General features: G+C 54.2%; 4 protein-coding genes across 5 annotated transcripts; 3 read left to right on the top strand and 1 right to left on the bottom strand.

Annotated features, from left to right (window-relative positions):
* Positions 1-11,026: 11,026 nt before the first annotated feature.
* TPRN (taperin) lies at positions 11,027-29,396 on the top strand (the record flags this gene model as incomplete). Its single annotated transcript, XM_082327225.1, has 5 exons — positions 11,027-11,695; positions 11,780-13,093; positions 27,189-27,387; positions 27,654-27,784; positions 28,163-29,396. 5 exons carry the CDS (start codon positions 11,027-11,029, stop codon positions 28,223-28,225), a joined length of 2,376 nt encoding a protein of 791 aa, XP_082183351.1. The 3' UTR covers positions 28,226-29,396.
* Positions 29,397-31,000: 1,604 nt separating this feature from the next.
* LOC309597720 (uncharacterized protein) lies at positions 31,001-33,616 on the bottom strand (the record flags this gene model as incomplete). Its single annotated transcript, XM_082327374.1, has 3 exons — positions 33,558-33,616; positions 33,283-33,482; positions 31,001-31,129 (listed from the first exon to the last, which is right to left on the bottom strand). The coding sequence occupies exons 1-3, from the start codon at positions 33,607-33,609 to the stop codon at positions 31,001-31,003; spliced, it is 381 nt and encodes a 126-aa protein (XP_082183500.1). The 5' UTR covers positions 33,610-33,616.
* A 52-nt stretch (positions 33,617-33,668) lies between these two features.
* Positions 33,669-44,484, top strand: ANAPC2 (anaphase promoting complex subunit 2; the record flags this gene model as incomplete). The annotated part of the gene is made up of 13 exons (XM_082327891.1): positions 33,669-33,752; positions 34,498-35,120; positions 35,642-35,774; positions 38,001-38,175; positions 38,323-38,442; positions 38,689-38,806; positions 38,890-39,071; positions 39,220-39,361; positions 40,177-40,252; positions 40,824-41,027; positions 42,549-42,678; positions 42,992-43,227; positions 43,992-44,484. 13 exons carry the CDS (start codon positions 33,669-33,671, stop codon positions 44,202-44,204), a joined length of 2,436 nt encoding a protein of 811 aa, XP_082184017.1. The 3' UTR covers positions 44,205-44,484.
* Positions 44,485-46,384: 1,900 nt separating this feature from the next.
* On the top strand, positions 46,385-59,122 carry TOR4A (torsin family 4 member A). Of its 2 annotated transcripts, none has more exons than XM_082327224.1 (2): positions 46,385-46,406; positions 56,327-59,122. In XM_082327224.1, the coding sequence occupies exon 2, from the start codon at positions 56,366-56,368 to the stop codon at positions 57,932-57,934; it is 1,569 nt and encodes a 522-aa protein (XP_082183350.1). In that variant the 5' UTR covers positions 46,385-46,406; positions 56,327-56,365; the 3' UTR covers positions 57,935-59,122. The 2 variants fall into 2 exon arrangements, with proteins under 2 accessions (XP_082183350.1, XP_082183349.1); XM_082327223.1 differs by lacking the exon at positions 46,385-46,406 and adding an exon at positions 52,241-52,345.
* Positions 59,123-59,544: the final 422 nt, after the last annotated feature.

Here is a 59,544-nt window from a genome sequence, read left to right as displayed (position 1 = left end):
GAGAGCAAGGACTGCTACACCTACTCCTGCAAGCTTAGATCAAGACGATCCAGTTTCAATGTGAATATATACTGGAATATAGAATTGAAATCTAACTTTTGTTTAATAGAAAATAAGTGCAATTTTTATAGCGAGAGGGGTAAACCCCCTCCCAATATTTAATTAGTTAAAAATAACACACCAGTAACCAATAGATGAGGTATTTTTGGTCTGCTTGAAAATATATTCAAAATGGTAATATATCTTCTGTAGACATATTTAATCACCAGCAAACACGGTTCTAACATAATTTAGCAGACCCTGCATGTCTGCTGCATTGATTAATCCGGTTTGGTTCGTTACTTCCAGAGTAGCTGTGTTGCACTAATTGTACGTGCTCTCACGAATGTATATTTCTCCTCCAATTAGACACAACTTTGTTACTTTCTATTTTGCTGCTTGCAAAACTATGGGACACTAGTTTTGCTGAAATACTTTAGGTTAGAAATACGGTACCTGGCTGAGAAACCTCCGTCAGGTTCGCTATGGTATAAAAATGAATTAGAAATTAATAGCCATGGTAATTACTTGTTCATGCCAGTGTTTTGCTCTGTGTTGAGAGACGAGTCCTCTTTGTAGCCTGCTGCGTGGCGCAGCGCGGTTCCAGGCCCATCAGGAACCCGCCGAGGAGACTGTTCCCTGAGGCTTTTGGAAGAAATGCTTCTGGAGGAACACAGCACGGGTTTGTAGCATGAGTTTGAATCTCCCCTGTGTTCACTTGATTGCCAGTTGTTTGTGCATAAACCACCTCTTTTCCAACGCTAAAAAGAGCTGTGTGTTGGTCCGAGCTGCTCACGTCCCTGCCTGCGTAGGACAGAGTAAACCCAGAGCTTTGTCACAGCGGCCGTGGTTTGAGAACCCAGATTTGTACTTGCTATTTGAGGATATACTTTGGAATATATTTACTTTTTGTTTGGTTAGGTCGGAGGGTTGCTTTTTGTTTTGGGAAGGGTTTTTTTTCATCTTCTACTCTCCTGTTCAGAGGATAAATACTACTTACAGTCTGCGTAGGTCACTCTGGCAATTGCGGGAGGTGATACAGGTTATTTCTTTTATAAGTAAAACATACTGGAGAAGTAACAGGGAAGGATTACCTTGGTTTCCTGATCTCCTGGTATCTAAAATTAGTTGATTGTGAAGTGAAGGAAAATATATGTACAAATCTTCTTTTAAATACTTCCAAAAAGAACTAGTTGTTCTGATCTGTAGAGTACTCCTTCCCCCGTGACATATCTGTGGTTGTAATTTTGGGGAGCAGGCCTCTGGCTAGAACTGCTGAACCCTGTACATTTTTAGCAGTTTTATAGCAAAACTTTTGAAGAAATAATGTACATATAGTAAGTAAGGAGAGGAATAGGTGGAGAGAGATGGTTTCAAGTCATTGAAAGCAACGTATTGAACCAAATAGGTGTGGGCTGTTGCCTCCCCCTCTGGTTCGGAGCTGTTGGGAAGCCGCCCTGCTGAGCTGGCCTGACCTCGGGAGCTTTGGTGGCCACGTCTCATCCCTGGCTGGACTCTTATCCTCTTGACTCGGTCGTGTTTTCCAGACTTGTGGTGAAGGGGATAATGGGCACCGGTCTGTAGCTTTTGGAAGAAAATGCCAGATACAAAAAAGAAAACAAAATTTATGCCAATTCTCCATTGTTTAGCGTGGTCGCTTCCGCCAGCTGTGTTTGGGAGAGGTGGGAGCTGGAGGTGCGATGAAGGCACGAAGCCACGTGTTGTTTGGAGAAGGAAATGGTGGCGGCAGGGTTGAAACGCTGACACAAAACTCTCTCCCTTTCTGACCCTTTTACCTCCTATGGTTATGCTCCTAACTGGAGACAGACAAACTGTTCTTCCTTTCTCTTTTCTAAAGTAAAATCCCAATTCAATGAACTTGGTAGCATGAATGTAGCATTGTGGAACTATCGAAAATCTTATTTAACTCCGAAAGGGCCCGTTTATGTATCCACTTCAGTGATTTCTCTGTAGAACTATTGTATATCTATCCTCATTGACCACTTGTAGAACTAGGGGTGCAAAGTAGAAAGGTAGCTTGTGCCGTTGCGTAGCTTCTATAGGCAGATGTATGTTTGAGTGAACATTACGGACTGTTTTACTGGTGCGGTTGACTATAGTATAATGAGAAACGATGAATGCATTTCTCTCTTTTCCAAAGATCTATATTCCTCATGGTTTGTGATGTTTATGACATGAGCATATTATTTCCTTTGTAGCGTTCATTTGACTAAAGAGATGAAATACTCTAAAAGCTGTGACTGGAAAGACAATAGAGTGTTGATGTTTAAAGTCCTTTGTGCGAATAGTGTCATTGAAGTTAACCATTTCTGAAAGAGGAAAACAAATTTCTTCCCCTTTTTAACTGGTTGAATTTTTCAAGCGGCTGCTGGGAAAAGAAGGGATCAGCAGAGGATAGGATGCAAAAAAAAAAAAAAATTGTAATTATTTAAACTTTAGAGTTAAAAATAAAGCCTGTAACTCCCTCAGTTGGGCCAGCCTGTAAAGGATGAGCTCCGGGTGTGCGCTCGCCACCAGCGCGCAGCACGGTCGCAGCCAGGACGTCCCCTCCGCAGAGGCTGAACGCCCGTTCCTCGCACGCCGAGCACCTCTTGATGCAGCATCTTCTCCGGGGGATGCCGGCCGAGGACGGGCACTCGCAGGGCGCTCGGCCTGGGGGAGCTATGGCTGCTGAGCACACAGGACAATTTGTCGTTCCACTTCTACCTGTTTCCTCCAGCCTTCAGCTACCTGCTCTCGGGATGCGTCCGTCTGAAGCCCTGAAACCGGTTTGTTCACACGCAGTCAGTAATTGCTGTCTGAATTGGCTTGGTGGAGCTCACCTCTAATAAGGGTAATTGGAGCGAGCAGTTTACGGTGCGGCTGAGCTGCCGTCCCTGCCTGCGCTGCTGGAGGATCAGCAGCCCTGTCGCACCGTTACGCTCAGCCCCACCACGGGGAACGGCTCCTGCAGCTCCTCTGTGGTCTGGGTTTGCTTTTCGCAGGGGCAGGAGGAACGGGGACACCCGGTTAACCCTGGAGAGAAGCAGATTAAACTGGGATAGCTAAATCGGGTGCCAACCCTGGCTGTTCACCCCAGCCGTGTGTGGGAGTTTCTGCTCTCGTGCTGTGAGGCAATACTGGATGCGACCTCAAACCCCGTCCCTGGCCTGATGGATGTCAGCAGAGCGCTCTGCTGGCTGCGTTATGGCCTGGGCTGGGACTGTCGCCTCCAGGAGAGGAGAAGGGTGGGCAGCAAGCGCAGCAGCTGTCCCGGCTGGGGCTCCTCAGCCTGGCTGACGTGCTGGGAGCCGCCCCTGCCAGCTCGGTGCCTGCAGAGAACGCTCACTCAGCTGTAGAGGCCTGAGGGGGGGGGGGTGTGTTTGTGTGTGTCGAATTTTTGGATGTGGCACGTGTCTTATACAGGGTTTTCCAGAGAGGCTTTTCTCTTTTCCTTTCATTTGGCTGGGAAGGAAAGGGAAGAAGAAAATTCAGTTACCTGAAGGACATAGAAATAGGTAAAACTGAGACACAGCTTTTTGCACCTCTTCTCATGCTGCAGCCGCCAACTTCCCTCTGCAGCCTGGGATGGGAAACGGGTGAGTTAGCAGATAATCCCTTCCTGCACTAAAAAAAACAAAACAAAAACAAAACCAGAAGAATCCTTGTGGCTCTAGCAAAACATCTGACTGCAAAAGGCAACCGGCCAACTCCTCCTGCCCCGCGCGAGGACTCTGCTGCGCGCACCCGTGGGATCCCGCCTGCTTCTGCCTCCCAGTGCCTCTAGAGCCGCCCGAGCCACAGCCCGGGGGCTCCGCGCTGCCTCTGCGCAGGAGACTCTGGAAATGAATTTATTCTTCATTTCTCAGCCTGGACTTGTTGCCTGGAGCTTGGCAGAGGTTTCCTGCTCCAGGGGCTTCTGGAGTACACGTGTATGTGTGTTCCCGTCGTCTCTTCACACACAAGGCTCTTCTCCGTGGTCTGGGTGAGATGTTCCCCCTCGATTGCCCCGGCAGCGTTATCGTCGTCGTCCGTGCTGTGTTAGCGTCTCTCCGGCTCCTGGCACACATCCATTTCACAATAGCTGCTGTTGTTTCGGGATGTGACTGCGTTAGTGACCTGTGGCTGGGAGTTCCTGTTCCCAAGGCTCTGCTGGCAGAGGGACTGCAAACGCTTCGTCACCTTCAGGCAGCATAAGTGGGGGCAGTTGAAAGAATGGAAAATGCTGATTTTAAATAGCCAGCCTGGCGGGATCTGGAAATGGGAGTGTGTCCTTAATCCCGGCCCAGACAGGAGACTGAACAACAGGCTCGCTCTCCTCTCTTGGTGTAAGTGTAAACATTCAACCCATCAAAACCCAGTTTAAGAGTCACACACATATTATTAATGTATTGGGCCAGGATAAGGGATGTTACTGTATGATTAAAAAAATCCTTCCAGGGCCCTTGGCAACTGGCACGTGTTGCCGGAACCATGCATCAGAGGACGTGCTGGGTTGTGCCGTGCTTCCTCGAGTGACCGGGCCACGCTGCCGCTATCGGGACACGGATTTGCAGGTACGCGTTAAGCTGAATTGCTCTGTACTCTGGGCTTTGCCGTGACGTTCCCTGGAGCTGATGATACAGACAGCCCTTCCTGAAGGATGCCACGCAGATATCCTCCCAAGGGATATCGAGCAGCGCTATCATTTTCCACATCATCTGTAAAAAGTTGTTTGTGATCCTGTATTTTGTCCCACTGATCACAGAGTATCCGTGGCTTTCTGCATCTTCCGTGGGAGTGGTTTTTAATTCTCAGTTGTGGAAACAAACACAAGCCAACTGGAAACTGTTATGGTCTTGATGACAAGTCAGCCTGCTAATAATACCGTATACTCGAGCGGAGTGAGTAACGGAGGGTTTAATGACCGTGAACCTGATTGTGATCACTGTTCCTCCCAGGTACTCCTGCTGCGTCGTCAGCAGAATTAACCGTAAGATAACAAGAGTTTGCTGTTGCTGCCTAAAACGCCAGTGCGCGATCTCTTGCCGAGGTTGTGTGTGAGCTATCGAAGAGTGATAGGAACTGGTAGCTGCTTTGATTCAGTAATAAATTCAGCCCAACATACCGCCAGTCAGTGTGAAAAACTGAAAGACGGGAAGGACTAAACATTATGGATGTTACATGTAAAGAATCCATCTGAAGGGAAGCTAAATTGCATTTTTCCGTAAATGTTGAGTATATTTTAAAGAACTAATACAACCTAATCATTTTTCACATTATTGTATTGCTTTTAGAGTATCCTTAAAATTGACAGACCTAAGGACAGATCAGTCCCATCTAGGGCTGTCTTAGGTTAGGTAGTGGGGAGGCAGGCTACGTTTAGTTAGTTATTGGGCACTCCAGTCTTTCTCCCTTATCTCAGCATGCAAATGAACTGGTGATTAATCACAGCAGTAATGGCCCTATAAACCGTTAGCAAGAGGAGCCTCTCCATATATTCGGAGAGCCCCGCGAGCAGGCGATGGGGCCAAGCTTTCACCCCCGTCATGGGGTAGCCCCTCCTGAGACTCGCCCAGTGCGGACAGCAGTAACCTACGGGCGCAGCCCCTGCCCTGCTGCCCGGCCTCCGGGGGTTTCTGTGTCTTTGGGTGGCGTTTTCCTCCCGGGGTTGTGCAGGGACCTGTCGAGTTGTACCTGGGGAACGTTTCTCACCCGGGGAGACTGAACTGCTGGGTGCTGAGGAGGCTGCGGCAGCCGGCCAGGGACCGGTCGCTGCCACGGTCACCCTGGCCGCTGGCTCAGGACCAGCACAGATGCACGTCGGTGGTGCTCAAAAAGCTTCAGTAGAAACTGAAGAAACTGAACTGGGGGGTTATTAGATTTTATTTTATTTTTTTATTTATATTTTTAGTGCTAAAACTCAGTTGTAGTGATATAGTCCCCGCTACAAGGTCCTGTTAACTTGGAGCTGGTGCGGAGCTGGGAATTCAAGGACAGGTGTCTTTGCCCTTACATTTGAAATGCCCTAAAAACATCGCAAATAAGTACAGCGAGGCCCTTTGAGTATGGATCCTGCTTCCCTGCGCTTGCTACGCCCCTACGCTGAACGAGACGTTGTTTTGCTAGGGGTTAAGACAGGGGTGACTGAAGAAACGGAGAGTTTGGTGTTCCCCATCCCAGGAAACCAGGAATGAGCAAGAAAGGGCTGTAGTTCTTCTGCTGTGTGTTTCCTGGTGTTCTTTAACAACACTTTTCCTGGAACTGGGGTGACTTCAGCTGGGCTGTCAAGCAACAGCCGCAGCAAAAACCAAGGACTCACGGGGCTGGGGGTCAATGCGCTTTTAGGGCCTTTACTGTTTCTCCTCTGAGTTCAGGCACAAGTTTTCATTTCCAGCTGCTTCGCTCAGCTGCGAGCCCTCCCTTTGCTGCTGCAGAGCCGCTCGCGACGGGGGCGTCACCGGTTTTCTGAAAAGAAAACCAAATGCGTGAGTAACAAGTGGAAAAGGGAATGGTGCAGGCTTTGAACATGGATCTGGTAATGTGGAGAAGGATAGGGTCTATCCGGTAATGCTCCTAAACTCTCAGATATTTGAGCAAGTTACTTTCATCCAAATGAGAAACAGAAATAGGCAGAATGGCCAAAATAATGGGGGGAAAAAACCCCAAACCACCCGAGTGTGAATAGTAATCAACCATCTGGCAAACGATGTGAAGATAAAACACTCCGGTCTGACTCTGCCTTTACTCTCAGCTGAGTTCAGAGGGAGCTGGCAGCACCCTGCTCCTTTCAAAATCAAACTCAAGGGCAGGGCGACATCGCCGCATCCATCTGCGCCGCTCCACGCTGCTCAGGCGAGGCTGGGTCCGCGCGTACCTGCCCGCAGCGTGTCCGAGCAGCCGTCCCTCTCACGCTCATCCCAGCTCAGCGGGAAGCTGAAGGCAGAACAGATGCATAGGAGCTTGAAACGTTGGCCCCAAGAGAGCCTCTGGGTTAGAGAGCTCAACCTGAGCCGTGCTGGTTTGGGGCCAAAACTGTCCTAAAGTTAACAGAGAGTTTTGAAAACGAAGACTGTAAGCCCTGAGGGCTCAGGGGGCCCTGAACCAGCAGGGTGGCTCCTTGGAAAAGTCAGAAGAAAGTTACTGCAAAGCACTCTCCCCGGTTTTCGAGGCGGTTTCGGGCTGGCTGCCTGCTGCCCAGGTGCGGGGTGAACCTGGCCGTGACGCAGGAGACATCTGCCATCTCCGCTGCCTCCGTTAACGTGTTTCTCTGAGACTATCTGCTGCTTCGTGTATGATAACCAGGTTTCAAATACATGAATGTTTCTAGGTTTTAAGACGTGATTTAATAAAAAGAGATGTTTCTGGGAAAGCAGGTTTTCTCTCGTTTGGTTTTTTTGTTGTTGTTGTTGTTGTTCTCTGGCTGAGTTTTTAGACCCAGGAAAAGCCACTTGGCAGATGCTTTGCTGTGCTGGCAGGCGAGGGAGATGCAGGCGCTGGGCACCTCTGAACGGCAGCAGCCAGGGAAAGGCTGAAAACTCGAGAGCAGAGCTCCATAGGTGCGCGAGGCCTGGATGAGGGCCGTGCCCCGGGAATCAGCACGGCGCAGGGCAGTTAAAAGGGGAGAAAGGTAAAAACTCCTGATGCTATAAACAAGGGACCAGCTGAGAGAGGCAAATCCAGTGGCGGGGATGGTCTGGGGTGATGCGCAGTTCCAGCGCTGTCTGCAGCTTAGCGAGAACGGACTGGATCACTAAGGAACTTACGGAGCATTAAGCATTACACCGTCTCCTGGGAGGAAGGCCAATCTCTGAGCACCGTCCTACAAACTGAGAAACAGAGCCCTGGAGAGATTCAAGGGAGGCTAAAGGCCTGATAATCCCTCTGGGGAAAACAGGCCAGCTCCAAAGTAAAGCACGTGGCCAGGAGGGCAGAAGGCATCGAATTCCCATAAGCCACTTTCTTTGTCGCGGGTCTGTTTGAGTTAATTTCCAAAGCGAGCAGGTTTGGCTTGAACTCCCAGCTGCAATTTTCCCCTTTATCTCCAACGCTGACAGTCACCTGCATGTTCACCTTCTGTTAAATGCGGTAAGTGCAGCCCCTCTGAGCAGAGGCAGAGCAAAACAGGCCGGGCAACTCAGTCATTTAAGGCATTTTTCTTCAGCGCTGGGATCTCTCAGCCTTCGTTTCTGCATCCTCCCCATTTGGAGACATTTTTCTCCATGTGCCACCGCAGCGGGGTGGGACGTGCAGTATCCATCTCGGCAGCGTGACAGATGACAGAAATCAATTTAACCCCTCACCACCACCTGCGCAGACAGCTCCTGGCCAGAGGCCTGGCCGCTCTTCTCCCTGAGGCCTTCGCAGAGTCGTTGTGCCCCGAGTACCTGGTGGCCTTTATTCTTTATCCTGGAACCATCCCGTGTCGGCACTGTCCTGTTTTTAAATCAGTGTCGCAGGGTATAAAGTGGAATTTGTTGCAGAAGCCCAGTTACAATGGATTATTTTTACCTGTCGCCGCCTTCCCTCTCCCTCCGTGCTCTGTCGGGTGTGGTGGTGTGATGGGCACAAACCCAGAGCGGGAGCTGCGCAGGCGGAGTTTCGCTCTGCCCTGCAAAAGGGCGAGGAACTGAGCTGTCCCGTGGGGGTTTAGGGTGAATTCACGTGTCTCTGAGTCCTGCTGGGCCCTGCTCTTTCCCTGTTCCCCGTCACCTGGCTGTACTTGGGCTTCTCCCAGCAGATCCTACCGCTGCCAGCCCTGCCTCCTTTGTACGCGGCGTGTGCCACGTCTGGCACTGACGCGTCGTACGCGCCGCATCCCGCTGCCGACTCCGCAGCCGCGTCAGCCGTGCCCTGGAGCAACCGCTGAGCCACGCTGCCGAGGCACCGGGACTCATGCCTGCGCTACACGGTGGCACTCTGCCATCGCACCCTCTGGGTCCTGTCCCCTGCCGTCGTCACACCTGGGCTTTGTAACTGAGCATTAGTTTCCGTGCCACAATACGAGAGCTGAGCGGGATTCACAGGAGCCTCTCAGTAACCGCACTGGGGCAGTACTCGCGTTAGCCGTGGGGGTAAATACAGCGACGCCGGGGATTAGCTCCAAAGCGCTCGCTTGCCAGCGAGTTTCACTGTCCAGTCCTTAACGCTGTTTCACTGACTCAGCCTAGGAAAGAAACAGTTGACAGAAATGCTAGAAGGCTCTCAAATCTTGACTGGCAGGGGAGGAGATGAATAATGGCTGGATTTATTTTTTTTTGTTATCAAGGCAGGCGGGCATGCAGCGAAACTAGCAGATGTCAGGTTCAGTCCCTACAAAGGGAGGCGTTTTCTTTGCACCAGGTGCAGATAAACTGTGGGATTCATTATTTTAGGATTTATGGGCTTTACACGGGCTCAAAAGCCAACCAGACAAGACCATGAAAGAGAAATCCATTCAGATCTCCCAGTACAAAGGCACATTGTTGGCTCTGTACGTGCCTGAGCCGTGAGTCACCAGAGGCGGGGAAATGTCACTACCGGCTTGCCCGGTCTTTATCCTCAACCCCGGGCACCCACTGTGGCCCCAGGACGCAGGATCGTCCATCGTGGACCAGTGCTTCAGCCGAGTGCAGAGAGTCATGTGTAAACCTTAAACCGCCCTTGTCTTATTTAAGCTGAATTGCAAAAGAGCTGCCTCCTTCCATTTAGCTCTGGTTTGCTGGCTCACAGCAGAGCAGCTCCTCGGGGCACACAGCACATCTGGGCATCGCACGGCTCCCGGCACGCAGGCAGCTTTGGCAACAAAATACTGTTTTCAGTAGTATCGTTTCCGGGTATCATTTGAAGAAGGTGCAATTGCCCTGTTCTGGCACGGCAGTGCAAAGGTAAGAGCCTTATCAGCAGGATACGGTGCTCCTTCCAGTAAACACACCTGTGTTTTCAGCAGCCCGGCTGGAGCGGCGTGCAGTCGCTCACGTTGAGGCAGCCCGGCACGCCGGGGCGCGGCTCCGCAGCTCCCGGCCAGGCCGGGACCTCGGCAAGCTCTGGCCAAAGGTTATTTACGTCACGGCGTGCCATGTCCCCCTCGCCTCCCGGGCTGAGGATTTCGGCACACGGTGTTATCGGAGGTGTGGAAAGTCCTGAGCTGTCGGGCGATCGTTTCCTGATTGCACAGACTTCCCAAAGAAACCCGGCTGGCGGCTGATAACAGGCACCGCCTGGAAATAACGCTGCGGCGGCACTTTTCCCCACGCTTTTGTGCCCAACGAGCAGCCGTCACCCAACAGCGAAGCCGGTGGGAAAAATGTTTTCCCCCTCCGCTGCCGTGTGCCGTGGAAACCCCACTTGTCTCCTCCAGAGCTCCTTAAAACGCTCCCCTGGGGGCCCGATAAGACGCTCCTCCGGTGCCAATGGCTGTTCCTTGCCCGCCATGCCCAGACCCCCGCTCTTCCTCAGGCTGCGGCCGAGCTGACGGTGGGGTGACCCCGAACGGCACCCGTCACCCCGCACGGGCCAGTCCGGGAGGCGAAATGGATGGGGGGGAGGGGGAGAAGAGCAGACGCGGGTGTTTTGGGCAGGGCCGGTCACCGCGGCTCCTGGCCTGCCCCAGCCGAGCCCCCGAGCCCGGCACCCCACTGCCTGGGGGCTCGTGTGCGGGCCCCGGCGGGTCCCCAGCGCCGGCCCGGGCCAGCCGCGCTCCCTGCGCCTCCAGGCGGGTGACGCCGCCCGCCCCAGCGCCCAGCCGCCTCCCCCCCGGGGCTCTCCCCGCCGGGCAGCGCCCGCCACGGCCCCGCAGGGGCGGATCTCTCCGACACCGGCCCCAACGCCGCCGTCACGGCCCGGGCCGCCGCCCGAGGGAGCGACGGGGCCGCCCCCGGCCGCCGGCCCTGTCATGGCGCCCGCCCCGCCCCGCCGAGGGCGGCCCGGGGGCGGTGTCGCGGCCGGCGGCGGGGCCTGCTCAGGTGCGGCGGGCGCAGGCGGCAGCGGCGGCCGGGCAGCGCAGTGCAGTGAGCCCTGTGCCGCCGCCATGAGCAGCGCGGAGCCGGGGCTCGGGGCCGGGCCGCGGGCGCAGCCCGCCTGGAAGCGGGAGATCCTGGAGCGGAAGCGGGCCAAGCTGGCCGGGGCGGCCGGCGGCGAGCCGGAGCCCCCGGCGGGGGAGCGGCTGGTGGTGGCGGAGAGCCTGGGCCCGCTGCGGGAGAACCCCTTCATGCGGCTGGAGAGCGAGCGGCGGCGGCTGCGGCAGGGGCTGCCCGGGCACGACCCCGGGGCGGCGCGGCCGCTGCAGCAGCTGCTGGAGCTGTACAGCGCCGTGCCCGGCATCCGCACCATCCGCGCCGACAACATCCTCATCATCGAGTCCCAGCCCGACGCCGCCGCCTGCTTCGCCGAGGGGGACGCGCTGCCCGCCCGCCGCCGGGACCCGCCCGCCGCCGCCTCCCCGCCGCGGCGCCCGGACCCGCTGCGGGAGCTGCTGGCCCGCCGGGGCGCCGCCCTCGCCGAGATCCGCGCTGACCAGGTCGTTATCTACGAGGCGACCGAGCCGCCGGAGCCGCCCGAGGCGGCCGAGCCGGGCACCGTCAGCCGCCTCCTGGAGAAGTTCGGGCAGCGGCCGCGGGGCCGCCGACGCCGCGGCGGGGAGGCGCTGCCCGGGCCCGGGCCCGGCGCCGTGCCGGGCGGGCCGGCTGCTCCTCCGCAGGTGGGACCGGGCTCCCCCCGCGCCGCGCCGGCTGCTCCTCCGGCGGTGCCGGGCTCCCCCCGGGCCGGGCCTCCCCCCCCGCAGGCGGTACCCGGCTCCCCCCGGGCCCCGGCGCCCCTCCAGCGGGGACCCGGCTCCCCCCGGGCCTCGGCCCCAAAGGCGGGACCGGGATCTCCGCAGGCGGTGCCGGCCGCCCCCCAGCCGCTGCCGGCTCCCCCCCGGGCTGCCCCCCCTCAGCCCGCATCCCCTCGTCCGGCCCCGGCTCCCCCCCGGGCTGCCACCCCCCCGCCCGCGGCCCCGGCTCCCCCCCGGGCCGCAGCCCCCCCGGCGGTCCCAGCCGCCCCCAAGGCCGCAGCCCCCCAGGCCAACTGCTTTCTCCACAAGATCGGCTCCAACTCCTTCACCGTCACCCCCCGGGGCCTGCCCCCCGGCAGCCGCGTCCCCGAGCCCGGCGCTGTCCCCGCCGGCCGTCCCGCGCCGCCCAAGGGGCCGCCAGTGCCATCCGCGCCATCCGCCGGCGCTTCCCATGCCAGAGCCAACGCCAGGAGGCCAAAGCCGGAGGAGGCCGAAGCGGCCGTGTCGCCCCTGCCCAGTGCCAGTCTGGTCCCCAGTGCCACCGGTGCCACCCAGCCGCTCTCCGCCTCTGCCCCCCGGGCTGGGGGCTCCTTCGAAATCCACCCGGCCCCCAAGCCCGACTTGGCTGCCATCCCAGCCCACGACCTGCAGGCCCAGGCCCTGGCCAAGCTGCGCCTGAATTCACGCAATTCCTTCCTCTTCGTGCCCCGCCGGGAGGGCGGCCCGGCTCCGCCACCGGCCCAGAGCGCCAGGCCGGGGCCACCGCCACGGTCTTCGGAGGAGAAGGCACCGAAGGAGCCCCCGAGGGCTTCCGCCCCGGAGCAGGAAGAGCCTGTCGCTTCCCCGCCGGCGCCTCTGGATCCGTTGGTACCTGTGACTTACATCGATGACATCGTGGAGCCGGACAGCGGGGAGATTTCTCCCAGGGCCGGCGCGGCTGCAAGGACGGGGAGCTTGGCAGATCAGCCTGGAGGAGCTGGCCCTGACCTGGAGATGGAGTTTTCCTCCGTGCCCCTCTACAGACCGCACTCTGCCCCCCACCAGAGGGGAGGCAGCACCTTCACTGTCGTGCCCAAAAGGAAGCCCGTCGCCTCGGGGCTGCAGACTCTTGCTGATGCCAGCGGAAGGCCGCAGCGGGAGGAAGAAGAGGAGGAGGAGGAGGAGAGCAAAGGAAAAGGCAAAGCCATGGAGAACGCTGATGGGCCCCAAGTGGGGGTGTCCCATAAAAAGCGCTACCCCACGGTGAACGAGATCGAAGTGATCGGGGGGTACCTGTCCCTGGAGAGGTCCTGCATGAGCAAGACGGGCTCCCGCCGCAAGAAGGTAACTGCCTGGGGCGCCTCTGCGCTGAACAGCCAGGCTGGAAGTAGCTCGGTACTGCTTTTGCCTTGTCTTTCCATGAGGCAGCGGGTGGGAAGACGGGCAATGTTTTTCGGGTCCTTTTGAGAGCCAGAGGCTTGCCCTCAGGGAGGGGGCACTGGGTGCTGTTCCACCAAGTAGACGAGGGTGGGATATGACCTGTGATAACTGCAGGGCCTCTCCCACAGTCGCTTCTTGGAGGTATGATAACGGAAAGTAAAATATTTCAGGTATTTAGAAAACCGAGGTGAGCTGCGTGGTTTGAGCGGCTGTGGCCTTGCCCCCTCTCAGGCTCTGCTCGCTCCGTCTGGCGGGTGTTGGACACGCTGAGCTCCCCGTGCTCGCTGCCCGGCTTGCGACAGTACAGCGGGCAGCGCGGCGGTGGCATCTTCCCCGCGTTACTGATCTATTGATAGAGGCTCGCGAATTAGGTCTCTATTAGGCAGAAAGAGATCAGCAACAACTTAACTCCCCTTGATGGGATTATACCACCTGGTGCTCGTTCTGGATGTGCAGCTATGTCTCTGAAGGTCCGCGAGATGAGATTGCTGCAAGCGTCTTTGGAGCGAATGCCAAGTTTCCTCACTGCTTGGGATCTAACTTAGATACTTGTGAGCCTTAAATTGCGAATTAATCTTTGTATGGCTGGGTGAAATGCATCTGGATGTGATAAAGACACAGTCATGCTGAAAGAGCGGGTTATTTTGCTGTGCTGGAGGAGTAGGCGTGAATTGTTCGGCTCTGAAAGCAGCACACTGAGGTGACAAATCCTGATTTCTAGGTCTGCGATGTGACAAGTTTTTCCATAGCAGGAAGAGTTGTTTGACGTTCCGTTACCTAAATTCGACTAAATATTTGCTGGACTGCATCCACATGGGTGCCTGAGGCACTGAGCATTATAATTTGAGGAAATCCTTTGAATAGGGTGCATCTCATTTAGAAGGGCGGCAGGGACTGCTGTTTCTCATGGCTTTACGTTGTTAAATTCCTTCATAAGAGCACGCAGTCTGTATTAATTTGATCGTGACTAATGCGGGTAGCAGATCTGGAGCACGAGCGCCATGAGGTCCGGAATAAGCAAATAAGCAGGAGTGTTGATTCTCGCTCGGTGCTCCTGCAGCTTTAACTGGTCCTCTGACAGGGAAATGCTTGAGCAGGCTGGAATTGTTCGGCTGCTTAAATACCTGCTGGCTTGCATTGATTCCAGCTGTTTTCTTGGCTCTGCTCAGTTCAGTTTGGGGTATTAACTGGATTTACACCAATTCAGGTGTGTGTTATAAATGGTGAAAATATCAAGACAACGTGTTACGGTTATGGGTACTCTATAGAGCAGAAAATACAGAGGAAACCTCGCGGGACACTCTTATCTAAGTCTGGCTTCTGATGCCGCCGGAGGAGCTGATTCCTCTGTGCAGGGTGGTGCTGTTGGGGCAGCAGCCTTGCTGGTAAAAGAATAAAGCCTCAAGTAAGCAAAACCAATTAAATGGGGCGCAGTGGAAGCCGTCCTGCACAGTACAAAAAGGCGGGAGGGAGGCGAGGACAAGGCTAGTGCAGCGGCTGAATTGTTTCAGGTTGGTCAAACACGGGAACAGGACCCCAGAGAAGCAGCGGCATCTCCATCCCTGGAGCTGTTTGAAACTTGCCTGGGGAGAGCTTTGAGCAGCTCATCAGATCAGCCCTGCTTGGAGCGGGAGTTTGGGCGAGAGACCTCCAGAGGTCCTTTCCCAACCTAGAATATCATATGGTTCTTTGAAGTTTGGTTAACAACTGTTCTGTCTGTTCGGTCTTGGATTTGTGTGACGTTGGGCAGGTCACGGAGCTTCGCCTATGTTCTTATCAGCGTAATAGCATTAACTGTTCCGCTCTGAGGGTGAAGTGTGCTAAATACTGCAAGATGCATATACGACTGTAATGGCGTTCGCTAAGAATTATACGTGGGGGGGATATCCTGCGTGAGAACTTGCATAAAGATCTAGTTTCTGAGAAGAGCGATATTAAAAGGCAAAGGAGGAACCGCCTGTTACATTGCAGAGCTCAGGAGGCTGAAACAAGTGGGGACCCTTCGGAAAATAAGACCCAGCTTAAGGAGAAGTAGTAGAGACACAAGTTTCTGGGTAAAATGAAATGTGGCGATGTAGCGGGAGAAACAAGAGGTTTTCTTTCAGTTCCTTTCCTGCTGGGGTGGCGAGCATGGAGTTTGACTTTGTAGCCAGGGTTTAGAAGATGCTGATGCTGTAGCGAATGGAAAGATTTCTGTTTGCTCTCAACCTAGAGGATGTTTGTGGCTTTTACTCTGGGTAATAAGGCTGAGTGTTGATGCCTGAAAAGGAAGGAGCTAGTATTAGGACGCATTCCTTGGTTTCTTCCCAAGAGATCGCTGTGGGTCGCCAAGGCAACTGGCCAAAACCAAGGGTTCTGTTTTGTAGATATGCTGGGGTTTTCAGAAACTTGATTTTGGCCTGAATTGGACAGAAGCAGGCATTTCCTGTGAGCTGGAAGCTGCAGTTTTTTGTTAAAACTAATGTCCCTTTCTCTTTTGGGGGTATCAAAGTCCAACCTGATGCTGGTTTCAGTGAGCAGCTACCCGGGTCTTTTGGGGTGATGGATGAGCCCACCTCCTGTTGAGCAGCTTCCTTTCCAAACCTCGCCTTGGATTTGCTGAAAGGTCTTTAAGTATACTGCAGGCTCCAGAAAGTGGTGTTTAGTGAAACTTCGATGACTTGGAAAACTTCATCCGCTTGCTGATGCCCAACAGGAATCGGGGTGAGATAAGCAGCAGGTCTGCGCAGCCTGGAAATGCCGCGTTCCTGCAGATCGGCACGTGTCTGTGCTTACAGTCAGGGCTAATGATTTATTAGGAGGGAGAGAGGTGGTCGTGGCAGTTCGACTGATTTTTCTGAGATGCAAAATGTGTTTTTCTTCAAATGCGGAAATTGGGCCTCCCTTTTCTGTCCCCTGACCATGGTAGAGATGCCAGCAAAATGGAGCTGGCTCGGTCCACGTCCTCCATGGTTTTTTGGAGTGGGAGGGTGGCTGGGACAGGGTGGGAGTGGGTTCCAGCGCTGCTCTGGTCTGCGCAGAGCGAGCTCCAGCCCCTGCTCTTGGCTGCGCGGCTGCCGACTGCGGCTGCAGGACTTGCAACTTTGCTGCAGCCTGAGGGATGCTGCTGGTGTTCAAGGCCTTTCAGGAAAAATAGCTTTATTGCTCCTTCCAGACGCTTCAAATATGTGAAGCAGCTGTTTGTTTTGGGGTTGGAGCTGGATCTTGAGCTGATGAGGGAGAGAGAGAAATGCCGTTCCTGTGTCAGAATAAAAAATGGGTTCCCAGCTCACTTGTGCAACTAGGGCTGCTGCGGTGCGACAGTCGTCGATCACCCAGGGCTGTGAAGGTGAACATGGGGTTGTGTACGATGGGACACTATCAAGATCTGCAGGTGGAGGGCAGAGCCCCAGCCGTGCTCGTCCCGGGGCCCGGGCTGCCCATGTGGGCAGGGGGTTTGAGCTCTTGTCCTCCTACAGGTGTTAAGATGCCCTTCAGGACTGTTCATCTACTCCATGGCTGTTTTGAGACCTCTCCAAGCGGTATCACAGTTAGTTCAGGTAAAGCGGTGGGGGTGTGACCTCAGTTTGAAAACCAAGTGATCGTTTGCAGCTTTGAAGGGACGTGCGGGGTTTGAAGCGGAGCGCTGGGCTGGCTGAGCCGTCGGCTCTGACGGCGAGGACAGGATACGTGCGCGGGAGTGGAAGGAGACCTACTGACCTTTATTCTAAACAGGGAGCGGGGAGAGGATGCAGAGCGCTGTTGGTGACCTCTCATCAGTGCTTGTCTTCGTACTCTGTTATTACAGAAGTAGTGAAGACACTTCAGCCTGATAGCAGCCCCAGGAGGAAGGGAAGGCTTTGCTGCAGGATGTGGATCTTTGGGATTTCGGAGGATAAAATCTAGCTCGGCTGAGCTGACAAGAATCAGTCCTGGTTTGGTTATCTGCCAGAATAACGTACAATAAAGTTGTCAGCAAGATAGAAATCTAGGTTTCTGTAAAACATGTGGCTGGCATGTTGGTGCGAGTGATTGGAAAGGACTGCAAACTGCCATGTCATCTGGGGTCCCGAGAAGTAGTCGTCTGTCTTTAGGCTTCATGTCCTCATCTTGTTGGAGGCTGGACTCTGCCCTGAAGGTCCTGTGTGTACAGAATTTGCTTCCTCAGGTCTTGTCTCTCCTGCAGTTCATCCCAAGTCACAGTATGTTTGTCCTCTCCGGGCCCTGGTACCTCCTGGGGATCCTGCAGGACAGGTGACTTCTGGCCAGGCCACCCAAAGTCTTATAAAAAGCAGGACGTGAGAGCCAACAGACATCAGATTGTTGATGGTTTTAATGTTTTTTTGCTTGTCACAGTTGGCAGTTTGCTGAGTGCTGGAAGCTGAGCTGCAGCCTCGTGTGAACAGGGCTTACAAAGAACAAGGTTGCTGAGGTCCGAACAGTTGGAGTCTAATGCTTGCCTGCTTCTTTGCAAAATTGTCTTCAAAGATGTTCAGCTTCAAAAAGTTCCAGCTTATGTGGACTTTAGCACGGTCCATTTTCTAACGTTTTGAGCTGCATAATGCGTGAATACGGCTTCTAAATGCCCACTTAAATGTCTGTTAAGAAATTATTCTAAACATCCCTCAGCTTTTCATCGTGGGCAGGATTGGGCAGCAGTTGTGTTGGTCTAACCTGCTGAACTTCTTGCTCTGTAGCTTTCCGTCTGTTCAGTTCTGCTGGAGATGGTCTCCTGTGAGAACCAGGTGTAGGCTCGAGATGTTGGCAGGGTTGAACACTTCCAGCTATTGCCCAGACCTGTTTGGAGCAAGTCTGAACAGTGTAGAATCTAAATACTGGTGACTGCCTGAAGTATTTTATATAACACAAGTAAATTAACCATAATACAAATAAATTAACCTGGTGGTGGAAGCAAAAACCTCTCTGCAAAAATTACTTCGGTTCCCTTGTCTCTGTGATTCGGAGGCGTCAGGGCGAAGATTTGTGTTGTTTAGCTCTGGGACAGCTGCGTGTTCCTGTTCTATTTTCTGTCTCGTGGCTGTGCTCTGCTGGGGCAGATACATCTGCCACCTTTAAGGAGGGGCTGTAGTATGTATCTGACGCGGAGGTATTGAATTTTTGGTAGATGAGGTCAGCAGTGATGAGTCCCGCTCAGAAGATAGGTGTCTTGGCTGATCAGGCGTGGTCCCTGCCCTGGGAGGCGATCTCCACTGCCTGTCAGATGTGAGCAGGCTGTTTCCCCCAGACGGTGCAATTTCCCTGCCCTTTTCTAATTCTGCTGATTTTTAGCCTATGATGTTGATGGCTGAAGACTCTAGAAATCGGGATCTTGTTGCGGTTCTAGTTTTTAAACCACCTCACAGGCTGCACCTGAGGCTGTCGGTGGGGTGGTAGGTTGTTTTTTGTTTCCCCGTTGTCTGCCAGCTCCTTGAAGTGCCGATACTGTTGTACTAAACCCCCGGCAGAGCAGATGAGTCATATTTATCTCATCTCCATAGTGGGAAATTTTCTGCGACTGAGATTCTCCGTGGCCTCGCCGCTCCCATGCTTCGCCTCGTGCCGCAGCAACAGTTTGAGCTGCTCCCAAATTCCCCCCGGTTCTCCTCCTCCCGTCCCCTGCTTGCCTGCCGCTGTCAGCAGCACCGGGAATGGGACAGAAGAGCTAAAATAGAAACTCTTACGCAAATAAGAGACGAGCCTGCTTTTGAAGCTGGTTAGGACATGCCCAGGGCTCAGCCCGCCCCAGAGCTTGAGAGGAGATTTGGAGTGCTTTGCGCTCTGAATTCTGATCACGCAGATTACAGTTGACGTTATCTTAATCGGTTTCCTTAATCTGTGGACCAGATTGGAGATGGTTTATAATTTCCCACTGTCTCAAGTATTCAGCTTGCCTCGGGTTTTCCTCTGCTCTCTGCTTTTTCCAGTACATGGTCATGGTGTTCCTGAGAAGGGCTGAGGAAGTACACACTCAGGCTGGCTAGGGCAGAAGTCCTGCTTGTCTGTGTTATATGTGGGAAACGGTAGGAAAAATTAAAATAGTTTCCAGGTTCAGTGGCAGTAAAGGAGATCTCGGTAAGAGCTGCTGCAGCAGCATCTCCTTCACCTCTGGGCTTGCGCTCACTCCTCTCCTGGGTGAAACCTGGGCTATTTAAAATCTATTTACAAACCCAGACTTTTTCTAGTGACTGCAGTGAGACGTGGGGATGCCACGAAGGTGTAACGCTATCGCTGTTTGGACAGTTCGTGTGGGAAGAGTCATGCGGAGCGTCTGTATCACACAGAGAAACTTCACAAACACCCTGGGAAAATCTGAGCTGAAGGCACTCGGTGCTGATGTTTTCTGAGCAGCGCCCTTCAGATGATCTTGGGAACTTGGCAGGATGGAGCTGCTGCTTTGAAGGCATTTGGAGGACTCCAGGCAAGCTGAAGGAAATCTCTCAGACATTATGAGAGCAAAACGCTTGCTTGCTTAGGGAAATTGTAGCTTGCAGCTAGTGAAAACGCAGGTCTGAGGGCATATCTGTAAGCCTCATGGTGAACTTGCTGCGCTTAGTCACTTCTCTTCGGGGAAGTCTCTTTTGCATATTAGTAGTACAGAAAAAGGGCAAGAGAGACATGAACTCTGTCATGCAGCTAATCCTGTTCACGCCACTGAAGCCTTTTGGTCCTGAAGTCTAGAATGAGCTCCTTGCCAGGGTGGGGAGTAAATCTGTTCCCAACCTCCCCATATTTCCCAGGAAATGGTGCTCCATCTGTCCCATTCCAGCTGGAGACCGTTCACTTGCACCAAACCCAAGTATTTGTTTGGGCTGCTCTGGTCAGTCTCGCTTGCACGGAAATGTTTGTGGGTGGCATCTCCGTGTTGTAGCCACAAATTGTAGCTCAGAGTTGCCTGTAAAGCAGAATCCTCTGCTGTTCGGGAGTTTTGTGCGTTGTTTATGAAGATACTGAGCCTTGACACTAATTGTATCTTGTTTACGCCTGCTCTCTTTGTGTATTCAGATGAGATTTGTTTCATATATGTAGGGAGATTTCTCCAATTCTTGTGGGCCAAGTAAGTAATATTTGAATTGCTTGTTAAACTGTGGAAGGCTCTGGCTCCTCTGTCCGCAGATGTGCGAAGGAATGAAGGGATCCTTGGCTGAATAGCTGCTTTGTACCCTGCCAGACTGGGACTCCAACTGCCCTGTGGTTGTTTGGGCGCTGGGATCTCTTCTTGTCCGACACAGCCCAGGGAAGAGTTAACAAAGCTGCCTGCCCTGCAGCGCTCTCCAGGACTGTCCCCACCCTGTCACTTTTTTCATCAGGAATTTGAAACTTCCCCATGTCTTGCACAAGGAGTTTAATATTTCGAATCTCCATGCATTGCTCCTATCTACCATGTGCTTCAGCATATTGATTACACAGAGCTGGCTTTGTGGGTTGCCTTGTAAATGGAGACTTTCTTGTTTTGCCTTGTGGCTTGGGAGCTGGGATGCGATCCTGGAGGCAACCTCTCCTTTGCCAGCAACACAGTGCTTCCTTGACATGCTGCTGCTGTAAATCTTCCGTGCTGCTGGCTCTATTCAGTAACTAACTCTGACGCAGTTAATAGCTGAGCAAAGCTCGGTGTTGCTCTTAGGAAACGCTTCTTGGAAAAGCATGATCAAGTGAGCCTGTGGTGGAGCAGCCACCTCCCGTGCCCCAAAACTCTTCTTTTTGTACAGAATGACAGAAAAGTACATTTCTGAAGTGCCATCTGCAGGTTTTTGGGCATACTCAGGGTGCTTCAGCCATAGCAGTGCAGGGTTAATCTGCTATAGGAACCAAGGCTTAAGTCCCCTCCATTCCCAGGGGTACCTGTCAGGGAAAAACCCTTTCTTCCTGTGTCAAGGAAAGGCTTTAGAGGTGCAAAAGCTCCTTATCTTCTCCCGAGTGATAGCAAATGCCTTGGTAATATGCTGATGCTACTGCAGCCCCCAGGGTGCTATTCCAGGCTGCCGCACATAGAGATTGTGCCTGGAGTTATTCAACAGTTTGGGCTGGGACATGACTTTCGGGAGAAGTACAGGCATGTAAGCTCATTGGTAACTCCTATGAAATGGCTTATTTCCCCAAAGATCCTTTATCTAAAAGTTTCAGAGAGAAAACTGCATCACAGGGGAGTTGTCGAGATCATTGACTGCAGGTTGTAATGAAAAAAATGAAGGTTGCTGCAGAGGTATGCAGTTTATGAACTGCTCCTCCACCTCCTTTTACTCAATCTGCAGATCTGGGAGATTGGTCAGCGCGGGTCGGATGGAAAGACCAGGGTAAACCCTTTGGGGATCTTTGTCCACCATAAAATAACTGCTTCTGCCCTCTGTTCCCAGTCTCACAAGCAGTTATTTGTCTGTGCAGGGACCTTCCTTCTCACCCCCTGGCAGCGTGGGGCTGGGAGGTTGTTCTGTGTTAAGAGACCCTCCTCTTCACACGGATCCCGAGCTCCGCTGGGCAGAGCCTCCACCAACCTACCGAAGGGTTTTGGTGCTTGAGGAGCTTTCTGCCCAGCCTGGGGGGCTGTCTCTTGCAAACCTCTGTGGGATGCTCTGTGTCAGCAGGCTTCCTGATGCACTCCCAGCTGTCTGCTGCAGCAGCGTTCAGGTATCTGGTGTGGTGTCTTGTGCTTTTGTCCCGTTGACCAACTCTTTAGCCAGCCGGTGCAGCAGCAAATGTAGCAGAGCTCAATGTAAGGCTGCGCAGACGCACAAGGTTCTTCAAAACACTGGGTTTGTTCCTGCGTCTTCTCTCAGAGCTATCAATCATTCGCTCTTTCGTATTCACGCTGAATTGTTGTCCACCCTTCCTGCAGGTATCAGCCGAAACCCTCCCGCTGCTGTAGCTGGGAAAGGAGGAGGCATTTGATTGACCAGGTGTGAAAAGCTGCTTTGAATCACACCCAGCAGCCCGTTGGCAGCCCATGCATGTCCTAGGGCGTCAGTGCAGTCCCTAACTTTGTCACTTCAGGATTATATTGCTTGGAGAGAGAGGATGATTAGAGGAAAATGAGTACCTGAAGAGAGCAAATCTTGATCCCTGCTGCTACTCAGCTTTTGGATCTTGTGAAGTACTTGGGTAGCAGAACCACGTTACCGATAAATTGCTGTGTCCCTCTTGTCGCCACGCAGCAGCCACTGCCCTCTTATCTAGTCCGCAGCAGCAGCGCGGTGGGTTTGGACGTGCTGGAGGTGCTGTGTGGTGTTAGCAGGGGTAGGAATAAACTCCAGCTTGTGCTTCACGGCTCGCCATCCCGTCTGGCTCCTCCGCGCACGGAGCGGGGCCGGCAGCGGGGCCCCTTGCAGCCTCCCGTGAGAGCCACGGGTCTGGGAGACGGCTGTTGGCAGTCGCTCGGCGGGGAAGGGAAACGGGCTCGGTTGTTTTCAGTCCCACTGTAAGCTGCTACGATGGGGATCAATATGCTGACTCTGACTCTCCTTGCTGGAATATAGTTAAAGGGTGATTTATTTCTCTTTTTTCTTTTAATGCCTGGAACATTTTTTTTTTCCTTACTATTATAAGGTGAGGATTTGGATTGCCAGAGGGGTTCCTGTTTAAAAGGTGTAGAACACCCTACATTATCACTTTGGCTATGCCATATCTGCCAAGAAGCAAATGTGGTAACGGGTGGAGAAGAGAAAAGCCACACTGAAGAGATTGCTTCTGGAGCTGAGGATGCAGATTAACCCCTTCATTTGCTCCTGAGACTTCTGGAGATATCCCTGGTCTGTGAGAAGCCAGCGGGTGTTTGTGCTTTCATTAACTGTGGGGTCTTGCAGGCTTTCCCACCTCAGCTTTTGGAGGCGAGGTGTCTGTTGACTTTCATTGTCCGTGTTGCAGGTTGGTTTCTGTAAACTGGTTACCTTTATTTCTAATATGTCTCTGTACATGGGGGCTCTTTTGTTGCTGGTCTGGGTGCAGACTGGCTCCTGGCAGCCTGCGCCCCCGAAACAAGGTTGGCTTTTTCTTTTCTAAGTGAGCCCTGTGTGACTACTCAGATGTACGCTTGTTGGGCAATGTTTACCCTGGCTTCTCTTTCCTGGGTACTCTCTTACTCATTACTGTTCAAATCCTTTTAAAATAAATTATTTTATATGGCAACAAGAATCTGGTGGCTGAACAGCATGATATTCCCTGAAAAGCCTGCCTTATTCTTCTCAGTGTGGCTCTGATTGCTGGGCAGAGTGTTAATGTATAACTATATGGGTTTGGGATGGACCCTGGTTTTGTGACACAGTTCTGGGTGAAGCATTCAGCTGAGGAAATAGTGACAAATCCCTGCAAACATCCACAGCTGAAGGGTGCAAAATTCTTCCTTTCCACAACTGGCAGCTGCCGTTGGGCAGAAACGGGGGAAGCGCTGCTGAGACGGGACGAGCGGAGTTCTCTGGCTGGGCTCGAGTGGGCTTGGCTCTTCTGGGATACATTTTTCTTCTAAAGAAAATGACCCCTGTCGCCTTTTATGTTTCCATAAAAGTCTATATGGTCTGGCAAGCGGCTGCTGGCTGTGCAAACCTGTTGTCTGTGCCATTACTGGGCTCTTGATTTTTCTTTATAGATGGTTCCTGGGGCCGAATCTGCCCGTGTTCAGTACGCACAGTGCTCAGTTGTGCTCATCAGCTGCTCAGAGGGTTTCTTAAGGCAGCTGTGTTGACCCATGTGTCCCCTAGTTTTGCCTGAATAAGTTGCCCAACATCTTCACTTGGATCAAGCAGAGCTGCTTTGTGCTTCCCCTGAAAGCCCCTCGTGCCTGGGGAGGGCAGCTCGAACCCAGGCGATGCCACGGCCGGTTTATCGCTTTGAGTTTTGGGGCTGCTTTTAGGGCTCTCGCCCTGCATGGGCAGGGTTGACCGAGCGCCCCGGGGGACTCTGCAGGTGCGGGGAAGGCGGCCGCTCATGCAGAGCCTGTTTGCTGGAGTCCCGGTTGTTCCTCCGGTGTTTGCTTTGCCTGGGTGCGTCCGAGCGCTTTATTGCAGCGCGGCCGCAGGGCTCTTCCTGCTTCTCGGCAGCGGTGCACTGGGTGCAGGGGGGTGGGACGCTCCCGCAGAGCAAGCCAGCGTGGGTTTGGGGGGGGCTTGCGCCGGGGTGCACTCATGCCAAGCAGGACTGCCTGGTGTCGGCCTTCGCGTAGGCTGTGGTGGCCCAACTGGAGGTCTTGCTGAAGCAGCAGATTATCTTGTTACGAGCTCTCTCCCGCTGCATGCGTGGGGCTGGCACCGCCGTGGTTAATGATTGCTCTTTTTGAATAGCTTCAAGATTGCCTCCTACGGCGTTGCGGCCTCTCTGCAGCGGGTACCTGAGAAACCCCGGTGGCAGAGCGTTCTGCAGGACACCCGGCGCCGGGCAGTGAGCGTGGCCCGAGTCAAATGGGCTGTGGGCGAGTGGGAGCTGCTTTAGTCCAAGGCTTAGGCTGGGCTGTTGGCACTGGGCACTGCCTTGGGGGGTGTCTCCTGGTCATTTCTGCTGCTTTCTCTTTGGTTTTACTCCCTGGTGAGGCTGTTTTCTCCTTTTGTGCTACACACAGCTTTGGTCCAAACTGGGCTCAAAGTAATTTTTCTTAGAGATTTCCTCCTGATAGCAGAAAAACAGGAAAACTTAGTTCCATCTCCCAAGCTTAAATTGTAAAAACAAGGCACGTCTCTCCTGTCCCCTTTATTTTCCGTGTTTAGCCAAGTACTTTGTGCCCCTCAGCGCAGTTGCCAGCACTGGTAAGCGGCCTGCGTGCGGCGTCTGGTTCTGGGATAGCGTCCGAGCTTCCAGGAGCCCTGGGCACCTCCACCCTCGTGGCCTTCGTGCCTGGCAGCGTGGCTCGTCCCTGCAGTACAGACGCCACATTGTGAGCAGTCGCGGCCCGCTCCGCTGCCTGGCTCGGATCAGGGAGCATCTAGGTCAGCAGCAGGGGTGAGAAATTCAGGGAACAGCAACTGGGATGCTCTGATCTTCAAGGTCATTTTATTCCAACCCCTTTTCTCTGAAATACAACCATTCCCCTCCCTGCGTGTCATCTGGAGAAGGTCGGAGCGGCTCTGGCCAGGGCTGGGGCAGGGAATGGGGAAAGGCAGCTGCTTGTCCTCTCTGTTATTTCCATCCTTCCTTCTCCTGGGAGCGCGGGGAAGGGAGCCAGCCTGTGTCCGAGTTACAATCCCAGACTCGGGCAGAGTCGCCCGCAGCTCCATCGTGTGTTTTTTGCAGTGCGGAGGAGGCATTAGGTCCTCACGCTGTTACCTGGATTTGATTCAAGCTCCTCTCATTGCTCTTCCGAAAAGCAGCAGTGAAATGCTCGCTGTCTTGCCTTGAAAACCTGGTGTATTTTGTGTATGAGGGAAGCTGCAAATAAGGCACGTGGGGCAAATGTGCTGCACTTTCCTCTGGCCAGTTATTACACAGCATCAGAAGAGATCTGAACCATCCCGCTCCTACCGCCTGTCACAAGCAACCACGTCCTTTTAATTCTGTTCAGAACCCTCTTAACTCAGTTTTAAATGTAGTTAGAAGTAAAGGGATCACAACACCCTTCTAGGCAGCTGGTCCTGAACCTTGATCCGCGTTGGCTAGATACTTCCTACTTTTGGCATAAATTTCTTCCTGGCAAGCTTATCCTCCTTGTTTGTCTGTTGTATGCTGGCATCAGCAGTTCTTCTCTGCTCCTTGGTGTTTATTTTCTTGGTGTACTTAAAAAGCGCTTTTATGCTTTTTCTCAGCCTTCATTTTTGCTAGTGTGAACAGGCTGAATCTCCCCTCCACCCGCTGAGTTGACTTTTAACCAGCTCCTCTAAGCAGAACGGTAGGTAATGATTAGGACACATAAGGCTGCAGGGGAGCAACCCCTTCCCTCCGCTTTTCCTCTCAACGTGGAAGAGGACGTCTGGAGTTACCGTGTCTGGGTTTGGGCGTCCTGCTGCAGGATAGATGCAGAAACTGGAGCAAGTCCAGCGGAGGCTACCAAACTCTCCTGGGGCTGGGGGCAATGGCATATGAGGAGAAGCTGAGGGAGCTGGTTTGTTCAGCCTGGAGGAGAGAAAGTCCAGTTGCTGCCTTCCACTACCCGCGGGGTGTTACAGGCAGGACGGAGCCAGGCAGTCCCTATTCCCAGGGGACATGCCCTGCTTTATTCCCGGTTTATTTAAGCAGCATCCTAATGATGATTACAGTCCGGTAGCCAATCCAAAATTTTCTTGCTCAGTTATTCACAGGTGATGAACTTCTCTTAGAGCAAGGGTTGATCTTAAACACTGTCCCATTTCTAGTGTTCTTGCTCTCCAGTTTTCTGAGTAACCCATAAAATTCTGTTTTTTCCTCGATGAACTCCCATGTTGGGGTCATCTTCGTTCTCAGTCTCCCAGTTATTGAGCAAAAGTCACTAGTGAGAATACTGAATAAACCTGGTTTCAAAACAGAACCTTTAAGTACCTCCCACTTGTCCAGTATTTTCCCTCTCCACCACCACCTGTTACCATCTCTCCTTTAGCTGCTTCCATCTTCTCACTTTTGGTATTAAACCCTGTTTTTATCTAGCTTAAATAGCTTTTTGCCGGGATGTCCTCCCAAAAATGTAGTCCTGATCACGGATGTTTCTACTGTCTAGAGAGCATGGGTACACAAATGCATTGGCAGGCATTAGCGATGTCACCTTTCCAACGTGTGGATGCTTTCCTGTCCTCCTTGGCAACACTGATCCCTCTCGAGGGACACGCCAGCAGCTCCTCCTGGCTGCTGGGCATCACAGTGTGAGATGGTGGCACAGTGTGTGCCGGGGCAGAAAGCCAGAGGTCCTCTCGACCTCTCAGCCTCCTGACTCCATCCCACGTATTTGGCTCTCTGCCTTCGCGGTTTCTCTCAGCGCGGTAAGATTCGGCAAGGTGTGTGGGGAAAGGTGGGGGATGTGTAATGGCTCCTCTAAACCAGGGTGAAGCCCTGGGGTGGGAGCTGGTCTTTGTTGGAGCAAATATTATGATCATGGGTTTCTTGTGCTGCTTTCTAATAATTCTCCTTTGCTGTTGTCTAGATGAAGATCTCTTTCAATGAGACAAGCTTGCAGACTATGTTTGAGTACCCGTCAGAGAGCTCACTGGCAGAAGAGGAGGAGGAGGAGGAGGAGGAGGAAGAGGAGGAAGGACATGCTTCTGAAACAGAGGAGGATAAGTCTTGCACCTTTTACATTCCACGCCCAAATGGCACTTTGCATCCCAATACACCTAACTCAGGTGAGCGAGGCACTGTGTTGGCACTGTGGGGTCATTGGGGGTGTCTGACACTGTCCACGTTTCCTCCAGACCCTCATGGGGCTCCACACAGGTGGAAATGGTAATGGAGGTGACTTCTGACAGCAGAATTGGGGCTCGGTGGGGACAGGGCTTGAACCAGACCAGGGAACTGCAGATGGGCAGCTTCCATGCTGTCCCTGCCAGGATCCTGATCCCGTTTCCTTTTGGGGCAGTGAGAAGTATTCACATCGGCTTTGTCCTTCCAGCAGATTTATCCAGCTACACCCCAAAGCACTCCGTGAAGTTCAGCGAGTGGCAGGAGCAGAAATATGAGGAGATGCCTGCTGCAGAGGGACCCCTCCCAAAGGAAGCTGACTCCCATGGGAACCAAGTCATGGTGAGACTTTAAATAAGCAGGTCTTGGCTTTATCCTGCTGTGCTCTTATCCCAGCGCTCGGGTTGGTCTGGACAGCGGATGGGATGGGATGTGCCTTCCACTGAACACCCGTGTGTGTGTGTGTGTGTGCTGCCCACCGCTCACAAGGATCTACACAAGGTCCCAGTGCCACTAGCAGACCTGCCTCTCCCTGTATGCGTAAAGGAGACTTAAGGCAGCTGGTGCACTTTGTACTCCAGGGCACGTTTGGAGGGGGGAATTAAATGTGCTCGTTAGCCCCGGGCAAGGTGCCAGCGCAGCCTTCACCGTCCAAAGGCGTGGGTACTCATTTGCTCTGGATTTGATGACACCTCCATGTCAACTCTGCTTTCTCCACAGCTCACCCCAGCAGAGAAGGGCGGACTCTCCGATTTCAGCAGCGAGCCTGCTCTGTATTTTTGATTGCTTCATCTTCTAGCCTGCAGCAGCGGCTGCTGGACAAAACGCGTCAGTGCACCTTCCAGATGTCCATGCAAGCACCACGGAAATAAATAAGCTTCTGGGTCCCTCCCTCACCACAGTTTCTGTTGGATCCTGATGCCAAGGGTGGACTAGATGCTATTGGGCATCTTTGGAGAATATTTGCACTGGACTCTGGGACCTAACTACTGCTTTTAAGGCGTATGATTTATTCTACCTGTGGCCTTGCATATTCCTTGTTCAAGATCAGCTGCCGATTAGGCAAGCATCTTAAGAACAGATCTGTAACCCCAGGATGGATGTAGGTTCTCTCAGTGCTTATCCGAGTCCGCCCATCCAGGCACTGCATGGGGTCTGGACGGCTTTTGTAATACTTCTCCCATCAGAGGCCCCAGCGAAGAAGGGTTCTGGAGTTGGAGCACTGGGAGTGTCTGGGCAGGTAGCTGGATTCACAGAAGCGGTTGTGATTTGACAGCTCGATTGGGTGTCAGTTTGGAAAACCCTTGAAGGTTTGTGGTTTGGAAAACCATTGAAGGTTCATGGTTTGTTCTCAGCATGTTTCTGGGTCTAGTTTCACTGAACCATCATGGGACTGATGTGCCAGTTACGTCCTTGCAAAGGAAGGTGAACGCACTGTGTGAGGGATGGGAAGGGGGATAAATGCCTTTAGCTTTAGGTGTCATTTTTGCACTGATCTGTAAAGAAGCGTCCAGACTGGCGTGAGCCGCTTGAAGATTCCCAAACATTGGCCATAGCTTTGATCTGTCCATACCCGGCTCTGGCGTCCAGCCTCGCAACAGCTGAGCGTGCTTCAGTTTGCCAGTGCCCCTTGTTGCTTTGTTCCAGCGTCTGACGGGGCCAGGCCCAAGATTTATCTGTCTTGGTTGGCGGGGAGGCTTCCTTCTAGCCATGCTTGCTCTGCTCCTCTAATGCAAAGCACAGGAGGGCTGTTTCACTCCTTTATTCTGCAGAACTTGAACAAGGAATATGGTTTTTTTTTCTAGGATTTTTATAGTTCTATTGTAATTGTTTAATGCAGCCAATATGCAAAAGAATCTGCTAGACTCCTCCATTTAAGTTTTCTACTACTGTAAACTCAGGGTCGAAATTGCACTCTGGAAAAGACGGAACACTGCTGCTAACGTGATTTGTACTGCTGGGATTAAAAGAGAATGCGGTTGGAATAGATACGGCCTCTTTGGGCTTCGTGAAATGAGTGGTACCCCAGAGTGTGGCTCTATCCAAAGGAACAGGCTGGTATCTTTGATTAAATTTGATACTTTTATTGGTTTGTCTGTTATACATAGGTGGTGAATGTCTAGTCAAGCTGATGCTGGACTGTGAACTGAAAATGCTCTCCATACCTTGCACTGGTTTTGGTGTATATTGTACCAGCAGGAAGAAGGTTATTCTGCTGAAAAACACAGTCAAGACTAAACGTTAGGACACACCTACTTCTAGCTGTTCTCCTCTTCTGCCCTGGGTGCCTAAGTATTTCTGGAAAGATAACACAAAAAAACCCACCAAAACCCACAAAAAACTCAGCGGTTTGTTAGATGTTGGCTGGAGGGGCCACAAAGGAACGCTTCCCGCCTCCTTGCGCTCCGAAGGCTTGTCCTTTTCAAGCGAACTGGAGATCTGCTCCCCGCATGACCTCCCGGGAGCAGTGGGTGGCCGGCAGCGCATCTGCATCCGACGTGGCACGAGTGCTGTGGAAAGAGCAGTGAGTCCCATGTGCTGAGGCTTCTCCCGTTAATGAAACACTGCAGGACAAGATGCTGAGACTGGGGTAGAAGGAGGAAAAATGCAGGACTGCTAGGGACCGCTAGATTTAAGGGATGAGTAAGTTACCAGATAGGCAGAGTTAGGCACTGAGCTGTGCGCGCAGCCAGTAGCTGTGTACACAGCCAAAGCAGGTCAGGGACTGTGTTTGAAGAAAAGGTTATGCACAGCTTTTCTAGCAGAAAAGGTCCCAGTGAGCATCTTGCACTGTGGAAAAGCTCAGGCCAGTTTAAGGCAGCTCTATCTCTTGATTTGCAACTGCAAACTGCAGGTGGTGATGCAAAAGCTGCTTGCAATGAAAGTTAGGGGCAAGGTGTCTGAACGAGTCCTGACTTTGGTCTGCTCTGGATCAATGAGGAATGCTAAAGCCAACAATACCCTGCAGCCTGTTCCACTGACTGCAGCCAGCTGAAGCGCTGCTGCGGTACTCGGCCTGCGGCCCCCGGTGAGTCACCCTGTGCCTGCAAGGTCTCTGGTTAGGGCAGGCTGAGGGGCGGTGTGAGGGCAGAGCGCGCTCCTCGACAGCAGCACGGGCTGCCCCGGCGTCCTGCTGACTTCTCTGCTCCTTCCCGTTTGCCCGCTCTACCTTGTAGCTGTAATTTGCACCTCGCTGAGCGTTGCCTTCGCGCTTCCCGGCTTTGTACTCTAATCCCTGTCTGGACCAGATGAACTCTTAGCTTGTTCTTGGCAAAGCGAGGCGAATGCTGTTTTGAGGGCAAAAGCATTAGCTGATAACTCACCTCTGTGGGTGTACTTCAGTATCACTGTGCTCAAAATAAAGGGTATTTTTTTTGTAGATGCCTACCCTGATCTCTAGCATTTGAGGATTAACTTTAGTAGATCCCTAACTAACACCAAAGCGCACCTGAAAGGAAAATTTACTTCTGCAAAACAGACTTTTATTACATGTCACATCCTTGTACCAGAACAGCAGCTGTCCTGGACCAACAGGACTTTCCAGGTTGAAAAGCAAGTTTAGGAATGCTTTTGTCCACGTGCTTGTTTTTCTTTTTCTTTTGAAGTGCTTTGTGGCTCGGTGGCTTTACCAGCATTCCCAATTTCTCCCTTCAGGACATCTAGCAATGTCTGAGAACTCTCCAGAATCTGGGAAAGAAAGAAATAAAAATAGCTTATTTTTACATAAACTACCTGTTTCTCTTACAAGTTCCCTTCAAATTCAGCTGATCTACCTTGCGGCAAGAGGGATTCTCCAGCCCTTACAGTATCTTAATTCTTGGTATCGTCCTGTCTCACAGCAGGAATATTTGTGGAGCAGTTTCTCTGGTTCCTGCCCATATTCTGAATACGAAACACCTTAAGCGATTTATCTGTCTTGGAGCACGAGGCAGAGGACTTGCTGGAGCAGGCGGGGGTGAGCTTCAGTTTGTTAGGGAGGGAGTAAGTAGTTGATACCTGGGCTTTTTAGATCAGTATTAGATTGTGCTCAGCTGACCCAGTTTCAGCTGTCTTCCACTGTTAAAACTGCACACTTGAGTTTCTTGCTTAAAGACTAACTCAACTCTACAATGACTTTAAGTCAGACTAAATCTTTCCTTTTATTAATTTTCTTCTATTTTTAGCTTATATCGTGTATATAATCTAACACTCCCACTTACTATGCACTAGGAAGCAAGGCTACAACAGGTTTAGGAGATCTTGCTGCCTGTCCATCTCGCCATTTTAAAGCTTTAACGAGGTGGACAGCTGTAACAAAATGTGAGCGTAGGGTTGTAGTCCCAAAGATCATTTACGTTCCTGTGAACCTGTGGAAATCACTAAGTGGTCAGAGAAGAGATGAAGGTCGGCGTCCCGCAGGACGAGACACCAGCAGAACGCGTTGGGGGGATCTTGCCATCTTGTCCGTGGAAGGAGGTGGAGTCCTGCGGCTGGCACGGGCTGGGGGAAGGCAAGGGGTGCGATTACAGCCAAGAGAGGTACAGCCCTAGGAAGGGATCTTTGTTACCGGTTTCTGTTCGCAGGACGTCTGCATTTCCTCTCCTACCTACCTCTGCTTTTCACCTGCTGTGACTGTCTTTTAATTTCAATAAACATGAATTCATTTGTAGGCTGGGGGGTTGTGACTTGTATCTCAGGGGAGGTTTCTTTTAAAAGGTGCTGTTCGTTCATGTAGCTTTACAACACAATTTCTAAGCTGATAAATTTTTGTGCAAGTTCCCCTCCCCTTCACCCCAAACCATCAGGTCTTGAAGTAGGCTGAGAAAGCAGCTCCGGCTCATCTGAAAAATAATTGTCACTGGAAAGTACTGAATTTGGGAGATGAAGAGGATCCGACACAGAGTAGTGACCACAAGGAAAAAAAAACACATGGGAAAAGGAGAACGTAGGCAGCAGCTAACAGGGGAAGGGGTGCTCTTGAACTGAAACAGCTCTTTGTTACCAATAGAGGGAAGATCATTGCTTATCTGAAAGTGAGCTGGGAAGGTCCTTTTATTTTTTATAAAAGCTGGTCAGGGTGTAATTCAGAAGTGAGTTCAGCTGTTATCCTCTGCGCACGTCCTTTCGAGGACATGCTTTAGTGGTGGACTGGGCAGTGTTAGGTTAACGGTTGGACTCGATGATCTCAAGGGTCTTTTCCAACCTTAACGATGCTGTGATTCTATTGATTCTATGAAGCAGCCCCTGCCTGGCAGAGTTTAAACATACGGGACAGGCGAAGGGATCGAGCCATCCCAGTAACTGAAGTAACAGAAACAGCCCTGGTGCTCTTCGCCTCCTTCCCACCTGCTACTGGTCCAACATTTCTACTTTTTTAAGCGATGTTATTCCACTAAAGCTGGAAGAAGTTACATGAAAAGTTGAGCAAAAGGAGCGCCTGGTAAGCTAACAGCTCTGCCATCACGGTTTGTTGTTACCTGCGTGAATTCATGGTTGTCTGGGTCAATGTCTCTGGTTTCCTCCTTTTTTCCCCCCCAAACGATGGTTTGCGAGAAGGTCTTTTTTTAGGGGCCCATTCCAAGGACCATCTTGATGTATTTGGAGAATATGCTTTAACTTAACCTCCGCCGGTCCTCCCCTGGAGAGGGGCGCAGCAGCCGTGCAGGCGGGGGGATGCCGGGGCCCCTCGGCTTCCCCAAGCTCAACCAGCCCAGCACCAGCCCCAGCCCAGCCCAGCCCCAGCCCAGCCCCAGCCTCCCCACCAAGGGGCCGCCCGTGCCGGGAGCCCCGTCCCGCCCGGCCCCGGCCCCGGCAGGAGCCGTCGCCCCGGGCCCGGGCGGGGAGCCCCGGGCGGGGGGTACCTTGCCGTAGGCCGCCTCGGTCTCGGCGATGGTCCTGTCCAGCTCGCCGCGGGCGACCAGGTGCCGCGCCAGGCTCTCGCTGGTGCGGGCCAGCCGCTCGGTCAGCGCCCCGATCCGGCCCTGCAGCCGGCCCCGCTCCGCCTCCTCCTCCCGGATCCGCCCGCTCAGCTCCTCCCGCCGGGCGCGCAGCTCCGCCAGCCCTGCGCGGCACCGGGCCCGTCAGCCCCGGGCCCTGCCTCGGCCCCGGCCCCGCCGCCGGCCCCGGCCCCGCTCACCCTCCCGCAGCTCCGCGTTGTACCCCCGCAGCGCGGCCGCCGGCCCGCTCATCGCCCCGGCCCGGCCCCAACGTCCCGCCGCGCCCCGCCTCTTCCTGCGGCGCGGCCCGCATGGAGCCGCCGGCGGGCGCGGAGCTGTCGGCCGCCTGGCACAGGCTCAGCACCGCCCTGGTGCCGCCCGCCGCCCTGGGGCTGGTGAGCGGGGCCGGGAGGGCGGGCGGGGGCCGGGGGGGGCCGCGCCGCTCCCCCTCGCCTCACGCCGCCGCCCTGGGGTCCCTGGGCCCTGGCGGGGCCGCCGCCTCCGCGGGCCCGGGGCAGGCCCCGACCGCCCCGCGGTGGCTGAGGCGGCCCCAGCCTCGTCCCCCGGCCTGGCCCCGTGGGTCTGGGTTTCGGTGCTGCCGCGGGGCTGGGGAGAGAAGCAGCCGGGGCTGCTGGCTTGGAAGGAGGGGAAGGGGGGATGTGGCGGTGCGGCCGCTTGTGTTTGCTCGGGGGGCGGTCAGGGAAGGGCCGCGGGGTCCAGCCGCCCCCCTCTTCCCCCATCACAGCAGCCGGGAAAGCCTCCGTGCCAAAACGGGGTGCTGCTCCCCCGTCCGTGCTGCAGCTCTGCTCCCTGCTCGCTCCCCGAGGGAGCCAACGTCGGCCAAGGAGGGCTTTGCCCCAGAGCTTGGCTTTTCGGGGACGTGTGTCCTGCAGCAGCCGCCAACAGGGACAGCGATGGACGGCGCTTGGGTCTTAGGCCTGGGAGGTGGGCGCTTGGCTTCCAGCAGCAGGCTGAGACCCCAGCAGGTCTCCGCGGAGGAACGGTGTCCGCCTGGTGCTGTCTGACAGCAGAGTCCCTCTGCGTTTGGTCCCCGCTCTTTGAGATGAGCGGTCTCTTCTGCCACAGATCCTCCTAGAGAAGTCTACGCGTGCTTAACTTGGTATCCCCTCCGCTTTTCAGGCAGCACCGAGGTCCAATGCTGTGGGGCCGCTGAAGGATGCCGACCTGCGGGCAGCTCTGGACGTGCTGCGGTGTTACGACTTGCACTCCATCGTGGAGGAGTGGTTCATCGAGGTGCTGCAGACGGACCTGCAGGCAAATATAGCTCCTGAGTTCTGGAACTGCATCGGCCAGTATGAAAACACAGCTGAGGAGCCCCAGTGCTCCTCGCTCCTTCTGGACGCGTTTTGTCTTCTCAAGTGCCGCCTGGACCCCTACCTGAACAGCCTGGAGCTTCTGGAGAGGTGGACGAAGGCAGGCTTGCTCCTGGGGACAGGCGCTCAGATGCTGCAAGAAAAGGTCTACACCATGTTCAAAGCTATCCTTTTCTTCTCCACTACCAAGTCCTTCCAGGAAATGATCCAGCAGTTCTACAGCCGCACTTTCAGGATATACATGCGGCAGTGGAAGAAAGGAGAAGATGGGACGAACGAGTGCGAGAGCAGCATGAGTGAGACCGAGCAGGAGAGCGATACGGAGGAGGGCGGAGGAGAGAGCCCGCTGTGCGCAGGCTGCAGCAGCAAGAGAGAGCAGTGCTGGTGCCCCAAAGCCATGGAGCAGTTTCAGCAGCTCAATGACATTCTGTACGTGGGTTATGGGGTGGTGGCTGTCGCTCGGAACAAGCAGATGGCCTGGATGGGGAGCAGCAGCAGGTTTTCTTGATATCTGAAAACGGGAGGAGTTACGTGGGAGGTCAGGCTGTATCATGGCACTGGCTAGAGAACGTGGCGCAGCGGTTCTGCAGCTGGTTGCCAACTGGTGGTTGAACTGGAACAGGTCTTTAGACAGAAAGTTCCTCTCCCTGGGTATGAGAATATCTTCCTCTTGCTCGAGGCCCTTCTGTCCACAGAGGAGCAAACTCTTCTAAATGAAAAAGCCTTTGATGGCTAGAAAATAATATTTCTAAGGAAGATGGGGTAGAAGTCACGTCATGTGTTATACATGTAGGGCGTCTATGCAGCTATCAGAGCATTTAAACTAAGAGCTAGGCCTGCATCTGTGGAGCACACAGGGAGGAAGGTGCCTTCAGGTAGTTAGGTTTTCTTTATTTGCTTGTACCTTTGCTTCCATACGCTCTGAATCGGGTCGCTGTCTGTGTCTGTAGCCGCCGGCTGCATTTGCTGGAGAGAGTGAGCGCCGATGCCGTCACGACCATCTTGCACCGGATGATAGAGGAGAGGATGGAGCAGAGATGCAGGGGCGAATACGAGCACTCCTTCCTGAACGAGTTCCAGGAGGTAAGGCAGGCGTGCGGGCGGCGGGGGCCCTTCCCTCGGAGATGTGCGGCTGCTCCTGTTACTGGTTTGACCGCTCAGGCTAAAAGCGGATTCCACCTGGAAGCCCCTGGTCCAGGGCTGCGACTCCCACCATCCCTGGGAGAAGAGGTGGTTAAAACTCCCCATTTTGGTTTAATGTTAGAGGGGAAGGTTTGCTCTGACCTGTGCATAACGACCATTATATTTCACCTGGTGATCTCCATAGTAATGAGGGAATTTCTCTGGTTCCATTTCACAAACTACAAGAACACGTAGTGCCGCCTAGCCTGCAGAGGACCCTCCCTCTGCGTAGGTGGGCCCGTAATCAGAATTTGTGTGCCTGTTTTCTTTCCTCTTTCCAATTTTTCAGCACCCCTTTAAAATAGGAAGCGAGGATGGGAGAGGATACTCTGGTATTGATCTCACCCGTGGGCCGCATACAGAATTAAAATCCTTCCTTGCAACTACCCAGCTGTTTTGCTGCTACCTTAAGCTGCGTTCGTGTTGGGCTGTTTACCCAGTATGACCTTAAAATAAAACCCTTCTCCGGGTTATGGCTCTTCCAGGATGCAGTCCTGGCCCTGCAGGCTTGCCCTGCGCTCTTTGTTCCTCGATGCGTGACCTTGCCTTTGCCTGTGTTGAAGAACAATGCGTGAAGTCAGGTTGCCATGCAGACCAGGCTGCTCTCCGTGGTTGCCCTGGTTTCCTTGCTGTTTGCCATGCCGGCCGTTTTTGTCGTCTGCAAACATTGGCAGTCGTTTTAGATTTACTTCCCTTTAGTTGCTGTGCAACACTTTCTTTATTGGACATAGCGTGAAATGCTTTTGGATGGCCCGGAGATTGTTTAAGGACATTTTAAGGGCACCAGAGAAAACGCAACTGCATTCCGCTGGTCAGACGTTGCAGAAGGTCCCCTTGCTCCCACCTCTTCAGAAAGGCCACCGTGTTTGGCCACAGAAATACTGGAGCATGTCAGAGTTAGGAAGAGATAATTTTAAGGAAAAAAAGCACAAGCCTGGCAAGCTAAAGGTAAAACAGAAGTCTGAGAAACAGCTTGCTGAAAGTGCTGACAGCAAAGCCCCTTTTCAGACACATCAGCAGCCGTATCCGGCTGTAACAGGAGCACTCAGAGAAGATAAACCCATGGGGAAAAATGGGTTGGTTTGATGATAATTGTATTCCTTAAAATTGAGCTGCTTTGCATCCGTTTTAGTCCTTTCCTCTTGTCCTTTAGGAGCATTCTCTGTCAGCTCTTCCGCCGTTTTGCCCAGATCGATGCCCAGCTGCTCTGTAGTTCTCAGGTTCATCCTGCCCTGTAATTGCCAGAACTTGTGCATTTTGTCGGTGTTTCCTCACGCCAGTAGATAATTAAAAATTAACATCAGCAAACCAGACCTTGACTTAGCATTTTTGCTTCAGGCTGTCAGAATCTGGTTATCAAAAAATATTAATATCTAGTAGCTATTGATGCTCAAATACTATGCCAGGAAGTACCATGTATTTGCCACTTGAAAGAGGAAATTAAAAAAAAGCATTTCTTTTGAACATCTGGATATTGTAGTTGAGTACCTTTTGAAATTTGACAATTACACATTTCTCTGTAGAAAACTAAATCTCAAATATAAAAAATTAACCTTCTGATGCTCTCTGTTCAGGTTTTTATCTTATTACCCGGTGACTAGGCTGGTATTTGAGATCTTGGTTTCAAGTGCCCGAGTCTGGTTGGTAAGGGTATGTCCGTGAGTCCTTGGGATGGCTTGCTTGCTCTTCATTGGTTTCAGGAATTGTAGGAATTTTGGGCCAAGGATGATGTGATAGGCAATTTGCTGATATTCGCATACAGAGAGGAGTTCTGCAAGTACAGCATGGAATGGAATTCTGCAAGAATAGAACAGTCTGCAAGTTTTTGAATATACCCTATCCTTTTTGGAGCCCAGCGCCTTTGCACAGTCCTCAGTCACCCCTTACCTTCTCATACACATCTGCATAGTTTATATCCTGTACCTTTAGTTAAAGTTCGTGTTCTTTCAGCTAGGCTTTCCCCGGCTATAACCCAGGCCAGGGTGACTGGAGAGCAGCTGGAGGTAACGCTGTGCTTGGCTAGCTGCCCGTTTCTGCTTGCTGTGGTAGCTGCCTGGGTAAGTGGGACGTGGTTGTGCATCCAGCTGTGGTGTTCACCATCTCTGTACTCTCCCTCTCCTTGTGCAGTGGATTGAGAAGGTGATTGGCTGGCTCAGCAGGGTTTTTCTGCAAGATGGTCCCTTGGCACGCTCCTCTCCAGAAGCTAGCAGCACCTTGAAGCGCTGGAGGTGCCACGTCCAAAGGTTCTTCTACCGCATCTACGCCAGCATGCGCATTGAAGAGCTCTTCAGCATTATTCGAGGTAGGTGTGACCCATTCACTCTTCATTTGCTCTTGGACTCGGGTTGGATGAATGATAGATCTGTCTTCATCTCCTGATGTGCCACACTGCCTCCTCTTGCCTTCCCGCGGAGCATGGCATTGTTTCTAATCACTGCTTGGTTTGTAGATTTCCCAGAGTCGAAGCCTGCTGTGGAGGATCTCAAGTTCTGCCTGGAAAGGACTAATCAGAGGCAGCAGCTGCTCAGCTCCCTGAAAAGCGCTCTGGAAATGCGGCTTCTGCATCCTGGTGGGTTTTACATCCCTGTGTATGTCATAACACTGTAAGGAGCCTGGGCATGAGTGGGGATCTACTGGGAGCCATCACCTGATTTCGTGTTTGATGAGCGAGAGGCAGCCAGGCTGCGCACATCGCGTGCTCTCTGTCGGAGTGCGCACGGGCAGCGGTAGCTGGTTATACCCCAGCCCCTTCTTGCCTCTCCAAGCCATTAGTCTGTGCTCTGGGACGCTGACTGTCTCTGCCCCTCTCCTGTAGGAGTCAACACATCCGACATCATCACTCTGTATATCTCGGCCATCAAGGCCTTGCGGGAGCTTGACCCCTCCATGGTTATCCTGGAGGTCGCCTGCGAGCCCATCAGGAAGTACCTGAGGTAAGAGGCTTGCAGGGCAGCCTTACGCATCCCCTTTCCCTCCTCTTCCCGTCACTTGCTCTGTTTCTCTTGCCTGTTGGCAGGACTCGGGAAGACACAGTGCGGCAGATTGTGGCCGGTCTCACAGGGGATGCCGAGGGCTCCGGTGATCTTGCAAACGAGCTCTCGAAAGCTGACCCGGTGACCCTGGAGAACGGCCAGGAGAGTGACGATGACATCTCAGAACCAGGGGACTGGGTTCCTGACCCGGTTGATGCAGATCCAGGTTAGATGCCAAGACCAGAAGTCCTGGTAGCCTGCTGTTTTCCCTGGTGGGCTGCAGTCTGGAGCAGCTCATTTGCTAGAGCTCTAGAGCTGAGCTGCGCTGGGACAGGTCTCTTAGTCTTGCACTGTTGTCTGCTGGATTTCACTAGGAAAATCAAGTTCCAAGCGTCGGTCCTCGGACATCATCAGCCTGCTGGTGAGCATCTACGGCAGCAAGGACCTGTTTATCAATGAATACCGCACGCTTCTGGCTGACCGGCTGCTACATCAGTTCAACTACAGTGCTGACAGGTGAGGGCCAAGTGCCCAACCCCAGGGCTTTCCATGGTAAAATCACCTGCTGAAGGTGTGCTTCGGACTCGGTCCTATGAACGGCTGTTTTTGGAGCCAGGAATGTCTTTGGCCGTTTCCTTCGCAGCTTTGGGTTTGCATCTAGAATTTCATGCGCTCACCTCTTCTTGGACTGCCTCCTGCTCAGTTCTGCCCTTGGCTTGCACGAACAGGGCAGCATGTAGGAAATTCATAGAATTGTTTAGGTTGGAAAAGACCTTTAAGATCATCAAGTCCAACCGTTAAATTGGAGGCACCGACACCCTCTTAGCTCCATCCCCCACGTTCTGGTGGCCCTCACAACCTGCACAGGCTGCTTAGGGTCCGCAGAAAGCGTCAAAGTAAGAAAAAGGGATGAAGCATCAGGAAACCTTAGTTGCCACCCAGCTACGTCTCTTGATTCAGCAGCTGCGGTGGTTTTCCTTTCTGTGAAATGCAGCTATGCGAGCCACGGCTGGGATGGGCAGTCTCAGGCAAGTGGCTCGCCAAATGCCGAGGTTGCGCTGTGTTGTCGAGGGGGATGGCTCCGTGCCGTGCTCCTCCAAATGAAAGGGATGGGAAGGTCTTCAAAAAGCTGCTGGCCTGCAGAGGAGGTGACTGCTCCTCACTTAGATGCGAGGAGGCACCCTGTTCCGATAACGTGCCTTGCAGGGCTTCCTAGGGAGAGCACCCTTGTGCCAGGGGCTGCCTTTTCTGGCTGCGTGGCAAGGGGTGGAGGCCAAGCCAGGCTCGTCTGTCTGAGGGACCTGTGTCTGATCTGGTGTTTCTTTTATCAGGGAAATCCGCAACGTGGAGCTGCTGAAGCTGCGGTTTGGTGAAGCTCAGATGCACTATTGTGAAGTCATGTTAAAAGTAACTTTTTTAAAATTCAAGTCCTGGGTGTTTGAACTCATTGGGGAAGGGGAGGGACTTGAGGAGTGACCCAAAAAGGGTCTTTTAGGAAAGTGGGGTTCCCAGAATCCCAGTGAGGGGCTGATTTGTGACAGGCAGAAGTGCATTCAAAACCATGTCTGTTTTTTAAGCCCTGTGGGTTGGGTTATCGGCTCTGGGGGGGGGGTTGCTCCGGTGCCGTTGTCTCTCCTGCCCTTCCTGCAGTACTGGCATTGAACAGCTGGGCTCTTCCAGCTCCTCCGGGGTTGGGACTCTGGAGTTCCATTCACTTGGAGCACTGTGGGAAGAACACAGGTCTGGAGGGGCTCCAGAGTAGGGTAGTGCTGAGTTGTAAGCCCTTCCTCAACCTCCCCACAGATGTTTCTGAGTATGTAGCAGACTTTCTAGTAGACACACATGATGATGTCCTTTCCAATGTCCCCATCATCATTTGGAGACAACGCTAGTCACCTTGTTTAAGCTTCTCCTTTACTAAGGGTTAGCACTGACTTGGAAGAGAAGGAGCTGCCTTAGCTTCCTCTGCCTTTTCCAGGATATGGCTGACTCGCGACGCATTAATGCCAACATTCGTGATGAGGAGGAGAAACTCCCAGAGGAGGAGAGGCCACCGTTCAGCCTCGTTGCCGTTATCCTGTCAAGTGAGTTCTGGCCACCGCTGAAAGAAGAGAAGCTAGAGCTTCCAGAGCAGGTCAAGGAAGCCATGGAAGCGTATTCCAAGAAGTATGAGAAATTAAAGGTGAGGCAACCTTAACCCTCCTTAAAAAAGGTGTATGCTGTTCAGGCTGTTTATATAGCATGGATTTTGCGAAGTCCCCTTTAACATCCCTTAAATTTTTTAGCTGCTGGTACACCCACGCTGTTACGGTGGAATCCCAAAGTCCTTCAGCTTTGAACCGGGGTTAGAAGCTGCCCTGACTTAGCTATTTCCAAAAGAAGGGTTTATCTCTATGGGGTGCCTGGGTCGTCGTGATTGCTGTTAGGGAAGAGAGTTTTCTAAAATATGCCAGTGTTTCTCAGTTAAATGGATACTGAGGTGGAAGTTCTTAGGCATCTTAAGTCTGGTCTAAGCTTGTTGGCCTAAGTTCTGTAGTAAGAGTGACATCCTGTCCCTGTTGGGCCTGTCTTCTTCACTACTCTGGCACTCTCCTCCCCTGTTTGTCCTCTTGAAAAGAAGCTTTTTTAACATGGTCTCATTTTACAATTCACTGTTAGTCTGGAGTTAAGTGAACGTTGCTTCCTCTTCTGTCTGTGGTCTCTCCTGGGTTGTTTCATTCCTGTCTGGAGGGTCCCTGAACTCCATGTCAGACAGTTTAGGTGCAGGCATTTTTGGTCAATTTGGCTGTGGCTCAGACAAAGACTGGATCCGTGCCTTTATAAATAGCATGGAAAGGTGAAAGTCTTGGCTTTCTCATCTTGCAGCTTCTTGTCTGGTGGAGTGCAGAGCACGCATCTGGAGTGTGAATGGTTCAGATCTAGCTGCCATGCCGGTGCAGTGTCTGTGTGCACACGCAGATGATTCTTTGCAGCCAACCTGAACACGATTTGGTGTCTCATGCAGATGTGCAGATGTTCCTCTTTGCCTGTCCGCTGGTGCTGACTCCACTGCAGGCTTGGTTTTCTATATCCTTTCTTGAGCTTGTTATTATACACCAGGTGATACATGCCACGCAGCTGGGAAGCTCATAGCTCTAGATCCTGTCTCTTCTCCTGCTGTAGCTATGTGCCAGGTGTGGATGCCAGCTGATTTCTGTGCCTGCAAAAAATGAGTTAGGAGAGGATGCAGGAGGGGATGCAAGGAGGAAGCAGCCTCCGCGAGCATCCTCAGCCTTCAAAGCAAGCAGTCCTCTTTTCACGTCAGTATCAGAAGAGATTTCTTCTCTTCTGAGGAAATCCTGTCCCAGATGAGTATTTATTTTCCAGTAGGAGTTTGTCCTGAGTGGCCCAGTTGGTCTTCCAGTGTTTCCTCAACCTGTGCTTACCCCACCAGAGAGCTGAGTGGCTGGCTTTCAGTCAGGAGAGGAGCATTGGTCTTGGGCAAGGGCTGGACAACAACTTGTGCCGAGGAGGATGTTTCCCATGGTGGGGTAGGGAGCGGTTGGGTGGTGGCAGTGCTGGGCGACCCATGAGGAAGGGAGCAGCTTTTGTATCAGGCAGAGGTGTATGGAGTGCAGCTGGCCCTGGGGCGTTTGCAATAACGCAGCCCTTAGTGGTACCTGTTAGAAGATCTGCTGTGAGTGGCTGCTTCTCCCTTTTCCAGGCCATGAGGACTCTGAACTGGAAGTACCACCTGGGCCTGGTGAGCTTGGATGTGGAGCTGGCAGATCGCACGCTCTCCCTCTCCGTCTCTCCTGTGCATGCCGCCATCATCCTGCACTTCCAGACCAAGAGTGAGTGCCGTGGCAGACTCGGCGTTGCCACCCGTGGCTGTGTGCTTCCCGTGGGTGGGTGGGAAGGCCGCGTTGCTGGGGTGGCTCTAGGCTCTGAAAGCTCTGGCAGCAGGACCAAGACCTGGTTCATGGGCTTGGATCTACCACCGGGCTCAGCCAGGTCTCCCGCTCTCCTCGGAGGCAGCACCCAGCAGGGGTGCACAGCTCAGCACCCAGGCTGCTTTCGGGCAGTCGCTGCACACAGCTGCTTGCTCCTGGCAGTGGAGGTGGGCAGGTGTCCTGTGCTTTTCTCTGGTATCTGGGGTCTCTGCAGGTACGTGGACGCTGACAGAGCTGAGCGAAGTGCTCAAGGTGCCCGTGACGTCGCTGAAGCGTAAGATGACGTTGTGGCTGCAGCAGGGGGTCCTGCGTGAAGATCCCCAAGGCACCTTCACCGTGATTGAGGAGGAGCAGAAGGACCAGGTGGAGAAGGTCGTTCTGATAGACAGCGACGAGGAGGGGGACTCTGCCATGGCGTCGCAGGCTGACCAGAAAGAGGAAGAGCTGCAGGTACCCGTCCGTGTGTCTCGGCTGCTTGTGAAGCCGGCAGGACGATGCAAACATCCCATGGTTTTGGCTTTGGGGAATCTGATTAAGATAATGGATTCAATTTGCACTTGGGATTTGCATTTTCCGCTGCAAGTGGCTAAGTCCAGCATCGGGGTTTTTTGAAGTGGGTATCTCTTGATTAATGCTCGCTAGTGCAGGTGCTGGATCGCAGCCGTCCCTCCAGAACAGTGCCCGGCTGCTGAGCCAGGCAACCGTTTGGACATCTCTAAATGTGTTTTTTCAGTTCAAAAAAAGAAAAAGTCTGAGACATGATTTCATATTTGAAAATAGTAATAATTTATTAATACCCAGGCAGCGCTTTTTGGCACTTAGACTGCCCAAAAGGCTTACCCAGCACTAACAGCTGGACCTTTGCCATCTCTGTGTTGTGGTTCCTGGACACTTCCAGTACTTTTCCTACCCGTGTGTCACGTTGTGTGCGCGTTGTGCCACTGTGCAACACGCAGTTGTCATACTGGTGTTTATCCACTGAGGGTCATGCACGTACTGCACGTCAAATCCTGCTCTCTAGCTGTGTGTCCCAACACCTGATGCTGTTCTTGGATATTTCCTGTTTAAAGACCACAGGCTCATGGCTGAGAGCAGAACTTACTGCCAGCCACAGCCCTGCTCTGCTTTTGGGATACGGGATGCTAAAGCACCCCTTTTCTTCATGGTATGGATGTCAGCGTGGTTTACTGTTGCTTGTGTGTCCTCCTCTGCAGCTGTTCTGGACGTACATCCAGGCTATGCTGACCAACCTGGAGAGCCTGTCCTTGGAGAGGATTCACAGCATGCTGAAGATGTTTGTGATGACGGGCCCAGTGGTTACAGAAATCGATATACAAGAGCTGCAGGGTTTTCTCCAGAAAAAGGTCCGGGACCAGCAACTCATCTACTCCGGAGGTGTCTATCGCCTGCCCAAGAACTGCAACTAGACTGTGAGCGTCCCTGCCTCCCCCGCTGTGTCACTTCTCCGTGCCTGCCCTCAGCTCCTGAGTGCCACCCAGCTCTCTGCATCCTGCTGGGTAGTTTCTCTGCTCTGGGGGTTTGCTGTGCCCCCTTTCCCAAAAGGGTGTCCTTTTCCACATGGAGACGGCTCAGCAGCAGCCTGGGCCGTGCACCCCGCAACTTCTGGGACTGATCCTGCTCCCCACGTTGCTTTTCCTCCCATACGTGAGTGTCTGGGCCCACGTCACTGGTTAATAAAAACCAGCAGTCTCCTTTTTCAGATGGTACCAACTCTTCTTTCCTCTCGGCAGAGCGCTCTTGGCATCAGCCTTCCCACGCGGAAGGGGCAGGCAGGAAACTCCCCAGTCTGCCGGGCACCGTCTCCCTTGCCTTGGGTCTCATCTGTAGCCCCGGGAGGGTTTGGGAGGGGGGCTGCTGGCTCCACTTGCTGTCTGGGTCTCTGTGTGTGGCTAAAGCAGCGTCTTGCAGCTGGCTGTGATGAGCGAGACCCTACACAAAAGCGAGCGTTCATGCTGTCTCCTTTGGCTTCTGTGGGAGGAAGACTCCAGGGCCTGCTTACCCTTGTTTGGGACTCTTAAATTGGGTGGAATAATTTTATTGTGGGATGAAGAATGTTTTAGATGGATGAGACATAGCAGTTCTTCAGGGCAAGCTGTTTAGTCGTGGAGGATAAGCGGATTACCCAGGCACTGGTAGGATTGCTTTATTACAGCAGGAATACACATCTCCCTTCCAACACCACGGATGGTGCCGTCGAGGGTGCGTCGTCTTGGTGGGCTTCAGAGTTATTGGCATCGCTGAGCTCCACGAGGCAGCTGGACGGGGATCCCCGAGCTCCGTGGTTAAGCATCGTGCCCCCAGCCTGGGTACAAGGCCAGGCGATGGGTTTCAGGATTGCGTTCAGTCTCCACTTGATAATGTTCAGGGTTCCTCAGTCCTGCTTTCCGGATGGGTTTGGCTCATCAGGAGTAACATGCTGAGGAAATCTGACTTTGACTAAAAATTTGCCTTCTGTGAAGCAAAGAATGAGTTTCCTGAGCCGAAGGAGTCTTGCCCCTCCTCTGCTGAATCTGTCCCAGCCTGTGGGCACTGCGGCAGCTGGAACCGAGATACCAAAGGGCCACACTTAAAACACCGGCGCAGCCTGTAACCCTGGCTGCGCTGCTCTGCATCCAGGGGCATGAGAGACTTGGGGAGCACGGAGAACAACCTGTACATTTAACCTTGTTTTTCAGTGCCTAAAGGCCTGGAAGTCCCACACTGTGGGCATCCTTCGGGTAAAGCACTTATCTCCCCCCTGCACACGTTCACGGCTTTTCCTGTGGGTGAGAGCGTGTGTTCTTGTTTCCCCGTGGCGCTTTACTCCAGGCTCGTGGTCTTGTGGCACTAGAAGCTGGTTGGTGTCTTCTATGGAGCTTAAAATGTTCTTTGTGCTGTAGGCGCTCTGTTAATAACTAAATAAACCCCAGTCTGCGAACGTGTAGGATGTTACTCCAGGTAAAGGCAAGAAGGATGAACAGCAGCTAATCCCATATCACAGCGGGCAGGGAGGGAAATCCATGCCCGAACGCAGGAGGAGCCCCACCAGAGCCTGGTAGGACAGGCGGCTGGATCTGTTGTCACCCGAGGCTGGGCGGGGTGGCCAGGACACGGCACTGCCTCCTCACCGCTGTACCCAGGATGGGATGTGGCTGGGGCCTCCCTGGGAGCCACAGCTGGGACCCACATGCCGAGGGCATGAGACACAAAATCTTGCCGAACCGCCGCTGGTTTAACCCCAGGCGGTCGCTGCTGCCTGCTCGCTGCTCCAGCAGGTCCTGGTGGCTCTTCCCTCCCCAGTTTCGGATACAGGGAGCTCCCTTGCAGCAAACACCTCCTGGGGACTTCTCCACGTTCCCTCAAAGGCTGCTCAGCTCCTCGTGCCCTTGCTCAGCTCTTGCTTAGACGCTCACCCACCATGGAGTAAATCAAAGCAGTCCGCAAGTGTCTGGATCCATCCAAAATCCGCGTGCTCTGGGAGGGCGAGAGGGAGCAAGATGTGGGCAGGTTGTGTGGAATCCCTAGAGGATTCCTCTTTCCTACATGTGCTGCAGGTGCAGAATTTGTTTTGTTTTGTTTTATTTTTTCAGGAAAGAAAACTGTTTGAGCACCTGGAAGCATCTGGAAAGGTAGGCAGCTGCGGGGCGGCAGGGTCAGTGGCTGCCGGCTCTGGGAGCCGGAGCTGCCCGGGCTGTGCCACGGCACGGCCCGCTCTGCGCTTCGTGGCTGACCGTCGAACGTCTGGGCGCGCCGCGGCTGCGACAGGGTGGGGCGACATCTCTTTTTGATCTTTCGAGATCAAAGAAACCGCCAGCTTTGCAGCTCTGCAGCGGGGCTGCTGGCAGCTGGGGCTGTCCCCGGCCACCGAAGGAGCCAGGGCCGGCTGCTGGGGCAAGGAACACGGCTGTGAGTGACCCCAGGGCCCCGGCTGCTGCGGCTTTGCTTATAGATGCAAAAAAGTTTATTTGTGTGTGGGTGCAGGTGGATATATTCCTGCCGTGCCCACAGCCGTGGCGGTGCCACGGAGGTCGGGGTAGGGAAGGGCACGGGACGAGCATCTTTCCTGCCCTGAACTTTCCCAGCCGCCCTAACGCTCCTTCCATGGGAGGGCCCGTGGGGTGTGATGAGTGTGTCCGTCCTGAGCCAGGAGGTGAGCGCTGCCGCCGCCGAGGGAGCCTGGAGCCGCTTCTCTCCCCGTGGGAGGTCCCGGCGCAGCTGAGCCGGAGCCACTGGCTGAGATGTAGTGTGGTCGTTTCAAAGTGTGACAATAGGAAAAACTCTGGTTTAATGAGCGCTTCAGCTTTTATGGAATGTAAAAGTCTTAAAATTAATTGAAACAAGCTGGAAACGCAAATTTTCAGCCTGAACAGAGGAAGCTGGAAAAACAAAAAAGTGCTTTGGTCTCGTCGCTGCGCCGGCTGCCATGCGGCCGTGTCGCTTCAGGCCGGAGCTGCATCTGCTGGCCGAGGCGAAGCCCCGTCCCAGGTCCCTCGCCTTTGCAAATTGCTTCCACTTCTAGAGGAAATAAAGAAAAAAATATATATAGCTTGAAAATGCACATAAAATCCCATTTCTTTACTCCTTAGATGCTTGGAAATGGCTTCAGTTCCGCTGGGGTGTTTTACAGACGCCCTCGTTGCACACCATAAACCCTTTTTGCGAACGCTCGTTTACGCGGGAAGCTGTTACAGTGATTGATGATTTCCTTGTGAAACGAGTCGATATTTACGGCATCGGGGGGACGATGACTGAAGGACGCTGCGTGGGTGACCGTCGCACCCGCTGCAGGGGGAGCGGCTGCAGGCACTTGCTGCTCTCCATCTTTTCCAAATTATTTCCCAAATTTTCCATTTTTTCCCCCAATTTTCCACTTTTTTTTTCCAATGTAAAAAGCAGCGTGAGCCCGAAGCCTGCCGGGCGCAGCAACGCGTGCCGCTGGTCCCTGCCCTCTCCCATCTCCCCGGCACCCACCCCGCTTGCTGCCCTGGCGCTGAGCCTCGCCGGTGCCTCGCGGCACGACCGCGCCCTTCCCGGCAGCCCGGCGACGCCGGCACATGAGAGGGTGAAGCTGCCAAACCCATTTTTCTTTGTGTTTTCCTTTTTATATTGTTTTAGTGAGGTGGGGATGGAGCTCAGCTGGAGGAGAAAGAAGCAGCGGATTTAAGTTGGGTTTTAGGAGCGGTCATCTGGACCAGCGCTCCTTGAACGGCTTTAAAAAAAAGAAATAAAAATCCTCGCTTTTCTTCAACAAGACCGCTCGCCCTCGCTTACCTTGGTCTATTTATAAACTGTTTAGAAGGGCCACGATAACCCAAGCAGGATGCGGCGTCCCTACAAGGGACGTTCCCCGACCCATAGATAAACTGTTTGGGTTACTTAGGACGTGTTAAAGCAGGGCTGCTTACGAAGGCTGGAAATTTTTGCTAAGAGTGAGATTGGGAAGAGCGCGGGGTCCGGCTGGATGGCCCCAGGGCCCTATCCTGCCCGGGGAGTCGCTGATCTGCTGCTGGTTTTACACTGAGCTTGCTGCGTTTTTGTGCTTCTCGCTGATGCGCGGGGTTTAGGATGCAGGAGGGCTGACGGTGCGGGGGTCCCCGTGGGAGCGGGGGGCTGGAGCAGGAGCAGAAATTCAGGGTGGATCAACACAAGGTGGGTGATATAAAAGGGAAAAATAAACCTACACAACAGCCCAAGGCATCGCTAACGCGGCTGCGGGGTCGGGGGCACTGCAAAAAGGGCAGCTCGCTGCTCGGGAAAAGGACCTCTGGGTCTGGAAGTGACCCCGCGGGGCCGGATCCTGGCACGGCGCCTGCCAGGGGCTGCTGCCCGCCGCCTGCCTGGGCAGCCCCCCGCCAGGGAAGCTGCTGCCCCCCGCGGATCCGATTGTGTTATTATAGACTTTTATTCTTCCCTTTTTGGGGACGCAGGAGGGGCCGGCTCCGAGGCTGGGGGCCGCTCGGGGCTTTCTGTGTCCCCACCCTGCTGCCATTTCCCCTTCTCCACTTGCAGGCTCTCACTTTGCGTTTCAGGGCCGCCTGCCTGCTCCCTGCCTGCTCCCTGCCTGCTCCCTGCCTGCTCCGGGCTTTGCATCCGTGGGATGTATTTCTGACCACCACGTTTTCCTGGTGGCTCCAAGCCTGTGACCTTTTCAGCCTTCTTTAGCTTCTTTTTTTTGACAGATTTCCTCCTTTTTTTGCAGCGTTTTTCCAGGCGAGGCTGGCGCTGCAGGTATGGGACCCCCCGTCCCAGCGCTGCCGGGGTTCACCCTGGAGCCCTCGGGGGCTCTCGGCTCCCGCAGCCCCCCCAGAGGGGCCTGTTGGCCCCAGGGGTTCACTTGCCTTCTTCTGGCTTCCCGGGGAGTGGAGGGGCCGGGAGCGTTTGCGTGTGTCTGGGTTGCAGCTTCTGCTCGTCAGCCCTGGAGGTGTTTCAGCTAAAAAGGCGATGTGTGAAAAAATAGAGGAAAAAATCTAAAATAGCTGTATAAGTCGGTGCCCAGCAGCAAGGGGCCGTGCAGCCGTCCTGACCTCCGGCGGTGCTTTCTGGTGGGTACCAAAACTGGGGACTGCCCATCACCTGCGGGTACCCGAACCAGTAGGTACTGGTCAGTGACTGGTACCAAAATCTCGGTTCGGAGGTCGCCGTCTCCCCATCCCTGGGGCTTTCTTGCCCCTTTTCCTCCGGGGTGCCCCACGGCGGGGCAGAGCTGTGGGAGAGGCTGCGTTTGCGCAGGATTTGCATTCGTGGCTCTGCAGAAGGGCTGTGGCACCCGCGGCCGCTCCTCACCCATCCCGGCCCAGCAGCCGTTTCCTCCCGGCGTGGGGCCCGGCTGGGGGGACCCGGCCTCGGCCCCGGCAGGGACGCAGGGGACAGGGCTTGTGGCCCCAGGGGGAGTGGGGGGGGGAGAGGGCTGGCCCCCATGCACCCCCTCTGCCCCTGCGCTAGACCCCCCCTGCATGCAGCCAGCCCCCTCCCCACCGCATTGCCCCAGTGCCCGCATGTGCCCCCCTCCCCTGGATGTCCCCTCCCCATGGCACCCAGCGGCACGGCACCCTGCTCCCCCGGCTTTGGGGTGCTGGAGGTCCCCAAAGCCCCACAGCGGGGACGCAGCCCCCACCCTGGGGCCGTGGCAGGGGCAGCAGCAGCACGAGGTGGGATTTTGGCCAGGAACGTGAGCAGGGGCTGTTTTCCATGCTCCTGTCCCCCATGTCCCCACCTGCCTGAGGGATGTCCCCGTGTGGGACACCTCTTGGTGCCAGCGATGCCCCTGCCCCATCCTCCTGCTCCCCCCAGGTGTTCCCTGGCTTTTTTGGCAGCCACCCCAGACTGAGCCAATGACTTTGGAGGCCGGTTGGCGGTGCCACCAGGACCGTGTCCCCAGCTGCAAGTGCCAGCCCTCTGTCAACCTGCCTGCATCACCCCACCACCTGCACAAGCACCCCACCACCTGCACAAGCACCCCACGGCCCCCGGTTGGATGGGGGCTGGTGGTGGCCACGCTGCCCCGCTCAGGTCCCCGTCCCCATGCGCCATCGAGCTCCCCCAGCACCGCGGGGGCGGGGTCCCACGCAGGTCGGTCCCACGTCCCCACCGTAACCGGGAGCTCGTCACCCTCTGCTCCGGCCATGGGTCCCCAGCATCTCCCTCTGTCCCCGCGGCTTGGGAGGGGTTTAGAAACCCCATTGCATCAGCAGGGCGAGCATCCCTCGCGAGCACGCGTCGAGCCCTGCTTCCACCCTCCCTTGGTTTCCTGCTGCGTTTTGGAGGCTTCCTGCCCCCCCGCGTGCCCCCGGCCGCCCCGGGGTGCTGGGGACGGCTCACGCTCCTTCCCAGTGACAGCAATACCGCTTTTTCTGGGCTGTTGAGGTTTGCTAACAGCCCTCAGGCGGTGGCTGGGAGCTTCTTGCTCCTCTCATTGCTTCTTCTAGGGTTTTTTGGGGGGACATTGGTTTGTTTTCTTTTTTCTAATGGTGTTCAATTGTGCCACTGGGGAGAAGCTCTTGCCTTGCAAAAATCTGAATTAGCCAGAAAAACATCTCTTTTCCTGGCTGCTCCCAAAATGCCTGCCCAAACTCCTCCGGAGGGGATCTCCGGCTCAGGGTCAGCCCTGCTGAGCTTCCCGACCCTGAGAGCAGCTCCGTGCCGCTCCGTGCCGGCGGCTGTCCTCTGGCTGAGCTCCTGTGCCTTCGTGACACAGAAATCCCCACATTTGCAAGGATTTGTTAGGCAAATCCCCCTCTCCCCAGCCGCAGTGGAGGCACGTCGGCCGCCCAGCACGGGGTCGGGGAGGCTTTGCGGGTCCGGGCTGGGGGGACCCTGCTCAGAGCATCCCCTCCCCGTGGAGATGTGGGGACCTTCGTGTGCATCGCAGCCAGGGTGGGATCTGCGCTGTGATGCTCCAAAACACCCCAAATGTTTTTTTTTTCCCTCCTATTTTTGGTCCTGGGCAGCCAGTTTCACAGGGAGTGGGTTCCAGCTGGGGTTTTATCCAAAAGCAGGAGCTTGGCCAGCAAGAGGTCACTTTGGGGCTGCTCTGGCTTTGCCAAATGGCCTTGTTTTTCCAGGAAAAGCCTTGGCCGGGTTGTGCAAGCGCAGGTGAGAGATGGGGTGGGGGCCAGGGCGGGTTCGTTAGGGAAAGGAAAGTCGTTAGGAAAGTTGAACTGCAGGTGGAAGTGAGGAGGAGCCGCCGTGAACCTTGGCACCGCCGGGTACGGAAAAACCCCGCTGCTTCCTTCTTTCTCTTATTGCAGCTGATGAACGAAGTGGTTTTCCCCGGGAAGTTTTTGTGCAGCGAGGGCTTGGGGCGTCCACTCCGCCTGTTGCAGAGGTCAGTCCCGCAGCGGCCGTGCAGCCTGGCCTGGCCGTCCCCACGTCCCTCTGCCGCGGGGCCGCGAAGGGGCCAAAGGCCTCAGCGGGGTCGGGGGGCTGGGGCAGCGGCGCAGGAGCTGCTGCAGTGCAGGACCCTGCCCAGGGACAGACAAACCAACTACCCTGGCCTTTCTGGTTTTTTCCCAGACTTGCTATTTCTTTATGGACTCTATTTTTTTCCCAGATTTGCTCTATTTTCTGCTCTCCCTGTTTTCTCTGCTGGCAAGGAACCTCGTCCCCGAGCTGCACCGGCACCGGGTCAGCCCTGATAACCTCTCTTCACAGCATCACTGCTTTGACCTTTGCAGGCTCCCGGCTAATTACACCCCAGAGGGTGGGGATGTTTTGCCCAAACTCGGGGCTTTTGAGGCCGAGTAGGCAATGAGCTCATCCCGCTGCCCCGTCCCGCCGCGGCCAGCCAGGATTCGTGTTTCTTCGCACGATGCCGCTGTGACGGCAGCCGCCGAGGAGGGCTTTGAGCAAGAGGGGGGAGAGAAAACCGGCCGGCGGCGGCCGTCCCGACGCGCGGGGAGAAGGAAGTGCTGCCACGGGCCACTCCTCCTCGCCATTTCCTCTCCGCGGTTGGGTTTTTATACGGATGAAAGAGGGGGGGCAGAGGAGCAGCTGGCCTGTCTGAGGCCGAAGGCTGGGCTTGGCGGCCGAAGGGGAGCGCCGGTGGCCGGCCCCGAGGGAGACGCTGCGGGTAATTGCGCTTGGTTCGGCTCCCCTGTCCCACTCCCCACCCCGCGGGCGGTCACCGGGGCACCCCTCGGCCTCGGCCACTTCGAGCTCCATCCCCGCCACCGCCTCCTGCTCATCCCCAATGGCCCCTTTCCACCAAAAACTGCCCTGGTTTTGTGGGGACCCTCCTGTTCCCGCCAGTTTGGGATGCTCCAGGCTCTTCCCTTCCGCTTGCTGCCCTTCCCGTCGGTCTCGGCCTTTGGGGCTCCGCAAAAAATTTGGGCTGGGAGTGGGGCTGGTGGGGTTTGGTGGCAAGCAGGCTTTCGGGGTGGCACGGGTGGATTTCGCGTCGCCTTGGCTGTCACCGCCGCGCTGTGTTTTCGGGAGGGCGAACGCCTGCACGCCCGGAGCTCAAGCTGCGAAGCAAACCGCGTTTCTCAGCTCGTCTCCAAGTGGTGCCCCGGGGAGCTGCAACAAGAGGTGCCGGGGCCATGCCCTGCGCCGGGGCCATGCTGGCCTCTGCCACGATCCAGGCTTTCTGCTCCTGGCCACTGATGCCCTTCGATCCACGGCCCCCGCTGCAAGGGGCCGTTTTGCTCTGCTTTTCCCCCTGGAAATGCTCAGTTTTGGACCGAGGGGTTGGCTTTCAGCAGCAGGATCAGCCTTTGGGATTTTCCAGCTGGTCTGTCAAAGAGCCCGAGTTTGGGGTGCAGCTCCTCTCCAGTGCCATCCTCAGGATTCAGCAGCTGGCACTTTAACCGGGGACATGTTTCTCCGGCTGGTGTCGGGCCGACATCTCCTCCAAACCGGGCACCTTCTACCCGCGAATGCCGCCTGCCCAGTGGCTGCCCTCATCCCGCTCCCCTCCCGGCCCGGCTGCCTCCGGCTGCCCACGCAGGCTCGTCTGCTGTGGAAACCTTGTTTTGGCAGGAGCAGGGTGACACACGAATGCAAATGTTAGAGAGGAAGAGCTGAAGGAGGAAAGCTGGAGGTTTCTCCGGAGCGTTTCCAAGAGCTAAGTGCAAGTCGTCCCACGGTGCGGCCGGACTCAGCGCAGAGCAGTGACTAGCGGTGTTTACACGAGCACTTGTGATGCTCTGGATCTAATTGCTGAGTTCTTTTTTCTATCGGTTTTCACCAAACTTCTAATTAAGTTGCCAAAACGGCATCTCTGCAGGCTGGCAGCACCACCGGGCTGGCACAGCCGCCTGCCCCGGCCCCGATCTGACGTTAAGCAAGCAGGGGCTGCTCTTACAAAAGTCGTCCTATGTAAATACCAGCAGGTATTAGGAACTGAGTCATGGTATTAACAGGATTATATTATATGCGTGACTGGACAGATTTCTTGCTGAGGATGGGATTTGGTCCCTCCACCCTGCCTCGCTCGGCTCATCTGGAGGGTTGGGCATCCCCTGCAGTGGGCTGGATGTGCTTTGGGCTCTTGGCTTTTGGGAAAGAGGGTCTGGAGCATCTCCCGGCTATGAATGCTCGGTCCGTGCCGGTTTCCATCGGCCTCGCAGGGGCCTTGGGATCCCCACGTGGACGCGGCGGTGGTAGGAGAGTTGGCTCCAGGCTGCGAGGAGCCGAACCACTTCGTGCTTTGGCCGGGGCGACGGGCAGGGTGGGGTGGGGTGGCCCCTGCTGCGTGCCGGCAGCATTCGCGGGGGAATTTTTGGGATGTCTTGTTTTTCACTGTCAGCATCCCTCTTCTCCCTAAACCTTTTCCTGTAAACTCCCACAGCTCCCCCCTGGCATTTAATCAACCCGCTCTATACCTGCATGGGTTTGAGGCTGAGAAAGCTTCACCGCGTGTTTGTGTCGATGTGTGTTACAGCCCGGAGGCTTGCCCTAGCCCTGGGCTGAGCTCGGTGCTGTCCCTGCTCCCTGGGGACTGTGGCCCGTACCGGTCTGCGCCGTAGGGGCTGCTCCCCAGCGGCTTTGGGGACAGCCATCCCATTGGGGACCTTCAGGCACTGTGTGAGCAAGGTGAAGATGGAGAGAAGCAAGGGTGTGACCCCAGGGTGGCGTGGGGACAGCCCAGGGTTCCCAGTGGCATCCCCGGCAGTGGCATGCCTGGTGGCGGTGGCCACCAGCCCTCCTGCCCTGTGCCGCCTCTGCGCCTGCTTGCAGGAATCTCGTCTGGCTGGTTTTGCTCTGGGCACGGCCAAATCCTGCACACAGTCAGCAATTAGCACTTGGGGGTAATTGCTGCACAGCAATAGCTTGTCCAGGGCTTAGTGCTGGGGGAGCCGCTCGCCCCGGCTCGGTTCCCACAACGAGCCGGCTGCCGGTGCATGGCCCAGAAACCAACTTGGCCCAGGGCGCGGGTGAAGCCTTCGCTCCGTGTGTCCCGGCATTTCGGAGAAGCCAGGAAAGGAGCAGGGCAAAGTGAGGAGGAGGCCGGGAGCGTTTCCCAGCGCCTGTGACTCCCCGCGCAGCTTCCCTGGCCGCCCTTTCGCTCGCTGCGTGCCGGTGGGTGGCCGCCTGCGTCAGCCCCGCGGTGGGGGAAGTAAAACCTTTGCCGGAGCGTGACATTTTGCAGGTTGGTAACTTCCTGCTGAGCTGAAGCGAGTTAATAACAAACCCTTCAGGGACCTTCTCCTCTTCCCCAGAGACTCAGCGCTTTTGGCAAAACCTAGGGTTGATTTTTGGGGCGGTCGATGAAAGCAGCTTTCCTCGCCCTGCCTGTGCCGGCTTCCTGCTCTCGGGGTTGGCAATGCCACCAGGGCAAACTGTCCCCTTGCGTCAGCACTGCTGCGGGAGGTGGCGGGGAAATGCCCTCCCACCGTGACACAGCTTCTGCCGCCACCAGCTTTGTGCTGAGCAGGAACGGAGCCGTCCCCGGCGCTGCAGCACGTGGAGGCGGTCGTGTGCAGGGTCCTGTGTGGCCGCATCCAGGCCTGGAGAACTGTTTTCTCCCGGCTGCTTTCCCGCTGGGTCTGTGCCTCTTGTCATCGTGTCCTGCTGCCAGAGTGCGTCCTCTCCTCCTCCTCCTTGTTCGCTGACCGAGGTTTGTCTGTGCATTCCATATGCAGGTGGTTTTTCCTAGGGATGCTCATGTCCCGGTGCTCTCCTGTGTGGCTCCAGGGTGTCACGTGGGAAGGACACAGCAGCCGCTGCGTGTCCGGGGGTACCAGTGTGTAGGCACCCAGGGCCGGGAAGGACCGTGGGGGCAGGAGGGTCAGGGTGCTGTGGGGCAGCCCCACTCCTCTCCCCACAGCCATGTGCTGCTGGCAGCCTTAGTCACAACTGCGTCGGTTCTCTGCAACCCGTCTGAGCCCTCCGTGGCTGGGGCAGCCTGGGGAGCTGCGGGTAGAGGGCTGAGCGCTGGTCGGATGCTGCCCTCGCCTCTGCCAGCCGGCAGCGACCTGTGCTGCCTGCCGTACCCATCGGCACAGCCAGGAACAGTGCCCCTGCCGCGGGGAGACGCCGTGCCGCCACAGCCTGCACAGCCCGAGCGCTTCCACAGCAAGTTTCTCCCGTGCCCTTCCACACCCCGAAAGGTCTCTGTGGGCGTATGAGCGACTCTTTCCTATGGGGGTGTGTACGTGCGTGCGTGCGTGTGCTGATGCAGACACGTGGGTTTGTATCTTGCTTATATTTAGCAAACGTAAAGAAATAGGACTGGGCAGCTCTGGTTCGGACCGCAGGTCTGTCTGCCTGGGGCCCTGCCTCTTGGTCACGGCAGCACGTAGCAGAGCTCTTGGCTTTGGCTCCAGCCAGCTCCGAGCTTCCCTTCCGTGTGTGAAGGCAGGGTTGGTTTTGTGATATGCATCGATTTGCATTTATTTACACTGAATTTCATCTGTAGTTTTGCATGTCTAGAGCATCTTCTAGACAGTTAGCTTAGGTCTGAAAGTCTCTCGCTGCCACCTTGCCATTGCTGATGGCTACAGGCAACTGTTCTGCCTGTTAGAAAGTGGGATAGCTGTTCAATTTGGCTGTTATCGGTCGCTTCCTGATCTTACAAAGATTACTTTGACATTGTCCTTTTTTTTTTAAGGAAGAAGATAATGTGAATGGGCTGGAAGAACCAGAGGAGATGGATGGAGAGCTGCCCCGCGCTGAGGTGGATGGAGAAGTGTCCTCTGCCACAGAGCACCTGGGAGGAGAGATGCCCTGTGCGGAGAGCGATACTGAAGGGGACGTGTCCTGTGCCGGGAGCGATGCAGAAGGAGAGATGCCCTGTGCTGAGACCAACACAAAAGAAGAGGCACCTTGTGCTGAGAGCAGTGTGGAAGGAGAGATGCCCGGCACTGACAGCGATGGGGAAGGGGAAATGCCCTGTGCCGAGAGTGATGCAAAAGGAGAGGCATCTTGCTATGAGAGTGATGGGGAAGAAGTACCGGATACTGAAATCTCTGATGCTTCAAAGAAAATGTCTTCTATTTCTTCTCCCTTGCGGGCAATCATCCGCCTGCGGCGACGCTACCGGGTGCAAAAGAAAGGCCGCCTGCATTTAGAGCTCCCTCGAGAAAAGTCTTCAGAGCTTGCCCATACGAGGCTGCTGCAAAGGCAGCTTTCCCTGAACCGAACTAGCCTGTATGGCTCTTCCATGTCCTTCTTTAATCAGACCAGCTTCGAAACTTCCCAGTACTTCACCTTTGACACATCTGTGGAGCAGCATGCTATGAAAAAATGCAGGCGGAAAAAGAATCGAAGGAAATCTAGGATAGTCTTGTATCCAGATAAAACAAAAAGATACCTTCCAGCAGAGGAGAAGAGCAAGGCAAAACGCTGCCTGCTCTTGCTTATTGTCATTATCTTCTTCCAGATTCTCAATGCAATAGAGAACCTGGATGATAACCTCCAAAAATATGACCTAGATGGTTTGGAGAAAACAATGCACCGGGAAGTATTTGGACAGAAGGTTGCTGTGGAAAGTATTATGGAATTACTGAAAGACTATCTGGCTACCCACATACACAACAAGCCTCTAGTAATCTCTTTAAATGGCCCGACAGGAGTTGGGAAGAGTCATGTTGGCTGGCTGCTGGCCAAACATTTTCGTTCCGTCATGGACAATGACTTTGTGCTTCAGTACTTTGTTATGCACCACTGCCCCAACGGGGTGGCTCCTCTTACTTGCGAAATAGATTTGTCTAAGAAGATTTCCGACATGGTGACAAGAGCCGAAATAGAAGAGAAGATACCATTGTTTATTGTGGATGAGGTTGAACTCATGTCTCCAGTCCTGCTGGATACTCTCGGCCGATTCTTTGAACCCAATCAAACCAATGAGTTCCTCAACGCCATCTACATTTTAATAAGCAACATAGGAGGTGGTGAAATAACAAAGTTTGTTATCCAGAATGCATCTGCTGAGCTTCTGCATCAGCAAAGGGGAGCTGAAGAACTGCTGAATATCATCCAGCCGGTACTGATCGATGCCCACCCTCTCTGGAAATCTGCGGACATCATCCCATTTGTTCTTCTGGAGAAGACTCACGTCATAAACTGCTTCCTAGAGGAGATGAGGAGGGAAGGGCTGTATCCCGACCAGAAGCATGTCGAAAATTTAGCGAGTCAGCTCAGTTACTACACTACAGGAGACAAGCAGTACTCCAGGATGGGCTGCAAGCAGGTCGTGGCCAAAGTCAACCTGCTGTAGTGATGTACTGCAGAGACCAAGTCCTGTTCTCAGGATTTGCAAAATTCTGGGCTTATGGAGGAGTACGTTACAGCAGGCTGTGGTCAAGGTGTCCTTCCTCAGGCCTGCACTGACTGTCCGGGTCGACGTAGAGGGATGGCAGCCCGGGATCCTCTGCAACATGGTCTCTGTTCTCCAGATGCTTCACTTGTTCCTAATGTTCTGTGAATAAGGCACAGGCAACGAAGCCCAAGCAACCTCCCATTAATTGTGAGATGCTTTGTTCCTCACGTGCTCATTTGGGATACTTTGTCATTAAGGAGTTGTGAGATGAGAACAGACGCTGCGGGATATAAACAGGAGGAGAAAAGAGTAACTGGGTTACTGTCTGCAGTACACGTAGCTGTGTCTCACTCCTTCTCCAGGCTCACAGGCTTCAGCTCTTTGCTTTTCTTGGACCTGGCTGGTGTTGTGCAGAGCAGAGGCCATGCTGGACGCCTGGGAGAACGGAGAGAATTTGCGGCTCCTCGTTCCCAAAAAGGTGTGGGCAGTCAGAGCTCTGCTTTCTCCAGCTGCTACGTGACCGTGTGCTCTGGAGACTGCTTTTTGGACCCGTTCCTGAGTTCTTGCTCTTCTGAGCTCATACCTGAGCTCACCTTTGGCACTTCCAGCGAGATTTCTGCCCTGCGAGTCTGTTTGGGCTCGCCTTGAAGGCTGCTTGGCTGCACCAGCCGGAGCAGAAATAACCACCGGATTGTTTCAGGTACGGTGGTGGGAACTCGTCCTGAGAGCTCTTCTGCTTTTTGCTTCTGGGTACGCTTCACCACACTCCTTATCTCGAAAACCCGAAATAGCAACTGACGTATATTAAGCAACACACACTGGAAAAGACAATTTGGGCTGTCTGGGCCAAGTGCAGTGGGAATCCTGAGCTTGTTCCCAGTCCTGCGAGGCCAAGAAGAGGTTCTTCGCCATTGAGACCCAGGGGAGAGCATGCTGCCTGAAAGCACCTCATGTGTCCTTGTTTTGAGCAGGCAAACTGAGAAGATATTTATGACATTGGTTTTTCAGGTTTTGGTTTTGTGCCTAAATCCCCTTCTACAACTTGCTGTGGATTATCATATACATAATCCTGTGGATGTTTGCACTGGTTGTTTGATTTGCCTCTTTCTAATAGTTGGTCTCCAAAGACTTCCGTCACAAACTCCTGCTTCCAGAGCTACTGTCAGGAATAAATCCAAACTATCCTGAATAAAATAATTCAAAGTACATTTCCTGTATTTGACTGAAATGTGTTTTTCTTCCCAAATTTCTCTTCTGGACTGATGTAGCTGCACTGCCATGCCTGTGCTTCCCGGTGGTTCGGACAGGGACCAAGGGCTACAGCTTTGCTGTGTGTTTTTTTGCAGGCCACCTCGATGCAGTGTGTGTGTGCAGCTCATCGGGATATGCTCGTGGTAAGCCAGATCCAAAACCCACACAGTGCAGCAGTGCCAAAAGCCCTGTGATGCACAGCTCCTCCATCCCCCAGCGCTGCACAGCGGGGACTAGGCTGGAGGCCGGGGAAGCGTGTCCTGGGCTGAGATGATGCTGGGCTGGAAATCCTGTCCATGGTTTCTCCTCTTGAAATT

Source organism: Platalea leucorodia (genome assembly GCF_965183815.1).
Source record: "Platalea leucorodia genome assembly, chromosome: 15".
Classification (NCBI taxonomy): domain Eukaryota; kingdom Metazoa; phylum Chordata; class Aves; order Pelecaniformes; family Threskiornithidae; genus Platalea; species Platalea leucorodia.
The sequence above is the reverse complement of the archived record's forward strand: the minus strand, read 5'-3'. Positions and strand labels throughout refer to the sequence as shown.

What these genes read in the sequence shown, in the direction of transcription:
- TOR4A (XM_082327224.1), top strand. Translation starts at nt 56,366, where the DNA reads ATGGATGGAGAGCTGCCCCGCGCTGAGGTGGATGGAGAAGTGTCCTCT.